The 72089-nt window shown below is 32.7% G+C and overlaps 3 long non-coding RNA genes across 3 annotated transcripts; 2 read left to right on the top strand and 1 right to left on the bottom strand.

The window, feature by feature from the left end:
• Window positions 1-41868: 41868 nt before the first annotated feature.
• On the bottom strand, window positions 41869-43765 carry LOC148764230 (uncharacterized). Its single transcript, XR_016024449.1, has 3 exons — window positions 43666-43765; window positions 42936-43009; window positions 41869-42065 (listed from the first exon to the last, which is right to left on the bottom strand). It is a non-coding gene; the product is annotated as an uncharacterized LOC148764230 (long non-coding RNA).
• Window positions 43766-47306: 3541 nt separating this feature from the next.
• Window positions 47307-49167, top strand: LOC148764229 (uncharacterized). Its single transcript, XR_016024440.1, has 3 exons — window positions 47307-47377; window positions 48027-48110; window positions 48969-49167. It is a non-coding gene; the product is annotated as an uncharacterized LOC148764229 (long non-coding RNA).
• A 5148-nt stretch (window positions 49168-54315) lies between these two features.
• On the top strand, window positions 54316-56238 carry LOC148764228 (uncharacterized). Its single transcript, XR_016024419.1, has 3 exons — window positions 54316-54446; window positions 55096-55179; window positions 56038-56238. It is a non-coding gene; the product is annotated as an uncharacterized LOC148764228 (long non-coding RNA).
• Window positions 56239-72089: the final 15851 nt, after the last annotated feature.

Below are 72089 nucleotides of genomic sequence, written 5' to 3'. Positions count from 1 at the left end.
TTCTTGATTGTTATAGCCCATTATTAAAGTAATTATAAGTTGGAATTATGAAAGGTGACTTGAGAATAGTTGATGGGATTTTAAGCAAGATTACATAATAGGCTTGCTTGGGCTTGGTGGGCTATGCCCATTGGGGCCATGCGCCTGTCATGGCCCGGGAATTTGGGCTGTGACAAAGGTGATATCAGAGCTCTAGGTTTAGTCGAGTCTTAGGGATTCTCGTGTCAATCAGCGGAGTTGTTGGAGTTAATATAGAGTCTTGTTTATGGTTTGTGACTGCAGCACAATTCATAGATAAGAGGCTATATGAACTTCTATTCCTAGCAACCTACCTTCTTGCTAACATTATGTGAAGGTCATAAGTGGTGCCGTTGTCTAGGTTTGAGATGCCACCCGAGACACAAACCATTATTGGAAAGATTTTTAAGCAAATGCTCCTAATGAAAGGCCAATATAATGATATATTCCTCCAACTAAGGATGGAGGAAGGTGGAGCTGGACTGTTAAGTCCATAATAGTTTATTCATTTGGTGGAATTATGATTTGAACCCATGGTTAAAAAAAAATTAAAATTTAAAATTTTAGAGACTATGGATTGTATGTGAGGTCAATATAGGGAGAACATACGATAACGGTAATAAGACCTGTATTTTGACTGGAATAAATAGTGATTGTTATGACTCACTTGAGGTTTATAAATTTAAGTATCGAGGAAAAATGTAAACCAATGTTTATGTGCACTGAGGTAAGTGCACTGTGTTAATTGAGCTTGACATGCCCTTATAGAAATGGTGTGGGCTTTTGAAATATTTTATAAGCGTATAAGTGTTGAATATGTGTATAGTAGCTTAAATGGAGTTGGTTTTGATTTCAACTAAGTGATTTTGAGATTCCAAGGCTTGGATTGAATTATTGTGGCTTATGGTTATAATTGCATGAATTAGCTCAAGGGTGAAAATTACGGATTATTATAGTTGATGTATGGTCATGAAGTAAAAGGCTAGTAAATGATCTACTCTAAGGATGAGCTTGAATTTTGCTATGCTTAGTGTGGAGCCAAAGGATTAAAGGACTAAATATGGATTTAGTAGTTTGAAATTAAATGACATGAAAATGACAAATTTAGTCAGAGTGCCATATGGAGTTCTATATGAAGATCGATATATGAATTACTTTAAAGGTCAATTTAAAAATATGTTTGGTTCAATATGCAACCTATGATGTAAATGATTAGTCTTGAATGTAACTTCCCCAAGGATAAGGGACTTAAAACATGTGGATTTCCGGATATGCTTTAAGAGGAAGCTTCTGCATCTTAAGCTTAAGAAATTTTGACCTTATGATTACAAAAGCAAGATACAAAAAGTTAGTGAATTGTTTATCTTGTGGATGTAATTGGTTAAGAATTGATGAGTAAAGTCAAGATCTCAACACTAAGTGGTGTACAATTTGATATATGTGCATCTAAGAGTAAATTTGAAGATCATAGCTTAATCAATTTGCACTGAATGTTATGGTAAAGGTATGTGAATGCTAGTAGTGAAGTATGCCCAAAGTGAGATATGTTAAGACTAATGTTCCGATTGCAAAATTGTGATAGAAAGCTAGTTCTGCAAATTGTGGTTTTTATGACCATGAAAAATATGGAGGTTATCAATAGATAGGCATACACTTGGAGTTGTACATCTTGTGATCCCCATGCATCATATGGAAGAAGATATCCCATAGAGGAGTTTATCTTGATTTATGGTTACATGACTATAGGCTTGGCATGAGATTGAGAATGCCCTGGCATAAATGTGGAATGTATTGTGAAAGGTTAAAAAGCCACATATACCTTAACAAGGTCAATAACATGAATGAGGGGGAAATATGGATGTTGATATGCTGAGCATAAAGAGCTTAAGGATAATTAATGCAATTATACAAAGTTAGATGGTATGATTCGAACTAAGAACACAGACACCTTAGGAGATTTTAAAATAATGTCTAGTGGGGTCAGTGAGCTAAATTGTTATCGGGCATACAATGAATGATTAAAGTTATGAGTGGCTTTGAAGATAAGCCTTTGATTGATTAAGTTCTCAACAGAACCCTATTAAAGGAAGTGTTTATGTGTTTTGGAAGTGTATGGAAAAGCATAAGAGAATATATTACCTTGACTTGCTATAAGAGGTCGAATTTGGATGGCCATGAGTGGCTTGTGAACAATCAAGCAGTGTAAAGTATGTGCTCATAAAGGGAGCTATGATTGGTAGATAAAGGTGGAACTTTAAAATTCCATTGTCATAATTATTAGATTATATTTTGTATTATATAATATAGCGTAGAGCATCAATGATGAGGTTGTGTTCAATGCTTTAGGCCTTGAACTGTAAGATATGGACATGTATCCACCTTGTGAATATCTTGATGAGATGAATTCGAAAGACTTTTCACAATAAGGAAACATTAAAGCTCAAAGAGCAAATGGCTATACAGTCAAGTTAGGCTCATGACTGACATGTCACATAAGTATGAAGATATCATACAAGCATAAGTATACTTGGAAATACTAGTTTAAGGCAATGATTATCCTATCGTTTTGTGGACTCGATGAGGTTCTGGTCTCGACATAATTGTAAACGTAAAGCATAAATTGTGAAATGTGCTTCCCCACAAGTTCCAATTTATTTTGAGTAACTATCAAGGTAAAGTGCCTGATAGAGATAGTGGAAGGTTAAATTATATTTCAAATGTTTAGAAAATAAGGGTGACATGGTTTGATTAAATGATACTACCCTTGGTAAGGGAATAGAAATGCACTACGGAAATTGTAGAAATCTACTTAGAAAAAAGATGATGATTTGAGAATTCAAGTACTCGTATACTAGTAAAGATTTGGTAATGAGACATGACCTAGAGATGGAATACTACAATATAAATTTTGACTAAGAAAAATCGACTTATAAAACACGTGGTGTTTGGAGATAGTGCCAATTAGTGGTTAACTCTTGTATGAGAATGAAATACTGGAATCAACTTTGTGTATTCACCACAAATGAGGAGCATGATCTAACCAACCAAGAGAAAAAAAATGATTCTAAACTTGATTGTTGGTTATTTTGATTTTATAGACGGCTTATTGGGCTTGATATGCCTAAGGCTATTCGAAGTTAAAATTTTTGGAAATATATAAGTTGCATATTGGTATAAAAGCTCAAGCGGAGTTAGTTATAATTTGATTCGATGATCATATTCTATCAATGGTTATAATGCTAGACAATGATTAAGATAATTTATTGCTGATTTTGGCAGTGAACAAGTGGATTATAATTCTGTTAGCTTAAAAGTAAGTGTTTATACTTTTGGTATGAGTTCATCAAATTCTATTATATCATGATAAAACTTGGTGTTTTGATATAGCTTGAAAGGCTTGGTATATGACCTAGTTTAACTGTGAGCTAGAAATTATTAGGCTATTATGAAGTACACAAATAGAGAAGTATGACATGAATTTAATACCTAAGGGGCAATGGAAAATGATGTATCAGTTTTGGTATAGCTTCAATATATATAGTTTTGATATACAATGATGTGCTGAAAAGTTTATAACTTATGCGTAAAGGTGTGCATTTGAATTAGTATAATTAAAAGTGTAAAATCTACCTTGATTAGTATAAAGCTCATGATTCAAAATGAATGAGTATGGATTTAATTTCTAAGGTAAAAAGGACAAAAAAAGTTAATATCAGAAAAGTCTTAATAGATGATTCTTAAATTTTAAAGTGCACTTAAAGAGAGATAAATGTTTAATTTGATCTTCAGATTGATAAACTAATGAGGCCATGAGATCTGATGTTTGGAGTAAATTTGAGAAATACCAAGTTAGATATGTTGTAGGTGATTGATGATGAACAAATTAACTACGACATTGGAAATATAGAAATGATTAGTAATCAAGATGAGACTTGGAAAGGAACTTTAAAGGGAAAATTTTGACCAACTTTAATCTTGAGAGGTTGAGTTATTTATTAAGAGATTGGTTAAGATTATAAAGGGGTATGTAAAATGTCATAATTTATTGAAATGCCTTGTGGTATAAGTTGAGATCTATCTAGTGAGCACTTGATCATGAAAGTATTGGAGTTTGTTTTTGGGAATATGGTTACTAATGGTTACAAGATTTGAATCGTCCGTAATGTTGAACATATATGAATAAATAAAGAGTGCTTGATCCTTATGTAATATGAAATGCTTGAATGGAATTTGTATGGAGGTATGTGAAACGGAATAGAGGTTGGTTAACCATTTAGACCCATAGTCAATGGTGGAATAAATGCTTGAATGTTGGAAGGTTTGATAAAAGATCAAAGTAAAGGAATTGTGGATGGTTACATAAACATGCATAATTGATGATTTAAGGATGATTTGATTGAGGTGTGACCAGAATTAATAGCTTACTTGAATTCTCTTCATAAGATGAAGGATGATATTGTTTTGATCCAACAAGAGTAGTACACATAACTATATACTATGACATTGTCAAGTTTTCTATAAGATTGGAAGTCAATATGATGCATAAACCAAGAAGCTATGTTAAGAATGCCTAACGAAAGCAATGTGGCCGAACTTTAGAACTTCGATTATTCACCCTACTCCGATTTAAATTCGAGGACGAATTCATTTTAAATGGCGGAGACTATAGTACCCTGTATTTTGATACGGTCGCTAATAAAGTTTACGGATGCCAATTGAGGTTGATTACTGAGTTAAAAGGGTAATTCAGAAGTGAACTCGTGAAATCTCAATCTCCATAGACACATAACTAGAAGTAGACGTGACAATGCGAACTAGGGGTAATTTTGTAATTTCTCTTGGTGAACTTCTACGAGTGGGTTTTTTTATGCTATTAAAGTCTAAATAGGCCTAAGGAATGAATAAATGATGTGTAATGATGAAAACACAAAGAAAACTAGAAGTGACAATAATTTTCACAATAGAGGCAAAATGCTCATTTTGCAACCCGAGTCAAAATTTTAAGTTTTCGTAAACCCAAGTAGTTTAGATCATTGTGGATCTTGTCCCAGTGTTAAAAGAATAAAAAGATTGTACAAAGGATTGGAAAAGAACAAGTTAACTTGCTAAAATGCATTTTCATAATTTTCAACGGAATTAGATAAGTTTGAGCTATAAATATCTTCCCATTCCAGCAGCTTCTTCTTCTTCCATCTCACGTTGCTTCCATCCTCCATGGAAGCTTGATATGAAACTTTCAAAACTTTCTCTCTCTAGCTCTAATTTTCATACCTTTGTGCCCTTTTGAATAGAACCCTTGTGCTCTTTCACTCTCTCACTTTAAAACCCTCTAAAAGTCCTTATTCAGCACTTTCTCTCGCTAGCTGGAGGTTTAGAGAGAGAAAGAGAGATTTTCCACAACTGTTTGGAAGCTATTGGAAGAGAATTCAACTACAAAGAAACCCTAAGGTGAGTGATGAACTAGGCTTGGTTTTAAGTTGTTGATAATGGCTAGTAATTGGGATTATGAGTTGTTTTATTGTTGAGTTGTTTATTCATTTTTAGAGTGATTAGAGTAGTGCAAGGAATAGCCATTTGATATAGTTGGAAGCCAATTAGGAATGACTAGAAGAATTTGAATTAGAAACTAGCTTTTGGAGTGATATTAATGTAAATTGGATTGGTTGTGATGTTGTGTGTGTATAGGTTCCAACAAGGCCTCACTTGACCATTTGAACCACTAGTTGAGGTTAGAGTCGATTAGAGGTTTAGCAATACCGGTGAGTAAACTGCATTTCAAAATAGTTTTGGGAATGTGACTGTTTTGTACAAAGCATTTGAATGATTTTATACAACTTTTTCTTAAAACAAGTGCCTTGAGACCAAGCTTTTGCTAAATGGTTTTATGTTGTGATATGTGGTTGTTATGGATTCATGCACTATTGCATTATGATGATATATATATATATATATATATGTTGTGCATGATTGTTGATATTGTGTATGATGATTATAATCGTGTGTGTGCACGATGTGGGGGAATGCACATGCTGGTGATGATGGTGGTGTGGGAGATGGATGATGATAGTGCCCGTGTGCACGATGTGGGGGGATGCACACGATGGCGCCAGCTATGTGCACTATGTGGGGGAATGCACATGAGCCGGGTGTGATAATGATGATATTGATGTTTATCTATGTATTTATGCATATCTATGCTTATGAAATGAAAGGTCATGAATATGATATATGATTGAAATGCATATGAAATTTGGCATGATGAATCTTGAGAAATTCCCATTTTCTTGCAAATTGATCTTTATTGTAGGACCAAATGGATTTTTTGTGCAAAGGAGGTCACTTTTTCACTTAGGTACCCTGCTTCTCGCTGCAGCGAGGAACATTCAGTTTTAGCAGTAGAAAACTCGCTGCAACGAAAATAAATCTTGCTGCAGCTAGAAACTCTCAGATTTTAATGCAGTACCTTCACTTTGATAAAGAATTTGACCACCTTACTCTTCCGAACTGGGAAACGTGGTAAAAATCAAAGTTGTAGTCCTGCCTCTTATCTTTTTAATGGGACAAAAATCACATCAATTGGACTTCTGTAGCGGAAGATATACTAGAAAAACTGAAACACTTGCAAACTAGTACTATTTCTCGCTGCAGCCAGAATGAACTTCGTTGCAGTGAGAAACATTCTGTCCTACATGCTACCCTATTCGATTTTTGACATATTTTTCACCCAATTAACTTCATGGATTGATCATGGGTTGTTGTAACACTATGAGGTTATTAATCAAAGTTTGAAATGAGGGGTTTTTAGTAAGAAATTAAATCAATTGCATTGTTTTTGAAACAAGTGCATCATGATTTCCAAATTCTTCCTATTGATTGCTTGTTCCCTTCTTATGTTTTCTCATTGAGTTTTGTACTCACGTTTTTAAAATTCATGTTTTAAGATTTGGAGGCCGTTGGGACCTAGATTGAGTTGCACACATATGCTTGCTTTCTTGGTAGGTATTATGGCATCTCAGTAGCCGCATCTTCACTGTGGTCACTCCACTGGAAGTCAAGAGTCATTTTGTTTTATGAGTATGTTCTATGATGTAAAATACTAAGATACGTGTCTTAGATGAAATATGTATATTTTAACTGTTAATGCCACCATGAGTTGAAATGTTAACATCATTTTGGGTTTATATTAATGAAATTCTTGATTACTATAACCCATTATTAAAGTAATTATAAGTTGGAATTATGAAAGGTGACTTGAGAATAGTTGATGGGATATTAAGCAAGATTACATAATAGGCTTGCTTGGGCTTGGTGGGCTATGCCCATTACGCCCATGCGCTGATCATGGCCAGGGAATTTGGGCTATGACAACTTGTGCGCGATGTGGGGGTTGCAGATAATGGCATTAATTGTGCGTGATGTGGGGGTGCACACGATGACTCCAACTATGTGCACGATGTGAGGGTTACACATGAGTTAGGTGAGGTGGTGGTGGTATTCGTGTTTATATATGTATATATATGCTTATGCAATAGAAAGTTTATGAATATGGTATATGGTTATAATGTATGGTGAATCCGGCATGTTAAACCTTGGATATTGCTAAGTAATTTCAAACTGATTTTTTTTATTTACAGCAACATGGCATTTTCTTGATGTAATAAGAAATTTCTTCTTGGTGTTCTGTTCCTCGTTGCAGTGGGAATAAATTTCGTTACAGCTAGAAACTCTCGGGTTGGGAGGCTGGCTACAGTCTTGTAACTCGTTGCAACGAGATACCTATAGGTGGTTTTCGCTACAGCGAGAATGCATTCTCGCTGTAGCAAGAAACTCTCTAGTGGTTCAAGATTTTGGTCTGAATTTCACTTCGCTGCAGTAGGAATGCCTTTCGGCTGCAGCGAGAAACCCTCTGTTTTGCTTGTTTTACGTGGATATTTGTTGAAAATTTTCATTCTTTTCAACTTCATGGTTTATCATGGATTTTCAGTGCTAAGGAATTAAATAATCAAGAGTTGAATTAAGAGGCTTTACAAGAAATTAAACTAAGTTGCATTGTTTGTAACTAAAGTGCATCATGTTTTCAAAATCTCTTCGTATCGTTTAATTATTCCCTTCTTATGTTCACTCACTGAGTTTATACTCACTGTTTTCAACTTCATGTTTTTATATCAGAAGGCAGTTGGAACCTAGGTCAAGGTGTCCACGTAGATTCATCTCCTTGGCAGGTATCTCGGCATTCAATAACTATACCTTGACAAGGTCACTCCACTGGAATTCGAGTGTGTTTTTGTTGTGCTTAGATAAATGCGATGTAAATTACTAAGATATATGTCTTAGACAATATATGTATATTTTGATTGGTAATGCCCCTATGAGTTGGCAATGGTTAACATTATTTTGGGTTAACATAAATGCAAGTATTTGATTGCTGTAGCACATTATTAAAGTACTTGTAGGTTGGAATTATGAAATATGACTTTAGGAACATTTGATAGAATGATGTACAGGTTATATAAATGGGCTTGCTTGGGCTTAGTGGGCTATGCCCATTGGGTCCACGCGTCGGTCATGGCTCAAAAATTGGGCTGTGACATGGATGCCAAGTCTACCCCCCTTCTTTTTTTGGGAAAGGTGGGTAAATGTACTTGCAAAATAAAAGAAATTAATTAGCAAAATTTTTGGCAATGGAAAACACATAAATAAAATTAATTTAGAGTAAGTTAATTAAGTTAAAACACTTGGGTTGTATCCCATGAAACACTTTTTATAGTCATTAGCTTGACTTTCTCTTACTCAAATTGCGTTGATAAGTGTGATTGAGGACCTCTAACGATCGAAATCACCACCCCAATAGTGCTTTAATCATTGCCCATTCACCTTGAAGCTTGCTTTATCATCAACCACCTCCACTGCTACATGACGATATACTCTCGTAACAACGAAAGGTCCAAACCAACGAGACTTCAGCTTTTTAGGAAATAATTTCAAATGAGAATTATATAGAGGAATATGTTGGCCAAGTTCAAAGCTTCTCGTTATGATTTTCTAATCATGCCATTTTTTTCATCTTTTTGTAGATTCTTGTATTCTCACATGCTTCTTGACAAAATTCATTCATCTTATTGAGTTACACAAGACACTTTTTTCTAGCTGCTTGAAGATCAAAATTTAACTTTTTAACTACCCAATATGCCTTGTGTTCAAGTTCAATTGGAAGATGGCAAACTTTACCATAAACTAATCTAAAAGGAGACATTCTGATTGAAGTTTTATATGCAGTCCTATAATCCCCCAAAGTATCATCCAACTTTTTCGACCAATCATTTTTGGAAGGATAAATAATCTTCTCCATAAATTTTTTAATTTTTCTATTTGAAACTTTAGCTTGGCCACTAGTTTAAGGACGATAAACAGTGGCTATTTTATGCTTGACCCCATAATTGGCAAGCAGTGCCTCAAAAGTTTTGTCACAAAAGTGAAACCCTTCATCACTAATGATGGCTCTAGGTGTACCAAAATGTGTGAAGATGTTCTTTTTCAAGAAGTTTATCACTTCCTTAGAGTCATTCCTTGCTAATGCAACAGCTTCAACCCATTTAGAAACATAATCAATAGCAACCAAGATGTATTCATTATTGAAGGATCGAATAAATGGACCAATAAAATCAATTCACCACACATCAAAAATTTCAACTTCAAGGATGTTGTTCAAAGGCATCTCATGTCTCTTAAATATATTGCCTACTCTTTGACATTTATCACATCTTTCAACAAAATTATGAGCATCTTTAAAAAAGAGAAGGCCAGTAAAAATCTGATTGTAGAACCTTTGTAACAATTATTTTCCTCGATAATGCCCTCCATAATCAGATGAATGGCAGTGATGAAGAATATTATCAAATTCTTTTTCATGAACACACCTTTTAATGATTTGATCTCCATAATACTTGTAAAGAAAATTTTCATCCCACATGTAGTGTTTAACACCATGCAAGAATTTCTTCTTTTGTTTAGAATTAAATCTTGGAGGGAAGAGTTTACTCACAAGGTAGATAAAAAAATTAGTATACCATAGCAAATATTTCTACTTTTCTACATGAAACAACTGCTCATTAGGAAAGGTCTCATTGATCATTATTGAATTCCCAACTTGTTCCTCATTCTCCAACTTAGATAAATGCTCTGCCACTTGATTTTTTGTGCTTTTCCTTTCTCGAATTTCCAAGTCAAATTCTTGAAGCAAAAGTACCCATCTTATTAAGCGTTGTTTTGCATCCTTCTTCTATATCAGATATTTAATAACTACTAGTTTATCAAGCATCTGATCAATAAAAGGGAGTGGAAAATGATCTCTTCTAGTGGCTGTGTTGAAGTTTCTATAGTCCATACATACCTTCCAACTAGTCACAATTTTAGTAAGAATGAGCTTATTATTTTAGTAGAAACTACAATCATACCTCCTTTCTTCAAGACAAATTAGACTGGACTTACCTATGAATTATCAAAAATAAGATAGATAATACTTGCATCTAGCCACTTAATAATTTCTTTCTTTATCACCTCTTTCATGATCAGATTCAATCTTTGTTGATACTCAATGGTTGCCTTGTGATTTTCTTCCAAAAGAATTTTGTGCATGCAAATAGATGGACTAATTCTTTAAATGTCTGCAATGGTCCACCCAATTGCTTTCTTGTGTTCCATTAAAACGCCAATGAGTTTATATTCCTGCTTATAAAAAAAAAAAAGAAACAATTACTAGTAGTGTAGAAGAATATCCCAAAAAAGCATACCTTAAATGGTTAAGTAGTTGTTTGAGCTCAAGTGAAAAAGGATTTTGAATGGAAGGCTTGATTGGTGAAGCTGTAATTCATAATTCCAGAGACTCAAATTGGGATTTTGGGAGATGTGATGCAGCATCCAGATGGTTAGAATATTCAAGAACACCTTCATCAATAATATTACAAGAAGAAATCGTAGATGTTTCTAGTGGATCATCAGAATAATTCTCAATAAACACATTATTATTAATGCTATCCACCACATTCATTGAGAAACACTCATCATGTTCATTGGAAAAATTAAATACTTTAAAAATATTAAATGTTACCTTTTGATCTTCAACCCTTAAGGTAAGCACACCTTTTTCCACATCAATTAAAGCTTGAGCAGTTCTCAAGAATGGTCTCCCAAAAATGATCGGTGTTTCACGATCTTCTTCCATATCAAGTATAATAAAATCTACTAGAAAAATAAACTTCCCATTTTCTTTAAAACATCTTCCACAATACAATAAAGATAGGTGATGTATCAATCAGTAAGTTGTAAAGTTATAAAAGTTAGCTTAATTTCTTCCAAGCTTATTTTTTTAATAAATGGATAGTGACATCAAATTTATACTTGTAACCAAATCACATAAAGCTTTAGCAAAACAAAGACTACCAATAGTGCAAGGAATAGTAAAACTACCTAGATCTTTAAGCTTTGGTGAAAACTTATTCTAAATAATGGCACTACACTCCTCAGTAAGTGCAATAGTTAAAAACTCACCCAATTTCCTCTGTTTAGACAAGATGTCTTTCAAGAATTTAACATATCTTGGCATTTGTTCCGGAGCTTTAGCAAAAGGAATATTAATATATAACTATTTTAAAACATTAACAAATCTCTGGAATTGTTTGTCAAGTCTTTCTTTTTGAAATCCTTGAGGAAAAGGTGGTGGAGGTGTGGGAGTAGGTTTTAATTCTAATTTTTCTTCTTTTGAATTTTCAACAAATTTTTCAACCATAATTTTTTTTCAACATCTTTTGTAATTTCTTTCTCACCGAATTGAATTAAAATTTCAGAATTTAAATCCTTACCGCTAACCTCTTTACTTACCTCTTTTCTATTGCAAAGAGTGCTTACCTTACAATGTTCTTTACCTTCTCTTCTTGGGTTAGGCTTAGTGTCACTAGGTAAGGTACCTCAAAGTCTGTTATTAAGAGCACTGGCAAGTGAGCCCACTTGATGTTGTTTGACTTTAATGATGGCATTAGTCTTTGCCATGAGAGTTTGTCATGAAGGCATCAGTCTTTGTCTTGAATTGCATGAACATATCCTTCATTGAATGCTTTTTCTCTAGCATAAAAGCTCTAGGAGGAATCCAGGAGGCAAGTTTCGTTTTGATGCTAATGAAAACCCTTGGTTGTTGGTCCATGAAAAATTAGGTTGATTCCTCCGACCAAGATTATACGCATTGGAATAAGGATTGTTATTTTGTTGCCTAATTCTAGCAAACTGAACAAATCTAGTGTAGATGGGACAATTGTCATTAAAATGTCATTCTCTACAAAGTTCACAAGTCACAAAGGGGCTCTAAACAACATTAACACTCAATTTATCAATTGTTTTTGTGAAAGAAGCCAATTGTGCAATCAAAACATTAATTGCATCTAGTTCATGAACTCCAACAACTTATCTTGCACCCAATTTTTCAGATGGCCACTAGTAATTATTGGAAGACATCTCCTCAAGGATTTATTTATAAATACACTTCCAACTATAGCATCAATGATGGTTCTAATAGGTCTTAGCAAACCATTATAAAAAGTCTGAACTTGCAACCACTTAGGTAACAATGGTAAAGACACCTTTCTTAACAAATTCTTGCACCTCGTCTAAGCCTTATACAATGATTCAAAATCAAATTGCATAAAAAAGGTGATCCCATCACGCATCTTTGCAATCGTAGCAGGTGAAAAGAATTTTGCTAAGAATTTATGAGCCAAATTATCCCAAGTACTAATAGAACTAGTAGGAAGCGAATTTAACCAGCTCTTTACCTTATCTCTCGATGAGAAAGGGAAAAGCCTCAATCTTATGCTATCATCAATAACACCATTAGCCTTGAATGTGTCACAAATTGCTATTCACAATATGAGCATTAAGATCATCATTAGGCAAACCCCAAAATTGAATAGGAGTCTAAATCATTTGAGTGATTGTTTGCTTAATTTCAATGTTGTTGGCTTGAGTAAGAGGTCTTTGGATACTAGAGTGGAGACCTTGTACCAATGGAACAACATATTCCCTCAAAGACTTGGTCTTTTCTCCTTGATGATCAGCCATTGTTTTACTTTGAGCATAAACTTATTGATTTTTCCTCTAAAGTCTTTGAAAAGTCTGTTTGATTTTTGGATCAAAAGGAACAACTTTCAAATTTGAGGCTCTTTGCATATAAAGACCAAAAATACTTGAAAATTAAAGAAAAGTTTGAAGGTTGGTTAAGAATGCTTAGTATTAATATTACAAGAAAGAATGAAAAATCAATTCCCTGGCAACGGTTCCAAAAACTTATTGTCGAAATATCCACACAAGTGCACATATCATTAAAAGTATAGTGTCGATCCCACAGATAATTGAATTAATTCCTACTGTTAACTACTAAAATTAAAACATCCTAATCTTATTCAAACAACAAAATTTAAATTATTGAAAAAGAAAAATTAATTCTAACAAACTAAAACTAAAACTAGTCTAAAATTAATCAGCAAATATGTTAATCAACTACCAGACCTAAGATTATGATGTCCCTCAGTACTTCATCTAAACATTGTATCTCTCTCTTAACTTACTTCTATGGATTAAGTTGCAAACCTAGAGTCTTAAATTATTTAGAAGTCTCTATTGAGTTTCTCATAAAAATATCTCTCTCAAGTAACTTACTATATGTCTATGCAAATTAAATTGAAAAAAGATTCATTAAGCTCATGCTTTAATCTTGGCTACATATAGCTTATAGGTGTATTTGTACCCTATATGCAAAATAAAATAGCTAATTAACTAAGTGCATTCAATCATACGCTATTCTATTCAAGGTTTACTCTAAATCTCCTTCGTTAAGATTTAACTTAGGTTTCTAAGTCAATGTAATTGGTGATCAAGCAATTAGAAGCACTAAGAACAAAATAAAATAAACAATTTAAAACCATCAAACATAAGCAAAAGAAAGGTAAATAATTCAGACTACTTATTGAGTTCAATCATAATCTTAGATAACTATATTAGTTCCCCATAATGTCACAAATCATCATCAAATAAGTTTAAATATTGAAACCAAACTAAGAAAAATAAAGAATAACAAAAAGAATAAAGAACCTCTAAGAGTTGAAATCTTGATCTCCAAATCTTTTTGAATCCTTCAATTTCTTCTTAGCTCCAATGAGACTGTTTTCAATAATTTTTTGTGGCTAAACCTTTGCTCTAATATGGTATTTCTCATTCCTCTAAAAGTCCGATAAAAGGTTGCTTTAATAAGGCTTTGAAGCTAGACCAAGTTGGGTGAAGAAAAGGTCAATTCTAACAAGGATTTCCTCATCAGACTACGTGAGCTATGGTCTACCTCCACCAAGGCTACAGCCTCAGCCATTTGATTTACAAAAATCAAGATTTAATATTTCTTTCTAGGATTGCTACAACACTTCAATGTCAACAAGGTTTTTGACCACCTTTTAAGCTGAATTGGGAAAAGTGATAAACATGAAGGTTGTAGATGTTTCCCTTATATGTTGAATGGTCTAAGAATCACCTCATTTAGAGTTCTATAGTTCATGTTATGGTTGAAATACTTAGACATGTGTAGTGAAGGTCTACATCTCATAATTTCTCTCTTTCTTCCATTAAAAGTCCTTCTTCTATAAACACCTATAAAGGCACAAATAAATCAATAACAAATTATCTTAAGCACATAACAATCAATTTAAACGCAAGATTAACTAAGATTAGGTTGGCTCACTTAGTTAACTACCTCAAAATAATTAAATAAAACCTACTAATTTCTATACATTACTCCAAGAACTTAGCTAAATTATTATCAAAATTAAGTCCAAATAACTTTATATTATAAAGTTACCAATTATGCTTAAACATTACCTAATACGTTTGTTGTAAATTTTATAAATCATATTCATGCATCATGATGAAAATTAAGCTTGCTTGTGCATATTAAAGACGAACATTTATAAATGAATTAGAGGCATAAGTTTATAAATGAGCTATTTAAGTACCTAGACTTTGAGCACAATAAGCAAATATTGAAAAATGTGAGCCAAATTTTGAGAAAACATATTTCTATTGAAGAATTTTAGGCTATACATGTTCAAAATGATAATTTAAAGCTATTTGAATTTAATTTTACTCAAAAATCATTTTTGAACTCCATTCACAAGCTGTGAATGTAAAACTTTTCTGCATTTTCAAGCTACAAAAGTGAAAATATTGATACCTACAAGACAGTAGCCAAAATGGACAAGTTTTTATGCCTTAAAATGAGTCAGTACTCCATTCCTTGTCCATTGCATTAACTTACTTCATGGATTTCATTATAATTATGACTCTTGGCTCCTAAAACATGTACTATGATTATTTTCATAATTATTTGGTGCAAATTCAAACTTTTTGTGCTTGCATTGATGAAATTGACAAATGAGAAATTTTCATTTACTTAAATTTATTGGTGATATTATTTCTCATTATAACATTTGCATTTTGACTATTTTTGTTACAACCCATACCCTCGTATAGAAACCAATATGACCTTATTGACAAAACAAAGGGCCAATTAACATAAATTTAAGTGTTTAAGAGTGTTGAAGGATGAAAGGGATATCTTAGAATAAAATATTTTGGATGCGATAAAATAATAATAAAATAATAATATCTTGTTGAGGTCAAAGTTGTGGAGTTAAAAGGTGCTATAGAGCTAAATCGGGGTAAAGTAAGGTATTTAGAGCTTTATAAGGTTAGAGGAAAATTTTAGAATAAAATAATAATTTTTAGATAAAATAATATTAAAATAATACCGATGTCAAATTGACTATATTACACAAAGGATGTGTGATTTGTACAAGTTTTCTAAGTGGGGGGAGTGGAAATAAGGAAAAATTTTGAAGAAAAATGACGTTAGTGGAGCCCACGTGTCTTTATTAAATAAAGTTAGAGCAGGTAAGTATATATTTAAATATTATGGTGACATCTTGATGAAGTACAAATTTTATATCCTATTTGTATAAGTGTAAAGGAAGAAAGATAGAAGGAAATTGGAATTAAATAAACATTGGAAAGACCAAATTGTAGAGGATGAAAGTTTGGAGGGTCGAATGGCAAATAAGGAAAAGTTTGAGGGCTTGTGTGTAATTTCAATATTTAGAGTTAAATGGACATTTACTAACCAAGGAAAGTTAGATTATGTGGGATAGGAGATGTACATGTGAATTTACTATTACAGGCAAATCATTGCATGCAAAAAGTAAGAAGCTAGTGGGAAACATGTGGGACCTGACCATGTGAAAGTTGATAAAGAGAAAAAGAATAAAGAGTATTTAAGTGAAAGAAAATCATGGTTTGGCAAAGATAGCCCATGGTAAACAACGCAAGGATGGTAATGTGATTTGAAAAGAAAAAGGTATAATTATAGCATGAAATATTATTGGGTGATAAAGTGGCATTAAAAGGAAATGAAAATGAAATGAATTAAAGAATGGAAGGATAATGAAGAGTGGATATTTAACCAATGTGGAAGAAAGGAAATTGGTGCATGAAAACCCATTGGTTGTTAAGATGGCCAAATGAAATAAGAAGAATAAGAATGCATGCATTCTGATTAGTTCATGAGGGTGGCCAAGTAAATAATTAAAAGAAAGAGAAAAGAAAAGGAAAATAGCTTGGAAACTTAGGCAAAAATTGTGCCTTTGGGAGAGTAAAAGAGAGAAAAGTGAACTAGCTTTGGGAAGTTGAGAGAGGGGCCAGCCATTTAGAGAAGAAAAAAGAAAAGAGTAAGCTTAAGAAACTCCATCCAAGAGGAAGAAAGAAACATGCAAGGAAGGGCTCGGGTTTTAAAAGAAAAAGGTGAAGAAAACAAGTGAGTCCCAGGAGTGATCTGCCCATTTGGAAGAGAAATGGAAAGGAGAGGGCTTTGTGAAGCTTTCACCCGAGAGGAGAGGAAGAGTGGAGCGAAAAATAGAAAGAGAATCGACTTGAAAAAAAGGAGAAAAGAGAAAGAAGAAAGAAGAAAAAGGCTTGGAGGAGGCTCAATTTTGGAAGAGATTGGAGAAAAATTGAAAGGTTTTCTCTTGCATTGTAAGACCTCGACCTCTATAGTGTCACGACCCAAATTTCGGGTCGTGACCGACGCATGGACCCAATGAGCATAGCCACTAAGTCCAAGCAAGCCTATTTATATAACCTAATCATCAATCTATTGAGTATTCCTAAAGTCACATTTCATGATCTCAACTGTAAGTACTTGAATGATATTTTACCATGATCAAATATTCGCATGTATATATATATATTACCTCAAAATGGTGATAACCATCACCAACTCATAATGGCGTTACCATTCAAAGTATATATATACGTATATACTGTCTAAGACAAGTATCTTAAAATTTTACATTTCGTTTATCTATATATATAGCATAAAGACACTTGACTTCTAGAGGAGCGACCTTGGCGAAGGTACAGCTATTGAATGCTGAGATACCTACCAAAGAGACGAGTCCACATGGACACCTCGACCTAGGTTCCAACTGGCTCTTGATATGAAAACATGAAGTTAAAAACTGTGAGTATGAACTCAATGAGTGAACATAGGAAGGGAGCAAGCAATTGATAAGGAAAATTTAAAAATCATGATGCACTTGTTTTGAAAACAATGCAGTTTTGTCTAATTTTTTCCCTAAACCCCATGTTTCGAACATTGGTAAATAAACTCTTAGTGTTGCAAAGACCCATGCTCAATCTTGAAGATAAAAGAGTGAAGAATATTATATAAAAAATGGAGCAAGGTAGAAACATGACAGCAAGTTTCTTGCTGCAGCAAAAGGCATTCTCTGTTTGCATATGTTTCGGTTTGTCAAGCATATCTCCCACTACAGAAGTCCAATTGATATGCTTGTTAGATCATTACAAAGCTAAGAGGCAGGGCTAGGACTTTAATGTTTATTACTTTGCCTAGTTCTGACCGAAAGGTAGTCAAAATCTCTATTAAAGTGACAAAACTGCATCACCACCCGAGAGTTTCTAACTGTAGCGAGAATTCATTTTCGCTATAGCCAAATTCCTTGCTGCAATAAACATCAATTTGAAAATACGTAACAACTTTCACTGTTCAACATGCAAGATTCCACATACATTACAATCACGTACTATATTCATAAACTTTCTACTATGCATTTATATATATATATATATAAACACGAATACCACCACCTCCCTCAGCCAACATGCACTCCCCACACGCACATCATTACCGGCATGTGCACTGCCCATTCTGCACATGCATAGTTTTAAGTGTCACAACATCATCATTCGACTGACATATGCACTACCCACTCCACAGATGCACGGTTGTAGTTGTCACAACATCGTCATTCAACCGGTATATGCATTGCCCACTCCGCACATGCACAGTTACATCAATTACACAAAATTACTTAGCAATACATATCATATATTTTTATATACACATCAGCATCATATAAAGGTACAAAGATTCATCACAATCATGTTCCACATCACCAAAAACATTTCACTAAAGGCTTGTTCCCATGCATTTTATAGAAAAACAATTAAAATGTCTCAATCAACCACATGTGCCTTAATCCAAAAACATTTTGTGCAAGTTCACTCATCGGTATTTGTTGAATCTTTACTCGACTCCAACCTCCACTAATGGTCCAAATGGAACTGTGGGGCCTCGTTGGGACCTATCATCATAACAACATCACAACCAACCCGATTTGCATAATTATATTTCTAAAAGCTATCCATTAAATCATGTTCTGCTAGTTGTTTTTAACTAGCTGCCATCTACCATCAAGTGACTATATATTTTCACTATTCTAGTCACACTACAATGAATAACCCACCTCAACTACAAAACACTCACCGATCTAGCCACTAGCCATTCTCAATAACTTAAAAAAAATCAACTCAATTTCACTGCTCACCTTGGTAGCTTTGTAATTGAATTTTTTTCCCAAAAGCTTTCAAACTATCCTAAAAATCTCACTTTCTCTCTCTAAAATGTCCAACTAGTGAGAGAGTGTAATAAGGAAAGGTTTTTTAGGGTTTTTATGGTGAGAAAGTAGAAAACTACAAAGAACTTTAGGAAAGGGTACACAAAAACATGAAAAATTGGGGTTAACTCAAGGAAATATATGAAAATTCAAGGCAAGCTTCCATGGGGGGGTGAGAGAACGTGGGAGAGGAAGGAGTAGAAGAAGAAGTGCTGGAAATTTGAAGAACATCCTCGAAACTTAGATTTTTATGGCTTAAGTTTATCCATTTCTTGCAAAATTACCAAAATGCCCTTAACTATGTCATTTTGTTTTTTTTCCATTGCTTTTATGCAATCTTTTTACTTCTTTAACACTGAGACAAGGTCCATAACGGTTTAGAAATACTTGGGTTCATGAAAACTTAAAAATTTCAACCCGAGATGTAAAATGATCGTTTTACCCTTATCATGAAAATTATCAGTATTTCTATCTTTTTCATTATCTTATCCTCATCCATTCATTCCTTAGGCCTACTTGGACCTTAATAACATTAGAAAACAAATTTCAGGGGCTAACCAGGAGAAATGATAAAATTACCCCTAGTTCGTGTTATCGCGTCTACTGCTAGTTACGGGTCAATAAGGTTCAAGGTCTCACATATTGTAAAACCCGACCCTATAAACACATGTCATGACATACATGCACTGAGTAGCATGTTATTACGCTAGGAAAGTTTTTAAGAATAGACGAAACCCGGTATTATACCAAACGGTACACTTGAGTTAATTTAACCTTAAACTAGTTCAAATAGGAATCGTAGGATGAAATTTAATATTTTACAGTCCAAGAATGACTAAAAATGATTGTTCGGAGTTCGAGGGTTCATTTGAAAAAAAATTTAAAATTTTGATGTTCAGGGGCAAAATCGTCATTTTGCCACCTAAGATAATAATTTGATCATGGAGTGAAATTGTTGACCAAGATTAACTATTTGGAGTATAATTTAATGATAGGAAGTGAAAATTTTCAATTTTGGCAATTTTTGAAACATAGGGGCAAAATAGTAATTTTGTCGTCCCGGGGTAAAAACTGTAATTTTTACCACCCAAAACTTGTCAAAATCATAGAATTTATTTATTTTTCGTATGAATAACTATGGTATTTTAAGTGGTGAAAATTTGAAGTTTAAAAGATAAAATTTTAAAAACGGGCCAATGGGAAAGTGACACATGGCACTTTTTAATGATTTAATATTGTTTTAATGAAAAGTCAGCCCATTTAAACCCCATATTAAGTGATGGCCAGCCATAAGGAGAGAACAAGAGAGAAAATAGAGAGGAAAGGAAGAAAAGAGAAAAACCAAAGGAAAACTAGAAAATTCAAAGGGGAAATCACGTTTTGCGACTGTTGATGCATCTAACGGTAAGATTTTTCGACTTTAGCTTGATTTCTACCTTTCTTATGCCTTTGTTTCCATTTAGCATGCTTGAGGAGAGAGATTAAAAAGTGATATCAAGGGCTGGACGAAATTCAAGGGGGAGGAATTTGAAATTTTTATGTTTTGATTTTTAGTTAGTTAAATGTGTATAGAAATCAAATTGGGCAAGAAAACATGAGATTTTCACAATACCTACCCTTGCCTAAATGTTCAATGATGTACAATGATGATGAACTGATTTTTATTCTAAGAGAAATGAAGAAAAAATGATGAAAAATGGTTAAATGTGATAGAAAAACAAAGTGGAAGATTAACCGAATTAATGTCCCAGTTTTGGCCGAATTTTTCAAGGAGGAAAGTGAGCTGATTTTGGTGATTTTAGTGAGTTATTGGCTGATATTTAATGGTTAGAAATGTTGGAGAGAAAATGGGACAATTTAGAGTTAAAATGGAGCGCGTTAACAATTTATCGGGTAAAGTGCCAAAAATAGGTTAATATCGCGTTTAAGCCGTTTTAGGCTATTGCATTTCATACCATGCATTAGTATAGGATTTAAGTCAATTATATAGTGATTTAGCATCAATGTGGTGAATTGTGTAATTTTTGCAATGTGTCAAGGAGGAGAGCCTTCTGGTAAAGGCAAGGAAGTCGTACCCGACGAACAGTGATCGGGGCTCATAGGAAGCATTTAGTTTGTACAAATGGTGAGTAAACCTATTATTATTGTAAATTATCTAGAGTTTATTTTTAAATGCTCTCATGGATTTTATGAAACAAAAATGAGATTAAAATGAGATTTTTTATGTTTTAGAAATAAATGTGACAAATAAATATATTGTTTTGATTTTTTGATATAAGAAACTTTTGATTATGAAATTGAGTAATTGGAGACTACCAATTGTCTTGAAAAATATATTTTCCTATGAATGGCTTATGATATATGAGTATATGTAGCTATATTTTATAATTGCATTGAAAATTTATGTAAGCTGTCTTTTACTATGCAGGCTGGGTAAATAAATAAAAGCCACGTTATACTGTCCAAATTTTATTAAAGTTTGTGGGTTTAGTCACTATAGTGATGGGTTTTCGTAGACTACTTATTAGAGGGGCACGGTAAACCCGGTTATATAGTTACTCCGGTTGTAGAGGTGAAGAGGGTAACTCCCGAGGTAGTGTTGAGCTCACTTCACGTCGAACCCCCACGCGAATGTGTAACTTGGCCAACGCCAAGGAACGGCTTGTTTTCAAAACTAACATGTGTTTAACATGTAAATATCTTAACAACCTTGGCGGACTCGGTTAGATGCCTCGGCCAAGGTATCTCCAAGGACTAGTTTTGGCTTGAGCCTTGTTTTTAATAAAAGTTATAAGTCTTAACAACTGTTTTGGTAAATTACAAATATTTTATGGTTTAAGAAATAAATTAAAAACGTTATGAAATGGTTTGTAATTTGTTGTTTAAACTTGCCTCCATGTTACTCGCTTTTAGATATTTATGATAATGTCTGTTTACTCATTGGGATTGCAAAATCTCACCCACCTCCTTTCCAAATATTTCAGGCCTATGGTAGCTTGTAGATACCCGATTTTGTCGAGGATTCTAGTTGACCCCTCTATCACACAAACAACAGGTTACTATCACCAACACTTGGTGTATTTATGGGCCACTTGTCATTGTAATTATTATTGTGCATTATAAGTTTGTAAATTATTGTATGTATGAATTTATTTTACTTTTAAGTTACAAAAGATTACTTACACGTGTTTCTATAAATATTGTTTTATATAAAAATGCTATATTTTTGTCTTTTGATTTACTTGAGCCGGAAACGACTAGAAATTGTTTAAAATTGATATGTAAGCCTTGCAGGGTTCCGATTGGTAATTCGGGTAACGAGTATCCATCGGGACATTGCGACGGTTGTCATGGGCCCTAGGGAGGTTTTGGGTCGTGACACATATAGCCTCGTAACTAGGTGTAGACACGATAACATAGGCCAGGGGTAATTTTGTCATTTCCTTAAAGATCCCTTAGAAGTAGGCTTTCAAACAATATTAAGGCCTAAGTAGGCCTAAGGCATAAATGAATGATGAAAACAAAGGTAAAAGGACGAAGGAAATAAAAATAATGATGATTTCTAAGGTAGGGGCAAAATGGTCATTTTTAATCTCAAGTCAAATTTTAAGTTTTCATAAACCTGAGTTTTTTTATACCATTGTAGACCTGGCGTCAGTGTCAAAAGAGTAAAAAGACTGCACAAAGGATTGGAGAAGAATAAGCTAACTTGCTAAGGGCATTTTCGTAATTTAAGTGGAGTTGGATAAGCTTGAGCTATAAATATCATCTTCCAGCAGCTTCTTCTCACATTTCCAACAGCTTTTTCTTTTTTTTCCTTCTTCCCTCTCACGTTTCTTCATCTCCATGGGAGTTCTCTTCAAGCTTCCATAACTTTCTCAAGTTAGCTCCATTTTTCATGCTTTTGTGCACCTTTTCATAAAACCTTTGTGCTCTTTAACTCTCTCACTTTAAAACCCTTGAAAAATCTTACTTTCATACTTTCTCTCACAAGCTAGGTGTTTAAAAAGAGAAAGAGGGAGCTTTTATAATAGCTTGCAAAATTATTGGAAAGAATTTCAAATTTACAAAGCTACCAAGGTGAGTAGTAAATTAGAGTTGATTTTTTTTAAGTGTTGAGAATGGCTAGTGATTAGACTTGTGAGTGTTTTGTAGTTGAGATTGATCATTCATTTTAAAGTGATTAGGATAGTAAAAATAGATAGCTACTTAATGGCAATGGGATGCTAGTTAGGAGATAGCTTTTAGAATTTATAGTTGTATGAATTAAGTTAATTGTGATGCTAATGTGATGATAGGTTCCAACGAAGCCCCACCGCCCCATTTGGACCATTAGAGAAAGTTGAAGTTGAGTAAAGATTTAACAAATACTGGTGAGTGAACTTTCATTTCAAAATTGTTTTAGGAATGTGAATGTATTTGCACAAAACATTTGAACGATTCTATCCAACTTTTCCTTAAAAATCTACCTAGGGAACAAGCCTTTGGTTAATGTTTCTATCTTGTGAAAGTGTGCCATATAATGGTTCATGTGTTATTACAATATGTTGATATGTATAGTATGCCTTGGATTTTTTTTTTTTTATGTGATAATGATGACCTAGCTATATGCGTGTGGGAATGCACATGAGCTGATGATGACCCAGCTATGTGTGGTGTGGAGTGCACATGAGCTGCTGATGACCCATTTATGTGTGAATGGGGAGTGCACATGAGCTGATGATGGTGGGATGGTATACATGATGATGTGTATATATATATATATAGATAAATATGTGTGTTGTAGAAAGTTCATGAGTATGCTATATGGTTGTAATACATGTGAATCTTGCATGTTAAGCCTTGGGAATTTCTAAGCATGTTCAAGTTGATTTTTGTCTTTGCAGCTAAATGGCCTTTCCTTGAGAGAATGAAAATTTATTGTTAGTGTTCTATTTCTCGCTACAGCGAAAAAGTCTCAGGTTTAGAGGGTTGTACTGGCCTGGTTCTTGCTGCAGCGAGGAAGTTGCTGATGCTTCTTGCTGCAGTGAGATTTATACTCGCTGTAGTGAGAAACATTCTATTTTGCCAACCGAATCTCGTTGCAGTGAGAAAACTTTCTGTCCTGCATTCTACCTTGTTTGATTGCTGTCCCATTTTCCATTTCAATAATATCGTAGTTGATCATGGACTCCCAACATTAAGGAATTTATTTAATTAAGTTTGACAAGAGGGGTTTTAGAGAGAAACCCTCAGCCAGTTGAGAAACCCTCGTCCAGTTGATAATTTGAGCCCAAATTTCGTTGCAGCGAGAATGAAATTTCGTTGCAGCAAGGACCCGTCGTTTTACTTGACTTGACTTGCTTGAATATTAGTAAAATTTTCACTCTTCGAATCCTTTGTTGTGCATGGATCCTTTTCGCCAAGTGATTAACTCATTAAGGGTTTAATGAGGGGTTTTAATCAGAACTAAACTAAATTGCATTGTTTTTGAAAAAAATAAATGCATCATGATTTCTTTAAATTGTCCTTATCGTTTGCTTGTTCCCTTCCTTGTTCACTCACTAGGTTTATACTCACCGTTTTCAACTTCATGTTTTCAAATCAAGAGGCAGCCGGTAACTAGGTCGAGGTGCCCTCGTAGATTCGTATCCTTGGTAGGTATTTTGGCATTCCGTAGCTGCACCTTCACCTTGGTCACTCCGCTGAAAGCCAATAGTCATTTTTTTGTTGTAAATACATACATGTGAAGTAAAGTACTAAGATGCATGCCTTAGACCTTATAGGTATATTTTGATTAGTAATACCACGACTAGTTGGCAATCGTTATCAATATTTCGAATTGAAATTATGAAATGTGACTTTAAGAACTTTGATGGAATGATAAATAAGTCATATAGATAGGCTTGCTTAGGCTTACTAGGCTACGTCCATTGGGCCCATGCTCTGGTCATGGCCTGAAAATTTAGATCGTGACATGCATGCAATTGTTAAAGCTTGAAGGACAAAGTGGAGGATCGGCTTGGTGATTCTAAGGTAAAGAAGGTGCAAGTTATGATTTTGTTGAATGCATGCTTTGTAAACTGATTGTGATGTGAGATTATGTTTGTGGTAGCAAGAATCTACAAAGATTCAAAGAACCCGATGTATGCATGTAGGAGGATCTTGGAATGCATGGTGATTTTGAGCTAGATTAAGTAATGGGTAAGTGTTCTAATCTCTAAATCACAAGTAGAAAGAAGAAATGAGATGTGTGCTAATTGTTTGTGCTTGTGGCAGCAATGGTGACCATGGATGTGAGAAAATTGTGAACTTGGTTTGTGGAACTCAAGCTAAAACTAAAAAGTAAGCACGCAATGTGACTACATGGTGTTGTGCAAGCTTTAGTTGGTTGAAGTATATGGATTATATGTTAAATAATTGTGAGTAATATCGATGAAAACTATGAAATTAGGTTAAGGATTTATTGATTGATGTGCTGCCCGTATATGAGTATAATTAAATGCATTGAGTTTGAATGGTTGCTAGGAAGTGTAAAAGTAAAGAAAATGTGTTGTGGTGGCGTATAGAAGGAAGTGACGGGTGATCTGTAAGTAGAATTAGCTAGATACGCATCCGAATCAATAACGACATAGTATCTCGCTATTGTAAAGTGAGTAGGGGGTGTCTATTTCAAAAGATTCAATATTATATGTAAAGTAATTTATCGATGATTTATTTAATGCCATTATGGAAAGCATGTGTTGTTAGAAATTAGTAAGTGATTTGTATACTTGGTTTGGAGAGATTTACAAACTATTATTGTGGAAAGCATGAGCTGGTGGAAATACTAGGCGATTGTGGATGCAATAATGTTTGAAATTGTTTTGGCTATATATATATATATGTAAGTTATATATGTAAAAGGATTTGCAAACCAAGAAACAAGCTTTTTACCACGATTTGTATCAAAGTGTGCCTTATTGATTTTTTTAATGTGCATTTATGAACAAATTATATATATTCACCATGCTTACTTGATATTTAAAATTCATGCAAAGGTTTTACATTGCAAAGTCTTACAAAAAGAGGTTTTATCATGTTATTATGATTGGTACTTTTGAAATGGATTTGAAATGAGCTTTTGGAAACCCAACTTGATTTTTAAATGGTTTTGTCAAATTGAGAGATTTGAGAGTAGGTCGAATGTCACATCAGGATAGTGTGACCCTTATACACAAGTGAGCTCTAGCTAAAGAATCTTTGGGTCACCGATGGGCTGTTAAACTTGGCGGGGACCACGGTCTGTGATTATACGTGACAAGGGCACAAGTTGTTATATGTGGCTTGGCCACAAGTTGATATACACGGTTGCGATCGCTTGATTTCTCTGATGTCAGCCAACATCGTCAAGACTGCCATGGCTGTGAGATCTGGTAGAGCGAAGCTCCCGGATGTTATTACATGGAAGTGGGTCCACAGGTTGTTATTTACAATTACCTACTTGAGAGTGATATCTCTTTGGGTTTTCAATACGTATTCTTTAGCATAGTGAGAATTATAAGATTTTTCGAAGCTCCCTTATTTATATTATGATGTTGGATTTAACTCTTCACGTATGAGGCAATTTGCGAATTTGTGTATAAGCTTTAATAATATTTGATTTCATGGGAGCATGCATGTTTATGTTGGATTGATTTGAGTAAAGCTATAAAATGAATTCAAAGATAGGAAATCTTATACTTATACTAGTTTGGATACATTTATTGTTAAATGATTACGTTGCACTAAAATTCCTGATTTTACAAATAAGGCACAAATGCTTCATTTCATTTTAATTGGTTTATGCATACTTTTATGTTTTAACATTCAAATCTTCTGCTCTTAGCTTGTTTCCCATCTACACCCTGCTTATGGAGTCAATGATCACTGAGTTTGTGAGACTCACCCCCCTTATTTCCCTTTTGCAGATAGTGATCGGCCTAGCGTACATTAAATCGGCAATCATTGTCCACCGTAGATAGGTAAAGGCATCTCATAGCATCTTATTCCGAGTCGCTCCGCTACTAAAGGTCGAGTCACTGTACCTTATTTTTCTTTTGTAAATGAACACTAGTCTCAATATAAATATTTAATTGGAAATTTTAGACTATAATGTATTAACATATGATAATATGGATTAAAGGTCAAGTTGATTTATTATACCTAATGTTCAAATCATGTCACGAGAGTATTGGTTTAAAGAATTAACATGGATTGGTGAACGAGAATTTCTAATAAGGCTTGTTCAGGACTTAACGGGTTCTCTCGAAGGTCTCAAATGTCGGTAGCAATCGAGGAGCAATCGTTACAATTTTTAATAAAATCTTTGGAGTACGTTCCACCAACCTTATGTGAGATATGATAATGTCTTGTTGGTGATATTAGGTTGATTGTGTATTTATTGAATATTTCTTACTCTTGATTAATAAAAACTATTGCAACTTGAGAAATTGTAATGGTGACTCTTGTTGATTCCTTCAATGAAATTATGTGCCTAATACTTTATAGTGAAAAGTTGCCTTATGCTCTTAAAAACAATTGATCATGTTTATAAATTGCACAAAGCTTTATATAGATTGAAGTAAGCTCTTAAAGCTTGGTATGAAAGGCTTTCTTACTTTTTATTGAAAAAGGATTTTCTAGGGAAAGTGTAGATACTACATTGTTTATTAAGTAAAAATGATTTACTTGTTGTTCAAATATATGTTGATGATATAGTCTTCGGTGCTACTAATGAAAATTATGTGAGTATTTTGCAAAGGAGATGCAAGGTAAGTTTGGAAATGAGTGTGGTGGGAGAATTAAATTTCTTCCTTAGTCTACAAATCAAGCAATGTGAGGATGGGATCTTTATCAACCTAGCTAATATACTAAGGAGATGTTGAAAACATTTGGTGTGATGAACGTGAACTCAATTGAAACGCCAATGGGCTCCTCAACAAAGCTTAATAAAGAAAGTAAACGATGTGGACCAAAAAGCTCTATAAAGGTATGATTGGTCCACTTTTTTATTTAACAGCAAGTAGTTGTTTAGTGTATGCCCTTATGTAAGATTTTAATCATGTCCTAAAGAAGTCACACTTAGCAACTGTAAAAAAGATCTTTAGATACCTCTTGGATACCTAAAGCTTAGGCCTATGGTTTCCAAAAGGGTCATCTTTTGATCTTTTTAGCTATTCTGATGTTGATTTTGCTGGTAGCAAAGTAGATCAAAAGAGCACTAGTGGTACTTCTCAATTCCATGGAAGCATGCTTGTATTTTAGTCTTGTTAGAAACAAAATTTAGTTGCTCTTTCAACTGCTGAGGTTGAGTATATTTTAGTAGGTAGTTGTTGTGCACAAATTTTATGGATTAGACAACACTGAATTACTTTGACATGTCCATGCATAATATTCCTATCTTTTGTAACAATACAGGTGCCATTAACATCTCAAACGATCTTGTTTAACACTCTAGAAATAAGTATATTGAGATTAGACAACATTTTATTAGAGTTCATGTGCTTAAAAGAGAAGTTAAAATTAAATTTGTTGGTATCTTGAATCGATTGGCTGATATTTTCACAAATCTTTGAGTGAAGACCAATTTTGTAAAATTAGAAGAGAATTAGGAAAGCTTGATGTGCACGAACTTGGATTGAATTGATTTAATATGTTTTTGATGAATTCTTATGTCTATTATGCTTTAATTTCTTCTTTTAATTGATTAAAAAGGTTTTTTACACAGTTAGAATGGAATTGTGATTGTTTAAAATCATGATTTAATCAATTATACTAGATCTGGAGCAAACGTTACTCAAATTAATTGATTAAAATTCTTTTTTTAACTAATTAATTTGCTTCATAGTAAAATTGAGTTTTAAAGTCAAAAGAGTTTTAACTGATTAAAGTGAACTTTAATCAATTAAAACGGTTCTGTGTTAGCTTAAAAACAATCTTGGCCCTTAAAAACATGCATTATGAACACTTTCATGATCATTTGGTGCAAAAACATGTTCTTGAAATTACAAAGCCTGTTGAAAAATGAAAACATTCTCATAAATGCTTGAATTTGTTTTTTCCAAAACAGGGCACTCATATTGATAATATTAATTCTTTTGTGCTTAATTGACAAAATTTGAAAGTAGAGAAATTTTTCATAAGTGCTTGATTTTATTATTTCTCATGTGCTTACATTGAAAAATCATTTATTGAGAATTGAAATGTTCAAATGCTTACTCTAGGAACAATTCGTGAAATATGATTGATGTTCGTACTTAAATTATTGTTTCAAGATTGAATCATTGCCTAGGCTCATAAAATTGACTAAGACGAAATCATTAAACTGAATGAAACTTTTTTTTGGTTCATCTATTTTTTTTTGTCAAGTCAAATGCTTACATGACTTTTAATCTTTCCTGACCTTAATGATTGAAATCTATAACTTGAGTCGAGTGATAGAATTGCTTAGAGTGCTTAATTTCATAACTCAAGTCAAGTTTGATCATGACATAGAGTTTGTGTCGACATAGTTGAAATATCCTTTAATTATGGATTTAAATATTACTATATCTTCGTTGAGCGTTAAAAGTTTACATGATCTAAATATTTGGTGTGCATCCACTTTAGCTCATAGGTTATTATAAATAACATAGAATGTCAAATGAAAAGTGAGCAGTGAATGCCTAATGTGCTTTCATTGAATACTCATTTCTTGATTATTGACAACTAGTATTCATTGATGCTTGGATGTTCATTTTAAACATATTCATGAGTTGAGTGCTTTATTTTCAATATTCCATAACAATTAATATCACTCATGAATCATGAATTATTGAGAAATAACATGTACCTTGAATTTCAGTGCTTGCATATTTTTGATTGGTATATGTCTATATAATTTATATTCATGCTTGCATTTTGTAAAACAAATTAGATTCATGATTAATGAAGATCACCATTTTATTTCTTGTAATCATATTTGTGCTTACTTGATCATAATATTCTTTTACATGATTGCAATAAGTGCAAAATGCTTTGGTAATGCTTCATTAATAATGATATTTTCTCGATGTGAAAATTCTCCTTGTTTTGATAATTTCATACATGATTTGGAGAATATTTCATGGAATTCTTGCTAAAGATAGTAATTAAGGATGCTTAATTTTTTTCCTTGAGTTGCTCTTTTATATATGAATTAGGGAATTTCATGGAAATGCTTGATTGGTATTGCTTGGTGATACTTGCTAAATAGACATTAAGAATAAATAATAAATGCTTGATGATGATTAGTTATTGATAATGCTTAATGTTAGTTGAGAATGATGCTTGATAACTAATGATACCTTAGACATGCTTAGGAACTACTTTACGTATATTGAACACCTATTTAAATGCTCATACTCATCAAGTTCCATGAATACTTGAGTATTAAATAAACATGATGAATATTTACTTAATACTCATTTATTTTAGGCTCAAGATTTCTCTCTTAACATTTGGTGTTTTAAAAATTGGGAACTTATTAGTTTCATGATTTTCTTAAGAGGGAGTAAGATTATGGTTAAAGTTGATTATCTCCTTTATCCCTTCTCTTTTTGCATCGCGTTTGAATTAACCTTGTTTAACCTTTAACCTTTTTTTTAATAATGATAGAATGGGGGATAAAGAACAAAGAACTGTTGCGTTTGCTATTGTGTTTGATGAAAAAAACTATTTGTACATGAATGCCTAATTTTCTTTAAATCTAGATGCACTCATTAAAGGGGATTTTTGAATATCCTTTTTAATGATGACAAAAGAGGGAAAAAAAAAAGCTAAGTTAAATAGAGTTTGATAGGTCTTTATGTTTAATTTGTTGTGTGTGATGCTTAGTTATAGTTTTGTTGTTTATTATGTGCTAATTATTATAGATATTGAATATATCTTGCTTAGTTACTATGGATATTGTATATCTTGTTTAGCTACTGTGGATATTGTGAATTTTTATTGCAAATTTTTAAAGAAAACTAGATGTATTAACTAAGGAGGAAGAATCCTCATTATACATAAAGATTTAAAGCATTCATACTAAACATAGACATTGCACTCTTAATCGAGGAGTGTTTTGTGGTCATCAAAAAAAGAGAGAATGTTGACTTCATATGCTTTTTATGATAACAAAACATTCCTTATTTATTGGTGTCTAATTATATTATTTGAGTATGCAGGAGAAAGCTTAAATTTCTTAACATATCTATTGTTTGAAAGTGCTTCAAGATGCCTATTTAGTTGCAAGATGGGTTAATTGGTTAAACATGTAAAGAAGAAAAAGCTTTAATGAAGACAAATTAGTTTTAACTAATTAATAATGATTCTTAATTAGTTAAAGCAATTATAGGCACTACACTAAGGGCAAGCAAAAGGGTCTTAACTGATTAACACAAAGCTTAATTAGTTAAGAAGGTACTAGACACAAAACAAAAGGTTATTAATCGGTTAACCAAAAGGGTTAATCGATTAATGGTCAACTTGAAGTACATAAAAAGCATCAAAATTCAAATTTAAATTGAAGTTGACCATTGAAGAGCACCAATTGAAGGAACTCAAATTTGAAGATAATTTAATCAATTAATGCTTATTTTAATTTGTTAAAGTTGAAGGAAGAAAAGGTCAATCAATTAAAGGGAGGACTAACCAAGAAGACTGCTAGTTGGAGAAGTCTGAAAACATAATTTCCTTAATAGGTTAAAGCAACCTTTAACCGATTAACACAGTGAAGCAGATTGCCAGATTGAAAAGCTTTAACCAGTTAATGCTCACCTCTAATCAATTAAGGAGTCAATGCTAGCAATTTGAAAAGAGTCGCTATAAGACAAAATAACGGCTATTTCTGACCTAAATCTATTTCTAATGGCTAAAAATTGTCCTTCAAGTATAAATAGAGGTTAAAATGGTTAGAAATGGGTGAGAGAAGTTAGCAAGAGTTATTTTGAGCTTAAAAGACTAAAAACCTTCTCTTTACACTTGTATTTCACTTATATTTTTTGTAAAATTGTTTTAATTGAATTTTGTATATCTTACATCAACTAGGTGATCAACTGTACTTCATCTCTACTCCATTTCTTATTTACTTAGAGTGTGTGAGACACTCTAAGGGGTAGCTAAGCTTGGAAGGCTTAGGGATTATTATAAGGGTTTAGAGCTTCGATTAAAAGCCCACGGTGTGAAAGCTTGGTGGAACCTTTTAATTCCATTGGTTTACTGAAGTTAAGTTAAAAAACCTTGATTAGGAGATCAAGGTAGTGGATGTAGGTCAATGGGACTAAACCGCTATAAATATTTGTGTTTTGTCTACTTCTCTCTACCTTCCCCTTACTTGGTGTCTTTTAACTTCAACAAGTTTAAACTTTCTATTTCAAAATTACACAAAACGTTTTTCAACCTCAAGGGCTACCTTCAAAATATTTTTTAAGTTCTACTCACCCTCTCCCTCTAGCACTCCATTAAGACCAACAGTTCCTACTAGCCAACAATCCACCAATTGTTATGAATCAACCAGTTCTAAAACTTCACTATAGCTTTACCAGACTTCAATCATTTTTCTTCCAACCTCCTAGCACACACTTGAGCTTTAATCAAATTAACATTCCCACTTTCCTAACATTCAAAAAATTCCCAACATTATCACTAAGTTTTCTAGACTTCCAATTAACATTTAAACACCTCAATGTATGTTTATAATCTATACATTATTCCTTACCTTGGTGATCAAAAATCAACCCAAGAAAACTCCCTGAAGTCCTCAACCAAGGAATGACAACTTGCTGAGTGTGAAACATAACTTAAATTTAAAATCTAAACAAATTAAATTGAAATTTGTGCCTCAAAACAACTTGTCCTTACCTCATTTCTCACTTTTTCGAACTTCATATCAATTATTTTAGAGCTCGACAACCCAAGGAATGCATGCAAGGCTCTCAACCAAGAAGAGAAGAAAGAAAAGCTTTTGAAACTTAAATGGATGAACTGCCCAATGTTTGCTATATAACCCTATTGGGATCAACCCCTTTGCTTAAGGGCGTTGATCCTAGCACCTTAAAATGGGTTGAATTTGATGAGTTGGCACTTAAAAAGGATCCTAGCTTCACTGTTGGCTTCCAAATGTCCCCCGCACTTCAAGAATCGACACCAAAATCTCAAAAGGTCAATTTTACACCCTCCAAACATTTCTCTAAGTGTTCGTTCATCAAGGATCGACCCTTCCTCTTCAAGGGGTAGATCCTACCCCATAAAAGCCTTGTCCAGCCGTTGGATGTTCCAAGGATCAACCTATACCTCACCAAGGATCGATCTTACCTTACCTTGGAAGAATTTTTAAGTTTCCAACAGCCATGGATCGACCTATACATTTTAAGGGTCGATTCTACACCATTAAAATCTTTTTCCAACTATTGCTTGCTCCAAAGATCAACCTCCCCCACTTAAGGGTCAATCTTAACTTTCCAAAACAGAATACCTTCCACACCTTCAACACTAACAATCGACATTTACCCCAATAGGCATCGATCCTACTTAATACTGAATTAAAGTTAAGCTGTTTTCACTTCATTTCAATATTTTCCTTCTTGTTCCATTATCCAATTTAAGCTTTTCTCTTTCAAATGACTTAAGAATATCGAGTGAAACTCTTATATACTTGTCTTAATCCTCAACTCTTTTTTGTGCCTATTAACAATTAGTAATCAAGTGTTGGGATGAGCCCTACAACCAATTGGGATTGGTTAAGGCTTAATTCCAATCATGCAACAATATCGTTCATGTTGAATAATTAAAGGTTTTCCTTTGTCAATAAGACTTCAATTATAATGAGTTATACGTGTAATTGGATTAAGTCCATAAGATTAATATGCCTTACAAAGTAATTATAATAGGTTGCAGTTATGAGATCCCTATGCATCAAAGCATAATCTCAAAATGTTCCTGGTCAATGTATCATTGAGACTGGACATCAATGATGCTTAGAGACTAGTATATTCTACGTTTTTTACTTTAGAAGTAAGCAATCGATCTCATAGATTAAAGTATAGAGATACTTGAAACTAAAATATAGGTGCTTGCTTAAGATAGCAAGTTCACTAAACATGACCCGTCATGAGAAGTCCATTTGGTATTTCACTCAAGTGTATATGCAATACTTCTTATGTGTTAGTTGTGTAAATAGTCCTTAGACTTGAGATACTAGGTTGTCTAATGTGTAGAGTGTTATGCTTTGGTTTCATCCTTACAGGTGCCTAACCAAGGATGCCAAAACAAGATGTTTTTGGGTATAGCATGAAGTATGTGAAGGCAAATGAGTGCTCCAGATAGGAATCGTCACCCCAAGTAATGCAGGGGACATATCCTAACTGTTCTTGGTTGATATTAGCTTATTAAAGTCCTTAGCTAAAGCGACTTGAAGATTATGAAAGGAGTTTCAGAAGTCTTTATAAAATTGATGATCAAACTTTAAACACAAATATGGAGATCAATAAAAGTAGACACTGCAACATGCTCTTATCATCTTCGAGATATATGATGGGGGAATGAATTACATTGAAAGACTGATCATTAAAAGGTTAAGTCAAACCATCTTGACTCTTCTAACATTTAGGTGGCCATAATGGATTGTTAGATCTCAATCTTGGTCTATGAACTCTAGATAGTTGACTTGATTAATGATAAATTTAAAGTAGTTTAAATTTATCTAATTCTAAGTTTAACTTAAGAATTATATGTTGAGTTTATTGCCAACATGTTGGAAGCCTAATGGGTCACGCACCTAAAATGAATGTTAAAAATAAAATGGGAGAGGTGATTAAGTTGGACTTAATCAAATTAGAAGCTATGAGCTTCTCAAGCACTTGATTAAAATTGTTTAATTAAGTTGTGCCTAATTAATTAAATTTCTTAATTAAATCATTGGGCCTAATTAATTAAATTATTTAATTAAGTCATTGGGCCTAATTAATTAAATTAAACAATTAAGTCATTCAGTCTAATTGATTAAATTTGTTTAATTAAGTCATTGGGCCTAATTAATTAAAATTGTTTAATTAATTGTTGGGCTTAATTACCTAAATTGTTTAATTAAGTTATTGGGCCTAATTGATTAAATTAAACAATTAAGTTAACTGGGCTTTTTAAGGACTTAATTAAATTGTTTAACCAAATTATTAGATTAGTTGGCAATTACAAAATAGCTTTACAATTAAGGTTTAAAATTAATCCAAGGTACAAATACCTTGCTATAGCCTCCAAACAAAAATGAGAGAGAACGACACATTAGAAATTCTTTTTGTCTTGCCATTCCTTGTTTGAAGAAAAATAGTTTTTCATTCACTTGATTTCGTTTATGTATTCAACCCCAAAATTTTTGTGTGGATTATGAGTTTTTGAAACTCATCTTTGCTAGCACATTGTCAAGGCATAGCACTCCCAATCCTTAAAGAAGGATTTTCTAATTCATCGGTGTAGATCGCCATTAGAGGTTGCACAAGGATTTCTTGGACAACATTGGTTTGCAACAACCAGGCTGAGGTGGTTGAGCTTTTTGAAGGTTGATTTGTTGGTTTAACAAAGGATTTATCAACCTTTGTTATTTAGGTAAAATAATATGATCATATATTTTATTTATTAATTTAATTCTATACTCAATTTGGCATGAAAGAGATCCTAAGTGGGTGAGACGTAATTTATTTCTTTTGAATTTATTTTTGTTGCGTTTTATTTGTATTTGATGAATGATCAGCCTCACCCAACATCAAGATGTTACAATTTTCAGTGATCATATCTTATAGAATTGATCACCTATGAGTTGCACCAGTATGCTTCATGTTGGCACTGTTTCTTGCCTTGTGTTTGTTGACTTTGTATGCTAGTTTGCCAGTTGAAAGCCTTTAAGGGAATTTTTTTTTTTTTGAAGCCTTTAAGGGAATTTTGGTTCTAAAAAATGTGATTCCTTGACAAAGACCCTTGATATTCTTAAATTTCATTAATCATGCTTGGTTCTTGTTTCCTACAAAAAAATCAATAAAAGTTTAAATAGAGACAAACAAAATGATACAGAAGGAATGATTGACTAATATCAGTTAAGGGAGGTAAAAAATCCAAAAGAGAGAGAAGAAAAAATATATTACATATATTTTAATTCAATTTTTTAAAAAACTCATGATAGATGAATATTTAAATTTAATCTTAATAACATTAATAAATAATAATTATTTTGCTCCTATTTAAGCTGTAAGGTATGTTTCTTCTGCCAAAGAAATTTAACAGACTTCTTTTTTTATAAATGGAGAATAGTCTAATTATGTAAAATCAGTATATATGACACACATTTGTTTTTTTACAATGAATTATTGATTATTGTTGAGGTTTTTTATTTTTTGTTTTTTATAAGTGTGCGACTCCTTGGGCATGAGATACACAATAAGGGGTAGTTCTCCCGCATCCATACAATCCCATCCTTCCAGTTTTAGGATGAATTAAAGACTTAGGTTCTAAAATTATTGGATGGTTCAATTGGTGGCTATTAATTAGTTTTAGTTATCATTTGTGTTGCATGGAAGCTAGTTCTCATTATTACTATACCTTCTATATCACATTTTCATATATTGAATAAATTTCTTGTTAGGTCACGGATTCTGTAAATCAAGCTGGAAATTAATGCATTTTATTTTATTTGTAATTAAATTGACAAGGAAATACGTGGTCCCATATTTCTCTGGGTAGCTCATTTACTATGCCTACTCTCTGGGCCCAAGAGTCACTCTATTGGAGAAGAGAGTTTCAATCAATGGTTTCTATATTGGAGAATTAAGATTCTCCGAATAAGAGCATGTCAAATATAAATTTGGTAGGAATGGCAATCGAATTAATGATTTTAATCTATGAAAAGCATCCGACCCACAGCTTCAACTGTTTAGATGTAAACATGAGTAAGAGATAGTCTTTCTCTCGCATGTGTTTTGACAATTGTCTTAATCAATGTCCCAAAGAGACGCCCTAGTAGTTAAAACCCTAAAGAGTACTCCAATTTGAAGCTTTGGGATTCGAATATGAAAAGTCAAAAGAGAAGGTGAGATAAAAGACTATCTCCTACCATTTGATTTATGATTACATATGCACCCAAACACATGTTGGCTTAATCAGTTCATGTGTAATGTTGAAAGCAGCAGCTAGAGGAAATGGTAGACGGGTAGTTAATTAATCGTTAGGATTGACCAATGAGGATAAGGTGGTTGGGAGCTGGTTGGTCCAACTCTCAGTATTAAAACTATTTACTCATAGTTATGGAGAGACCAATATGAGTTCCACATGTCAAATCCAACTTTGTTGGAAAATTGAAGCTTGGAAGAAATTGGAATAATTTATGATCGGTTGCACCACTTCTGCCACTTGGTCAAAGGAGATGCACCCACTCCTTTAGAACTCAAAACTGTCTGCTCGTTTTGTATTCCATTCTTCATTATTAACACCATAACCATAGTCAAAAGTTAGAAGTAAAGCTTTTCATTCTGGCTCTGTTAATTTCTTCAATTGCCTAACTTCTTTAGGGTTGACTAAGATATTGTTTCATCACTTTATTTTCCCTTAAATGATGTTTTCATGAAATATAAGTCGTATTCCATTAAATACTAGAATAATTTTAAAAAAGTATATTATCTAAAAAATTCTAAACTATTTAAGAAAATTCAAATAAGTCTTTATTCTTTTATTACATTCAATCAAGTTTCTATATTTTTATTTTGAGTCAAACTAAACTCTTATACTTTTATTTTATATTAAATAAGCCCTTATAACTAATGATTGACTTAGTCAAAGTACTACTTGTAAATCTATAATATATGATGCTGACACGACATGTTGAAATTTCATAATAGATAATAACATGGCATGTTGATGTAGCATAATGACATGGATATGTGACAATTTTTACCTCGACACATCAATACCACATCATCTCCATGTGGATATCAAATAACAAGTGATATTTTTACTAATTGTAATTAGTCAACTATTAATTATAAAAATTTATTTGACCCAAAATATAATTATAAGGGTTTGATTGGATGTAATAGAAGAATAAATGCTTATTTGAATATTTTTTACTAGTTCAGACACTTTTTTGAACATTATGTCTTCTAAAAATAATACTTTTAACAATTTCCTTCTTCATGTTAAAAATAAATAAATAAAACTTAGGACACTTAATAGCATCTCTCTTCTTTATATGACTATGTAAATGAATAACAAATAATAACAGCTTTGACGCTTGGTAAGTGCATCTACTAACTGATCAACTATAGAGAAATGCTTAACTTGCAACCGGCCATGATTCACCACTTCTCGAACAAAAGGAAAATATAAATCCGTATGTTTTCATCCTTATACGAAAGGTCGGATCCACACATGTATAAGTTGCATTGAGATTATCACAATATCTAATTGGTGAACCAGAAAGATTAACTTTGAGCTCATTCAGCAAAGATTGAATCTATGTTACTTCAGAAAACTAACGGCTACAAGTACCACGTTACCCTCTAAGTAGTTCTTCAAAGGATATGTAGGATTCTCGCGCTGTTATACGAGTTGAGATCAATTGAGAAAGACGCAAACCTCTATTGACCTGAACCCATAACAATTGAGATCAATCAGAAATAAAACTCGTAAAAATCAGAAAAAATTATTAAATGATTTTATCTAAAATGAGTGAATAAACAAATCATGTTGCTTTGAAGAATGTTCACAACGACAATTGAGAATGATGCTTTTCATAGAAATGCAATTGGAGGTGTTTTCACTAATAATATATAAAATTTATCCATTATAATACATCAAATATAAAATTTGCAATTTAGATTTATTTTCAATAAAGGTATCAAGAAATTTAACACAGCCACGATGTCACTTTCAACTTCATTAAGACCTCTATAATATATTGGTTTTAAGGTGTAGGGTTCATAAAAGTGTTCTAAGGGTATTTTAGTCTTTTTATCTAAAAAAAGAAGAGATAAAATTGAAAAAGTGGGCAAGAAAACTAAATAAAAAAAAAGGAAAGAAAAATATATTGAAGAAACAGGCAACGAAACCAATTAAAAAATGTTTTGCTTTCTGCACCTTTTCTAATTTTTTTCTAATTTTTTTTATTCACCTTTATTCTTTTTTTTCTTTGGAAATATCTTTAAAAAATAACATAATTTAGAATAATTTAATGAAAAAACATTATTATGCATATAAATTTAGTCAATGAATGTTTTTAATTGAAAAAAAATATTTTGAGTTCTTTCAAGAAAAAGAGGAATAAAGAAGAATAATGTGAAACTCTGTTCTATAAAATAATTACGATATCATTTACATGCTCAATAGAATGGTTACATATTTAAGAAGTTTGAGAAATCGTTAAAAGACGATATTGCCCCTAATGGTACCATTAAGTCGATTAAGCCTCGAACTAGTTCAAATAGGAATTTTAAGGTGAAATTAAGAGTTTTACAATCCAAGAATGATTTAAAATGGTGATTTGGAGTTCGAGGATCAATTTGGAGTCAAACCGAAATTTTCACTATCCATGGGCAAAATGATCATTTGCTACTTGGAGACAAAATAGGAATTTTAGAAAAGATTTTTTTAGCCCCATTTGACTTATTGGAGTATGATTTGAGTAATTGAAGTATGATTTCAGGTTTAGAAGTGAAAAATTTTAATTTCGATATAATTTGGAGTATAAGGGCAAAATGGTAATTTTGTCATCCCAGGGGCAAATCGGTAAATTTTTACCCTGAAATTTATCCAAACCAAGGGATTTTATTCATCATGGAAATGGATAAACATGAGAAATGTGTGGTAGAGAATTTAAGAATTAAAAATCAAATATTTAAAATTTGAACCAATGGAAACATGCCATGTGTCAAGCTTAGGATATTTTATTATTTAACTTTAAAATCAGCATAAATCAGCCCATTATCTCTCCAAATATTCAGCCAAGCAAGGAAGAGAGGGAAAGAAAGGAAGAACAAACCCTAGATGAAGAATTTCAAGAGAAAAGTGTGGGAAATTCAAGGAAACAAGTAACAAAAGTTAAAATTTCTTGATTTTGACTTGTGATCTACCTTTCCCATGCTTTTCTTCTTATTTTTGATGGTTAAATTACATGTTTTCATGATGAATTCATGGCTGGTCAAAATGGGTAAGGAGAGAGAAAGATATTGGATTGATTTGATTTTAAGATATGTTAGTGTTTTTAGTTAGTTTAGCATATTTAGAAGCAAAACAGCAAGAAAGGAATCCATTTTCCCCATGAATTTTCATGGCCGAATCTTCCTTGATGTGTGTGGGTGATGGATTGTTACTATTTTAAGAGAAATGGCTTAGAAAATGATGAATAATGGTGAAAAAATTAAGTAGGAAAAATCACGGTGTTAGTGCACTATAATGGCCGAATTTTTCCATGAAGAAATGGGAAGGTTTTGATGCAAAAATTGGTGTTATTTGAATAATGTTTGGTGAATTGAGGTATTAGAAAAGAAATGGAGTAAGTTGGAGCCAAATATAACACAATTGTCATTATTCGGGTAATAGGCCGAATTAGGTCAGCACCGCATTTAAGTGGTAGTCGGATAAGTTGCATATCATATCATGCATATACACCGAGCTTGAATTGATTTTATAGTGGTCAAACATTGATGTGGTGAATTATGTATTGTACATTGTGGATAGGTGGTGAGTAAATTACACTGGTAAAAGTACAGAGATTGTGCTTGAAGACTGGGATTAGGAGTACATCGACTCCTAAAATTGTGAGTAAACTTGTTATCGTCTTAATTATCTAGAGTAGTTTTATATAATTGTGTGATTTTATAGAAAATGGGTTTAAATGGTAAATTGCTATGTTTTAGGAGAAATTGTGATTTTATAAAATGATTTTATAAATTTTCTGAAAAATTGAATACTGGTTTTGAAAATAGAGTAATTGGAGACTGCCCGTTTTGTGTTATAAATTGTGTTTTAAATTATATGGCTTATAGCAATATGTGAGCATGAATGGCAAAGTTGCTATTTGTATCAAAATTATATATATACTATGTATTCAGCCTTAAGAGGTTAGATTGTGATAAATTGCCATGTCATGCAGATAAAGATTTTATAAATCAGGTGGTGGATAAAATAATCCATAATCCTTGCAGTGGAGGTTCTGTGGACCAACCTAAGAGAGGGGGCACAGAATCAGATATACCTTACCTCGATCGGAGAGCCGTGTGGAGGGTTTCTCTGGAGGTAAAGATTTGAGTGCACTTCACATGGACCACCGCGTGAGAGTGAGACTCAGCCAACTCCAAGGCATGGTTATAATTTTGGATGTAAAGATATTTAATAGTGTCACGACCCGGAACTCCCCATCGAGCCCGTGACAACCGTCGCGAAGCCTCGACAAACATTCTTCACCCCGAATGTCGATCGAAACCTCGCAAGGCTCTCGTATCAGCTTTCGCACTTCCCCGGTGAGCAATAGTTATCAAATAATCAAAATACGAAGGATTACAAATCGTTTCCAAATCATAACATAACATGTTTTTTTTTTTGGCTCACAGGGACATTTTCGTCATTTTTGTCGAAAACCTCCAAACTTGCTAAAAATGTAGTAGGTAAGCCGAAAATATATATTTAATGATAAAAAAAAAATTAAGTATCTAAAATGTTCATTTGAAGTGAAAATTTGACCATTTAAATATGATAAAAATATTCAATAAAATAAACTATTTTCTTATAAAATAATTTTCATAAAACTATCGGTACATAATTCTTATAGCGTAAAAGATAATTATATTCATATATACTATAAAACAAATAACCAAAGCATAAAATTTCTTTTACAGTGACACGTGGGCTCCAATTGACTAAGAAGATGTAAGATTGTGAACTCTTACTTTCTATAATGCAGTTTCGAGCTTAGTTCTCGTCCTACTCGACTATCTACAAACTGTCCTGAGCCTGAAAAATGTATAGGAAGAAGGGGTGAGATTTTATAATCCCAGTGAGTAAACAGATACCATCTAAAGTATCTAAAGCCGAGTAAATTGAGACAATTAAAATAAGTCATCATACTGTAATTTCATTACCTTTCAGTTCATTTCAACCAAATAAAATCAATCCATATAAATCGAGTAATCAACTTGGCTTATGAATTTCTTAAAACTTTGGCTCGTGCCAAAACTCATACTCGGTGATACCTTGCGCAGGGCATTCAACCAAGTCCGCCAAGGCTGTTAAAATTTTTGTATACACTTAAAATATATTTTTAGTTTGAGAAAATACAGCCGTTCCTTGGCGTTGGCTGAGTTCCCCTTCACGTGGTGGTTTAGCGTGAAGTGAACCCTAAGCTTTACCCCAGGAAATACCCTACGCGCCTCTCCGTTCGAGGTAATAATATAATGGAGTTTACCGTGCCCCTCTAATAGGCTGGTCCACGGAACCCCCTCTGCAGTAAATAATTAATATATAATCCACCAATCAATAAAATTCATTCTAGCATGACATGGCAATTTATCGCAACCTAGCCTCTCAAGGCTGAATACATAGTATAAATAATTATAACACCAAAATCAGTTTAGCCATTCATGCTTATTTATTGTCATAAGCCATTCAATTCAAAACCATAAATTTGCAACACAAACTAGCAGTCTCCAATTACACTATTTTCAAAACCAATATTCGATTTTCCAGAAAATTTATAAAATCATTTTATAAAATTACGATTTCTCTTAAAACATAGCAATTTACCATTTAAACTCATTTTTTTATAAAATCACACAATTGTATAAAACTACTCAAGATAATTAAGACGATAATAAGTTTACTCACAGTATTAGGAGTAGAAATACTCCTATCTTCCACCCTCGGGTGCAGTCTCTTACCCGAAACAATTGACTCACCACCTATCCATAATCCATGATACAAAATTCAATAAATTGTGTCAATTTATCATAAATTATTTTAGGCTCTTATCCATGCGTATGCACTAGATAGGATTTGAAATGTCTAGACAATCGCTTAATTGCGATGTCCAACCTAACTCGCCTATACACGGTGTAAATTCCTAAAATCCCTAATTCGACTCCAATTCCATCCATTTCAATTTCAATTATCCAATTATATCCACAATACCTCAATGATTGTGAATTTAGTCCAATTTATCAGTCCATACTATAAATTATGCTTTTACCCCTAGTGGGTAAAAATTTCAATTTATTGCATCGAAAATTCCCATTTAATTTCCAACCTCATAATTCATCATTTTTCCACCCAATTCTCTTAAAATAAAGTCAACCTCATCCTCACATACCATTGGCTAGATTCGGCCTAGGGAAATTCATGGAGAAGATAAATATTTTTCTTGTTGTTTTACTCATAAACATGCTAAACTAACACTAAACACTAATATAAATTAAAATCAAATAAATCCAACAACTTTCTCTCTCCTAACCCATTTTTTCAGAATTGAATTCATCATGAAAACATGTAATTTAATCATGGAAAATAAAGAGAAATGCTTGGGAATAAGAAAACTCAAGCTTAATAGAAAAAATCTCACCTTTTTCACTTAATTTCCTTGAAAATTCACACTTTTTCTTTGATTTTCTCTCTCTAGGGTTTTGTTTTCTCCTTTCTCTCTCTTGTTTCTTGCTTGGCCGAATGTTGAAGAAGAAGAATGGGTGGGCTGATTTTTTTTATGCCTTTTTATTGTTTAATGAAATAATATTATTTTATTCATATTTTAAATATTTTATTAATTCATTTTTTTTCTAGCCATCCACTTGTCCTATTTTTTTCACCATGCATTCCCTTTGACTTATCCAAGTCTTAAGTGAAATTTCCAGATTTTTCCAAAGTTTTGGTGGAGCAAATTTTTCAAAATTACACTTTTGCCCCCGAACTTTTCAAAAATTACATTTTTACCCCAAAAATTGAAAATTTTCCATAATGCATAATTTTCACTCCTCATACTCATTTCACACTCCAAATAATTAAATTTGATCAAAATCCTTTCAAAAAATTAAATTTTCGATTCCGAATGGTAAAATTACCATTTTACCCTTTTTCTCCAAATTATACCGAAATTAAAATTTTTCACTTCTAAACCTCAAATCTTACTCCAATAAGTGAAATGGGGCCAAAAATCTTTTCTAAAAATTTTCATTTTGTCCCCAGGTGGCAAATGACCATTTTACCCCTAGATAGCGAAAATTCCAGTTTGACTCCAAATTGATCCTCGAACTCCAAATCACCATATTAACCCATTCTGGGACTTTAAAATTCTTAATTTCATTGTAAATTCTCTATTTGATCTAGTTCGAGGCTTAAATCAACTTTATTGTACCTCTAGGTACAATACCGACTTTTGTAAATTTTTCAAGACTCTCTTAGCATGTAAACATGCTATCCACCACATGTATGTCATCACAAATATTTCTGTAGAGTCGGGCTTGTCATCTTCTCCCCCACTTGGATCAACCATATGATCCTCCTTCTTGATTGACTTCGACATCCGGCTAAATATTAATATTTTAATATTATTTTATTAATAAAATATTATTTTATTCTAAAAAATTTATCTTGTCTCCTTGGTACCAAAAATACCTTATTATGCCTCACTTGACTTCCAAATCGCCTTTTATCTCATAAATTCTCCTCCGATAAAATTATTATTATTTTATTGTTATTTTCTCACTTGCGAAATATTTTATCCTAAACTACTCCTTTCGTCTCTTATCACTTTTAAACATTTTAATTGACTTCAATTTGCATTCGCTCAACTTTATTTATCACCATATCAAAGTATGGGGTATTTCAAATAGCCTTGGTGGTCTCGGTCAGATGCCTAGGCCAAGGCATCCCCGGGAATGATTTTGGCAAGAGCCAAGTTTTGTGAGATATATAAGCCATGTTGATTAATTGAGTAAACTGAATATTCATGTTATGAAACATATATTGGAAAAGAATATTTTAATTCGTCTCCATTTACTCGTCTTTAGATAGTTTAGATGGTGTCTGTTTACTCACTGGGATTTTATAATCTCACCACCCTCATTTCCTCACATTTCAGGCTCAGGGAATTCCATAGTTAGCCGAATTTGACAAAGACCTTCATTTGGACTTGAATCGACAAAAGCTGTAGGTTTTCAGCTTTCGATGCATTTTGGTTAGATGTGAGCCCACGTGTCGCTGTAAAGTAATTTTATGCTTTGGTTATTTGCTTTATAGTATATATGAATATAATTAACTTTTACGCTATAAGAATTATTTACTAATAGCTTTATAAAGAAATTATTTTACAAGAAAATAGTTTATTTTATTGAATATTTTTATTATATTCAAATGGTCAAATTTTCACTTCGAATGAACGTTTTAGATACTTAATTTGTTTTTAAATCACTAAATATATATTTTCTACTTACCTACGATATTTTTAATAAGTTTTGAGATTTTCGACGACAAATGACGAAAATGCCTTTGTAAGCCAAAAAACAATATGTTATGTTCTGATTTGGAAATGACTTGTAATCTTTCGAATTACGATCTTTGATAACTATTGCTCACCGGGGAAGTGTGAAAGCTGATACGAGAGCCTTGCGAGATTTCAATCGGCATTCGGGGTGAAGAATGTTTGTCGAGGCTTCGCGATAGTTGTCACGGGCTCGATGGAGAGTTTCGGGTCGTGACAAATAATATGCTATTGAAAAGGGAAAAATGTAAAATGAAAATTTGAGTTTCTTCTATTATTCTTATTTGTTATCTCATGTTTCATTTTCTATTTTAATACTTCCTTCGTTTTAGATAATAGAAAGAAGGAAGAAAAATGAATAAAATGATGAAAAAAGTATGAAACCTTTTTTTCCTAATATTTTTTCTTTTTTGTCTTCTTTATTTATTCCTGCTTTTCTTAAATATTTTTGTACAAAAATCATCAAATATGAAAATTTCTCAATTTATATTTTTAAAGTAACAAAAACTGAACATTATGTTCATGCATTGAAAATAGTATAACTATTTAAACAATAAATTACAATAATAATCTTTTAAATCTATTCAATAAAATTTAATCTCACAACAACACGATGTAACCATTTAGTTTAAAATTTTAAAAATGAGAAGAAATTTATTAGAGATACATTTTTTTTGGCTCTTCGCCAATAGTTAGGGGTTTGGACCAGGATTGGCCCTTGGGTCAAGCCACCCAAGCAAAGGCTTTAGGCCCCCAATTTAGAGAGGCCCAAAATTTGAAAAGGTTTTATAATTTTATAATATAATTTATTATATTAAAAATATATAAAATTTTAAAAATATATAAAAATAATTAATAATTAATAAAATTATTTATTTTCTCACTTTTCTTGTCAAGCCCGATCTTATAAAATACTTTCCATGTCATTCATATGATTGACAATATGCTTGCATACTTGGAAAGCCTTGAAAGAAAAATCGTTAAAAGACGACAATGTACCAAATGGTACAATTAAGTTAATTTAAGTCTCGAACTAGATCAAATAGAGAATTTAAAATGAAATTAAGAATATTAAAGTCCCAGAATGGTTTAATATGGTGATTTGGAGTTCGAGGATCAATTTGAAGTCAAACTAGAATTTTTACTGTCTAGGGGCAAAATGGTCATTTGCCACCCAAGGACACAATGGGAATTTTTAGAAAAGAATTTTTTTAGCCCCATTTGACTTATTGGAGTATGATTTGAGTATTGGAGTATAATTTGAGGGTTTGGCAGTGAAAAAGTTTAATTCCAGTGATTTCTAGAGTGTAGGGGCAAAATCGTAATTTTACCACCCGCGGACAAAATTTGAGATTTTGAGAGAATTTAGATCAAATTTGACAAATTGGAGAATGGTATGAGTATAAGGGATGAAAAATATGTCTATGGGCAATTTTTCAATTTTTGGGGCAAAAATGTAATTTTTGACTTTTACGGGGGTAAAAGTGTAAATTTCAAAAATTACTCCACCAAGACTTTGGATAAGTCTGATAATTTTACCTAAGCTATGGATATGTGGGACAAGTGTATGGTGAAAATTTGGAAACAAATGGATGGCTAGAATTTAAGGAATTAATAAAACATTAAAAAAATGAATAAAATAATATTATATTATTTTAGCCTTTAAAAAGGTAAAAATTCCGGAATTCTCATCTTCTTCAGCTGTCCAAACCAGGGGAGAAAAGGGGAAAAAAAAAACAAGAATCCTACCTGAAAAATTTGGAGAAAATCAAGAGAAATCAAGAAATCAAGCATTAAAAAGGTAAATTTCATTGATTTTCCTTGTGATTTTCACTACCCATGCATTTTTTTCTCATTTCCATGCAAAATTAGAAAGTGGGTATGGACACCCATGCTGGCCAAACCTCCATGGATGAGTTTTGAGCTTGATTTTTGGTTGATTTTAATTGAATTAAGTGATTTTAGTTAAGTTATATTGAAATATAGCAAAAATAAGCTAGAAATATAATTTTCTCCCATTGAAACCCATTATGCTGAATTTTCTAGGGGAATATTGGCTGCTGATCTTGATGGTTATTTGAGGAATTATGATGAATAATGATGAATTATGAGCCTAGAAAAATAATGGATATTTTCGGAGCAAAAATACAAATTTTTACCCACTAGGGGTATTTTCGTAATTTGTTATCGGGACTGATAATTTGCACCACACTGAGGGACATTAAGTCAATTTGGGTGCAATTGAGGTGTAGAAACTGAAAAAAATTAATTTGGAGTTTAAACGGACGCGTATATCAATTTATCGGGTAAAAGACCGAAATAGGCTAACACCGCATTTAGGCAAAAATTTAGACATTTTTGCATTCCATATCAAGCATTAGTAGTCTAAATTAGTTTAATTTCAATTTAGTACCAATGTGGTGAATTTCTCGATTTTGTACTGTGTCAAGGTGGTGAGTCCTCTGATAAAGGCAAGAGAATTGCACCCGAGGACCAATAGTCTGAGTATTTCGAAAATCCTCACTCTAGACACGGTGAGTAACCTTACCATCATTTTAATTATCTAAAGTATGTTTTTATTCGGTTTTGGTGAATTTTATGAAAATGAGTTTAAATGGTAAATTTTTATGTTTTGTAAACAAAATGAGTTTAAATGAAAATATTTTATAAATTGTCTTGAAACGAAATAACGATTTTGAAAATAGAGTAATTGGAGACCACTGATATGTTGTAAATTTAAAATTGAATTAATGGCTTATGTTATTGTATTGGCATGACTGGCTGGGCTATGTTTTTATGAATTATATGAATTGCTTTATTTTACCCTTGCAGGCTGGGTAGTAATATATTAGCCCTGTCATGCTGTCAAAATTTTATTGTATGGTGGGTTTGACCTGCTGCAGTGGGTTGGATTCTGTGGACTAGCCTATTAGAGGGGCACGGAATCCTGTTATATTTTTACCTCGGTTGGAGAGGCGAGTAGGGTAACTCCTGAGGTATAACTTTTAGAGTTCACTTCACGCCAAACCACCTCGTGAAGGGGAACTCGGCCAACGTCAAGGAATGGCTATGTTTTCAAAATAAAAACATGACTTTCTAATAGCCTTGGCGGACTCAGTTGGGATAGCCCTCGGCCAAGGTATCCCAAATAACTGAGTATGATAATAATTTTTGGCATGAGCCAAGTTTTTTTAAGAAATTCATAAGCCATACTGATTACTTGCTTTAAATAAATTGATTTCATTTGGTTGAAATAAGTTGAAAGATGATAAATTACAGTTTGATGAAATGTTTTAATAGTCTCCTTTTACTCGACTTTAGATATTTTGAGTGATGTTTGTTTACTCACTGGGATTTTATAATCTCACCACCCTCATTTCCACCCATTTCAGGTTCAGAATAGATTGTAGATAACTGATATCGGCAAGGATTACAGTTGAACTTGCCACATCCAAAGACTGTAGGTTCATTTCTTTTGATACTTTTGGTCATTCGTGGGCCCACGTGTCACTGTAAATTAAATTCTATACTTTGGTTATCTGTATTACGGTATGTAAGAATTTATTTTGCTTTTACGCTATAAAAATTATTTATGCAGTGTTCTTAAAATATCGTTTTATGTGAAAATTGAATATTTTATTGAATATTTTTATTTTATTATAACAGTCATAATTCCATTTTAAACGAATGTTTTAGACATCCAAAATTATTTTTGATTAAGAAATATGTGTTTTCCACTTACATACTATATTTTTAGATGATTTTTGAGATTTTTGGGATAAATGACAAAAATACCCCTGTGAGACGGAAATTATTATTTCATTTGTTTAAGTTGGAAACAGTTTAAAATCTTTTAAAATGTGGTATTTGGAAACAGTTACCCACAGGGGAAATGAGAAGCTGATATTAAAGCCTTGCGGGGTCTCGGTTGACATTCCGGGTAATGAATGTAAATTGAGACGTCGCGGCGGTTGTCACGGGCTCGATGGGAGTTCCGGGTCATGACAATTAAGTTGGTATCAGAGCTGTTGGTTTGAAAGATTAGAGTTTTGGGTTTAAAGTTATTTTAAAGCTGTTTTAAAAATTTACAGTGTTAGTGTGGCCCCGAGTTAAGTTAGGTTAGGTTGAATAAAATACATGCATAAGCATATAGAGCCTGAGGTTGCCTAAACTCACTTTGTTCCCTATTATAGATTATTATGTCTCCTCGACGCGAACAACCACCTTTCACTAGATCAGCTGGAAGGGGAAGAGGTCGTTTCCAACGTCGTCAGTTAAGTGCAATAGAGGAGGAATTGACTGCATCCACCATTCGGGCAGCACCTGCTGCTGAACAAACCAAGACTCCTCCACATCCTCCACCTCCTCTACCACTTACTAGTATTCCTGCTATGCATCTTGAGGCAGTTCAGGCATTAGCAACCTTCTTTACTGCTATTGCTGGCCAGGCTCAGGCTGGTCAAGCTCTTCCTACAGTTCCTCTAGCCGCTCCTTTAGTACTACCATCCCCACCTCCTGTCCTACCACCAGTGCTAGATGTTTCTGATTCTAAGAAGCTTAAAGAGGCTAGGCAACATAGTTGTGTTTCTTTTATGGGTGAGTCGGACGCAACCGTGGCTAAAGAGGTGGTGCGAATGGCTTTAAGAGCCGAGAAGCTTGCGAATGAAAATAAGAGTTTGCGAGCTGAGTTAGCAAAAAGGAGAAATCTAAGTGTATCTTCTAGTCAGCCACCAAACAGGGGCAAAAACTCCTCTGTTTCAGGAAGTTCACGTAGATGCAGAAATTGTGGGAATTATCATGTTGGGCCGTGCAGAGGGCCTGCACGATGTTTTCATTGTGATCAACTGGGTCACATTAGGAGAGATTGTCCACAGTTAGGACGGGCTACGGTAGCTGCTCCATCTCCACCAGCTCATACGGATATACAGAGGAGAGATTCCTCTGGATTGCAACCGAGACAGGGATGATTTTGACATACCACCAAGGGTAGATTAAATAAGTTGAAATTAGTGCTCTAATAAAGTACGTATGATAGAAAGCTAGTTTGTAAGTTGTAGTTTTCATGATCATGAAATATATAAAGATTATCAATATATGGACATACATTTGGAGTTGTAATTTACAAGTTTGAAGTATTTAAGATATGATTAAATGGAATAAGCATTAGTTAGGGTACGTAAATCTTTTAATTAATTTCTATGGAGTATCCATGATAGTAGAATGGAGGAACATCGTGCAGTGATGCTATATGGTGAAATCACTATACAATATGGAAAGGGTATTTTCGAGTGGGATTTATTGACTGATGATAAGTGATGAGCAATTTGAGATACATGTAGCTATGAATAAATTTGGAGATCTTTGCTTAAACAAACTCGTATTAAATGTTATGGTAAAGATATATGAATGCTAGTGGCAAAAAAAAAATACGTTAAATCAATGTTTTGATTTCACACTTGTGATAGAAAGTTAGTCTTGCTAATTGTGGTATAGACTCGAAAGGAAGCCACACGATTGTGAATAATTGAGGTAGTAGCTTTAAAGGTGGAAGAGTTGCTAAGATAAAGTGAATTCAAACCGTTGCAACGCCACAGTACTGACTATCAAACGCTGTCACGTTAAGAACCCCTAATGGCTAGAAAGCAGAGCAAATTGAGAGTGGCATGAAGATAAAACACACGAGTTGAAGAATGGTCATTGGTTTTCATGCTAAGCTTTGTTGTTTGGAGTCTTAAGTGCATTGGGAGGTATTAAGATAAAGATGATGAGAGAAATTGCAAAGTTTTTTTTATTATTGCCTTATATATATTGGCATGTAAGAGAAAGAAAAGTTAGAGAATTTTTGAGATGGCTACATAAAAATAAATTAACATGTGGAGTGTTAAGATGGATAATATGATGACTGAAGTCAAATCTTAAGAAATAAAGAAGACAAGAGATTAAGTCTTGTTAAAGACTAAAGAGGAAGCGAGCGAAAGGTTAGATGAATGTATGAGATACTGATAAGAGATGTCAATAGCAAGTGAGGAAAATGTAAATAAAGATTTCAATAATGATATAGCAAATGAGTTTATATAGAATATTGTTATGAGAATATACTGATCTTGTCTTGACCTTGTTGAAAGGAAAGGATTAGTAACAACACAAGTAAACTAGGTGACATGATAGAAACCCATGGAGATAAATTGAAGCATGAGTAGTTGGGCATGCCTTTATGGAAATGATATACTTGGTGTATAAAAGAGTAAATAAGTGATTAAGTGTTTCAAGAATGTTTACACGCCCTTGAGAAAGAATTATAAGTTATACATGATGGGCATAAGATGCGTGACTTTGAAACTTGCTAAGGAGCCAAATGGCTAAGTTACGGGTTAAATGATCATATGTTATGAGACATAAATTTAAAATAAATATCCCTAAGGAAATACTCAAGAGAAGTTCTGCCATGGATCTTGTGAAAGCAAGCATTAAGTTATGTAGTTATAAAAAGGAAGCTATAAGCTGAAAGTGGTATAAGTATTAACATTAAAAAGTACTTGAGGAGAATTTAGTTTCAAGTCTTGTAATTTCAAGTACAATTTGTAAATTAGTTAAGGAAGAATGATGTTATATTCATATGAAAGAGTGGAATAAAGGATGATAGAAGTTAACCTTGATAATGAAGTCAGATAATGAAACTTTCTTAATATATTATGGGAATTGGAATTCGAAAATGCGTGAGGCATACATGATTCAAATGAATCTGAGTTTTAAGTGACAAATCAATATCGAAATGCAATAAAGATACAATATATAGGAGACATGAAGGATAATCGAGGAATAAGGATGACTTTTAGGAATTGTAGTATTGCATAAGATGCAATGATCAAGTCAAGATAAATTTTTTAGATACCAATGGGATTATAAAACATACACGCATAATAGATTATAATTCAATGGAGATGACATTGTGATGCAATGATATACAGTACAAGGAAACTTAAGCATATAATTGGAAACAATAAGAAGAGAATATAAGTATATAAATGATGAGGAACTATACACAGGCATGATGAGAATTTGTATGAATTATGAAGCTTATTCTATTGAATCTTGATTGTGGATGGGAATGAATTAAGAGAAATTAGTCTGAAGGCATTTGAAAACAGAGACTCGTATACATAATGAGGAATATAGACATTTGAATGTATATGTATATGTATGTGTGGAGTAGTGATGTACCCAACTAAATGAATAATGGTTTTAGTGGTTCAAGATTTGAACTCAATATATTTGATGAGTTGTATAGATAATGTAACGATTAAGAATCTTATCAGAAGACGATTTATGGTGACCTAAGGAATTTTGGAGAAATAGTTAAGGGAATATAATCTATAGTACGATTAAGCCATATGAGATGGATTAATAGGATTAAGAAGATTGAAATTTCCTAAATGCAAAGTAAACATGAAATATGTAGAAATAATTAAAGCCATTAATTTTCCTGAACGCTGAGGATATGTACAGGAATGAGTATGGCGTGTTAATGATGTTGTAAACTACACAATAGTGTATGAGGATAGGATGAATGAATGAAAGTCGAGAAGTTTGATATGGAATGAAGTAATAAGATAGTGATTGGTATACCTAAATAAGAATAAAATGCGATCGAAATTGGTATGATTGAGATGGAGTTATGGTTCAAGCTTAATGATAGTAATAAAAGCATGCTTGGTGTCTCGATATAAGAGATCATAATTGTGAAGGTTATTGTTGATCTGATTTTAAAGGATAATAATAGACATAAGCGAAGTACTTGAGTTGAATTGGAGGTAAATGAGGTGAACAAATCGAAATTCCCTATAAAGGGGAAGACATAAGAAGTCGAGCATTAGATGAGAAAATAATACCCCTACCTTTTCTCTGAGTTCAGTACATGAAATTTTGAGGTCAAAATTTTATTTTAAGGGGGGTAGTGTTGTCAAGCCCGATCTTATAAAATACTTTCCATGTCATTCATATGATTGACAATATGCTTGCATACTTGGAAAGCCTTGAAAGAAAAATCGTTAAAAGACGACAATGTACCAAATGGTACAATTAAGTTAATTTAAGTCTCGAACTAGATCAAATAGAGAATTTAAAATGAAATTAAGAATATTAAAGTCCCAGAATGGTTTAATATGGTGATTTGGAGTTCGAGGATCAATTTGAAGTCAAACTAGAATTTTTACTGTCTAGGGGCAAAATGGTCATTTGCCACCCAAGGACACAATGGGAATTTTTAGAAAAGAATTTTTTTAGCCCCATTTGACTTATTGGAGTATGATTTGAGTATTGGAGTATAATTTGAGGGTTTGGCAGTGAAAAAGTTTAATTCCAGTGATTTCTAGAGTGTAGGGGCAAAATCGTAATTTTACCACCCGCGGACAAAATTTGAGATTTTGAGAGAATTTAGATCAAATTTGACAAATTGGAGAATGGTATGAGTATAAGGGATGAAAAATATGTCTATGGGCAATTTTTCAATTTTTGGGGCAAAAATGTAATTTTTGACTTTTACGGGGGTAAAAGTGTAAATTTCAAAAATTACTCCACCAAGACTTTGGATAAGTCTGATAATTTTACCTAAGCTATGGATATGTGGGACAAGTGTATGGTGAAAATTTGGAAACAAATGGATGGCTAGAATTTAAGGAATTAATAAAACATTAAAAAAAGGAATAAAATAATATTATATTATTTTAGCCTTTAAAAAGGTAAAAATTCCGGAATTCTCATCTTCTTCAGCTGTCCAAACCAGGGGAGAAAAGGGGAAAAAAAAAAACAAGAATCCTACCTGAAAAATTTGGAGAAAATCAAGAGAAATCAAGAAATCAAGCATTAAAAAGGTAAATTTCATTGATTTTCCTTGTGATTTTCACTACCCATGCATTTTTTTCTCATTTCCATGCAAAATTAGAAAGTGGGTATGGACACCCATGCTGGCCAAACCTCCATGGATGAGTTTTGAGCTTGATTTTTGGTTGATTTTAATTGAATTAAGTGATTTTAGTTAAGTTATATTGAAATATAGCAAAAATAAGCTAGAAATATAATTTTCTCCCATTGAAACCCATTATGCTGAATTTTCTAGGGGAATATTGGCTGCTGATCTTGATGGTTATTTGAGGAATTATGATGAATAATGATGAATTATGAGCCTAGAAAAATAATGGATATTTTCGGAGCAAAAATACAAATTTTTACCCACTAGGGGTATTTTCGTAATTTGTTATCGGGACTGATAATTTGCACCACACTGAGGGACATTAAGTCAATTTGGGTGCAATTGAGGTGTAGAAACTGAAAAAAATTAATTTGGAGTTTAAACGGACGCGTATATCAATTTATCGGGTAAAAGACCGAAATAGGCTAACACCGCATTTAGGCAAAAATTTAGACATTTTTGCATTCCATATCAAGCATTAGTAGTCTAAATTAGTTTAATTTCAATTTAGTACCAATGTGGTGAATTTCTCGATTTTGTACTGTGTCAAGGTGGTGAGTCCTCTGATAAAGGCAAGAGAATTGCACCCGAGGACCAATAGTCTGAGTATTTCGAAAATCCTCACTCTAGACACGGTGAGTAACCTTACCATCATTTTAATTATCTAAAGTATGTTTTTATTCGGTTTTGGTGAATTTTATGAAAATGAGTTTAAATGGTAAATTTTTATGTTTTGTAAACAAAATGAGTTTAAATGAAAATATTTTATAAATTGTCTTGAAACGAAATAACGATTTTGAAAATAGAGTAATTGGAGACCACTGATATGTTGTAAATTTAAAATTGAATTAATGGCTTATGTTATTGTATTGGCATGACTGGCTGGGCTATGTTTTTATGAATTATATGAATTGCTTTATTTTACCCTTGCAGGCTGGGTAGTAATATATTAGCCCTGTCATGCTGTCAAAATTTTATTGTATGGTGGGTTTGACCTGCTGCAGTGGGTTGGATTCTGTGGACTAGCCTATTAGAGGGGCACGGAATCCTGTTATATTTTTACCTCGGTTGGAGAGGCGAGTAGGGTAACTCCTGAGGTATAACTTTTAGAGTTCACTTCACGCCAAACCACCTCGTGAAGGGGAACTCGGCCAACGTCAAGGAATGGCTATGTTTTCAAAATAAAAACATGACTTTCTAATAGCCTTGGCGGACTCAGTTGGGATAGCCCTCGGCCAAGGTATCCCAAATAACTGAGTATGATAATAATTTTTGGCATGAGCCAAGTTTTTTTAAGAAATTCATAAGCCATACTGATTACTTGCTTTAAATAAATTGATTTCATTTGGTTGAAATAAGTTGAAAGATGATAAATTACAGTTTGATGAAATGTTTTAATAGTCTCCTTTTACTCGACTTTAGATATTTTGAGTGATGTTTGTTTACTCACTGGGATTTTATAATCTCACCACCCTCATTTCCACCCATTTCAGGTTCAGAATAGATTGTAGATAACTGATATCGGCAAGGATTACAGTTGAACTTGCCACATCCAAAGACTGTAGGTTCATTTCTTTTGATACTTTTGGTCATTCGTGGGCCCACGTGTCACTGTAAATTAAATTCTATACTTTGGTTATCTGTATTACGGTATGTAAGAATTTATTTTGCTTTTACGCTATAAAAATTATTTATGCAGTGTTCTTAAAATATCGTTTTATGTGAAAATTGAATATTTTATTGAATATTTTTATTTTATTATAACAGTCATAATTCCATTTTAAACGAATGTTTTAGACATCCAAAATTATTTTTGATTAAGAAATATGTGTTTTCCACTTACATACTATATTTTTAGATGATTTTTGAGATTTTTGGGATAAATGACAAAAATACCCCTGTGAGACGGAAATTATTATTTCATTTGTTTAAGTTGGAAACAGTTTAAAATCTTTTAAAATGTGGTATTTGGAAACAGTTACCCACAGGGGAAATGAGAAGCTGATATTAAAGCCTTGCGGGGTCTCGGTTGACATTCCGGGTAATGAATGTAAATTGAGACGTCGTGGCGGTTGTCACGGGCTCGATGGGAGTTCCGGGTCGTGACATTTCTAATTATGTGGTTAATAAATTTTAATTTTTTTATCATTTCTTAATTTCTAGAATGCTATTAATTCTCAATTATTTCTCTTATATTCATTCAACTAACAGTCATATGTATTTAATAATCTCGAACAGCTTTTTTTTTTTTACTTATTTCTCCTATTTCCAATTAACATATTTAATAAATTTCAACAACTATTTTTTTCTTTTATATAAAATCAATTATTTTTTTTTCAATGTATAATATCTATTTTGGCATTCTTCTTTTCTCATTTGCTCTTTCTTCCTTCTTCTTTTTTACTTCAATTTTTCTTCAAAGAATAAATAAGAAGTCTGTTATGTTATTATCTTTATAAAATAATGAGCCTTATTTACGGTTTGTAATAAGTATTCAATAATTAAGTACTATTATTTTAATATTTACAAATTTTTTATTTTAATTTAAAGTTTATATCATATTATTATATTATCTTTATTTTATGTGATAGTTGATTTATTTGAATTAAAAATTTTGATTGATGATTTATATTAGTCATTTAAAAAATATATGATAGTCGCTTTAGGCCTTTAACCTTATTGTGTCGCCACTAGTTTGGACTATGAACCAATTTTTAATTGCTTTCACATAAAAACATTTTATTTTCTTTGCTCTAGCATGGTTCGGTTTTGTCTCCTTTTTTCTTTTTTTTATAATATGTGTGGGTTGTGGGCACCATATTGATACTCTAATATACCTTTAAAAACAAATGAAAACTACTCAAAAATCAAAATGATTTCAATTGAATATTATATAATTAGGATCTATCAAGTTTTTCAAAAGTTCAATTTTATAATTAAGGTTAGGAGTTCACACCTTGGAGATTGTACTTTGACTCTGTGGTATTTCAACAGTAAAAGTCAGTTGAACATTGAATATTATGCTCTATTGTTATGTATTAGGGATCTTGTTAAATCTCTATATAGTTAAAATTTAAATGAATGGCTTTTACCAAAAAGGAAAAATAGATGTAAATTACAAAAAGAATAAAGAAAAAAAAATCTAGTCATTTGAAGCAGGAAAGGAGCATTTGTCCCTATGGGATTTAAAATATGATACTTTATTACTTTTTTTTCTCTATTACATTCTTTTATACCATAAATTTTTTAATCACAAACAAGTGTCTGCTTTTTAAAAAGTTTTAAAATTTTCACCCTTTGTTCCTTTTAATAGTGAGTTAATTAGAAGAATAGTATTAAGAAGCTTCCAACAGAGAGTTGTCATCCTCAAATTCAAAAAAATCTCTAACTCTAGACATATATATACGCACTAAGGTTTTCAAGTCTGAATCTAACATTACAAACATCATCTATAAATTGGAATATAAGTTTCATTTTTTCCAATGAAGAACTCATTCATAGAATATGGGCAATCACTAACACTTTACCCAATATCTCCACCATAGAAGAAATGGCATCTATGCTTTTAAAAATGAAGACTATGCATAACTCCCCCTTCATAGCATAAATACGTTCTAAATATTCTACATCTTGTAATAAAATTTGAAAGTCGTGTAAGTTGACTTTTGTACCACTCTACTCAATACGTGCTATATAAGTGCCAAAAACACTAGTGATATCTCTATGCTCTGGCACTAAGGAGGAAGAAGCACAAGGATTAGGATTAGCATCAAGAATAACCTCAACATCAGAAATAGCTCCAACAACAAGAATAACTTTAGCATCAAGAACAACCCCAGCATCAAGAATAGTCTCAATGTTAAGATGTCAGTTAAAATTCTACCTATGCAAGTATACGTATTAAAAAAATAGTATATTAGTAAGCAGAGTATCGTATCCTCAGCGAATTGTTCTAAAAATTTATCAAGTACTAAGATTAAAACAATTTAGTTTTATTGAAACAATCAAAATTTGGATAATTAAATTAACTAAAAATTAACCAACCAAAACAAAACTAATTAACACTAATTAAAAATCAAAGCAAAAAGATAATTGAATGAAAATCATATTGGAAAAGCCTAGGATTACAATATCCCTCACACTTCATATAAATCTTACTTTTCTCTCTTAACTTATTCTAATGGGTTGAATTTCTAACCTAGAGTCCTCAATTGTTTATAATGTTTTCCTAAGTCTTTTATAAAATATCTACTTTAACCAAAACACTATATTCCTATGTGAATTGAAATTAAAATAAACTCATTAAGTTCAAGCTCTAACACTAGCTACATATGGCATATAGGTATATTTCTATCCTGTACACAAATCAAATTATTCATCTAAGTAAATAAATTTGATCATATGCTATTCCAATTTTAGTTTACACTAAACTCCCTTTCCCAAGTTTGTTTAGGTTCCTATCAATTTAATTAGTCATCAGGCAAGTAAAAACATTAAGAACAAATTGGACTAAACAATTCTATCCCATTGAAAATAAGCCAAAAAGAGATTAAAAATTTAAACTATATGTAAATTCAATTGCAATCCTAAAAAAATAAATTTAGCTAGACATAGGTGGAAAAGTAAATAAAAACTTATGAAGTTTAGCCATCAAGAGTAACGAGAATAATCAAAGCTAAGGAAGAAGAAAATAAACTAATTTTTGCAGCCTTGATCTTCAATCTTTAGCCTCAACTTCTAGCTTCTTGAATCTTTCTTACGATTTCTCCCCAATGTGTGTATATGGCTAACTTCTCCTTCACCTAACTATTTATAACCTAAGTTAACCTAATTCTGCCTAAACTAAACTATTTTAGCCTAAAATCTCTTAATTTGGGCTTAGAATAAGTGCAAAGACCAATAGGGACTGAGTCAGCCCTTAGCTTGCTCTTTTTCACCTTGTTTCTTCAATTTTTCCAACTTGACATAGTAGCACACCCCTTCAAAGCTGTGGCACACCCCCTCTAAGTCACAGTGATCCATTGATCTCCTGTATTCTTCTTGTCGACTACTACACTCTGTCAACTTCAAACATGATTATCTCTATCTTCAAGGCAGAACTAGGCAAAGTGATCCATATAAAAGTTGTATCTCTGTCTCTTAGCTTTCCACTGGTCCAAGAATAACATTATTTAGAGTTTCAGAGTGATAGTTATGCTTAAAATACCTCGACATGTACAAATAGGGCCTAAACTCGTTAAACACGTTACTTCACCCAATTAAGCCTTATTCTTCTAGAATCCTACAAAAACATAAATAATAATAAATAATAACTAAATTAAGATAGAAATTAAATTAAATTAATATAAATAAAGTAAATAGAAATATAACAAAAAATAACTAAGTTCTAACTTAAACTCAAGAACTTAGCTAGCTTTTAAGAATAATTTGAGATAAAAATGATTCTACTTTATAGAATTATCATAGGAACAAACTTAGCTTGAGTAGCTTGTGGAGTAAGAATAATCTTAGTTTTAGAAATATTTGGAACAACGTTAGCTTGAGTATCATTTTAACATTTTTTCTACCTAATTTGTATTTGCTCTTTGAGTATTAGAGGCAAGAAGGGCATTCAAATCAATAAGATCATCAAAGCAGTTTGTCAATGCATCTTGTGCCCTAAAATAAGTGGCAGGACCTTCAACCTCAACCTCATTAGCATCAATAGGATCGTCACCTATTTCATTACTACATTTTGATTTACATGATTTTTCTTCAATCTCAACATTAAAAGTCTTTTCTTAAATTGAGTTAACTTTTACTCTTGTAGTTGATTCTTTTTAAAAATATATGTATATATAAAAGAGCAAAATGAGGAAATTAATACATTAAAAGAAAAAGCAAATTGTAAACTTACTCCTTAATACACATGTTTCTCTATTGTTTGACGTTACAAGGCAAGAAGAGAAGCAAGAACTTTAACTCTTTCTTCATTTACATCTTTCTTCTTTTTAAGAAGGATTAAGCACAAGGATATGTCGTTGTTACTAACATGAGGAGTGTAAAGATGAGCTTTGGGATTAGCTAGTGGCACAACAAAAGATCTGTATCCTTTAGCTCACTATCTCCAATAAGTAAACCATTCAAAAGTATGAATACCAACTCAATAAAAAGTTGAGACAATAGAGCTCTTAAGCTTATCTAAATGGAGTTGAAGTCTTGTCATGAGAAATGAAGAAATACAAGAAAAAAATTTGATAGGTGAAAAAGGATCAAGCAAAGCTGACTAGTCACACCTAATTTGGCACACCACTCTATAAAGTGAATACACTTAAAAAAGAGTGAATCTATATCTCCACTGGACTACCACTCTTGATCATAGAAGGCAATTGAGAACTATGAACCCATACACAAAATTCACTATTTGTGAGCTCATTCTTCCAAACTACAGTGGGAAGTGCATAGGATTTTGGGTGTAATGGAAAATGTGCTTAGTTGTTTATAAGACTAAAATTCATGGTTGTGATGAACCCATACATCCATCTTATGTCCATAAAATCATTTTTACATGCAACAAGTGTCACGTGTAAGTGATTGTGCAAGGGACTCATAAAAAAAAGAAAGGGGCTGCATATAAAAAAAATCAATTTGAGCATACAAAAATTTATCTTTCAATGAGAAAATTTCATCCTATGTAGGAAAATTGTTTTCTTCTTTCAATAAAATATTTTCATGTAGGGGGCAACAAGTGAGAAATTTAAAACAAAAAGGTTTAGGTCCTACTAATTTTGGATCAAAAGAAAATAATTTCAAATTATTTTTTTGTTCTTATTGAATGAAAAATGGAAAAAGAAGAAGAAGAAAAACTTACTTGCTCAAAAAGATTCACAAAAGAAAATCATTGCTTTGCTTTGAATTTTACGTTATTATGAATAACAAAAATAAAAGCACAACTTTGCTTTGAATTTTGCCTTACTTTGAATACTATTTTTAATTTGAATGAAAAGCAAATTTTAATAACAGCTTTGTATTTATAGGACGTAGAGAATCAAGTTTTTTATGAAAAATATTCACTTTCCTTTTAAAATTAATTAACTTTTGCCTTGACAATCTTATTTTATCTTATGCATAAAAAATATATTGTTATGCAATGAATCAATTATTACACAAGAAATTGGCATGATACATTACACAAGACGTTAGCTTACTATTGCTTAAGGCGTTTATACCATGCCAGCACACTATCACACATTAGGTGTTACAGCACAAAATATAACTTTCCCTTAAATCATTGCATAAGAATTTCTCAAGAAAAAATTCTTACGCTGGGGGAAAATGTAGATACTTGATTTTGATTAATAATTTATGATTGCTTTGAGCATTGTTTTACAACAAGTATAATCTTATACAGATAACAAAAAAAAAAAACTAGAATGAGTGGAACAACTATTTTACGTAAATGGCGATGATAGTAACCTGGAACAAGTGGTAAGGTTCATTGGTTACTTTTACCTTCTGATGTCTTGGAGAGTTTGGTTCAGTGGCTTAGATACAGAGATAGTTAAGAGGTTTTACTCTTAACATTTTTCTAAAGTACAAGTGTTGCTTCTTCTTAACTTTTCTGTGAGACTCTGTCAAGCTCGATTAAAAGACGGTATTGTACCGAGTGGTACAACTAAGTTAAATCGAGTCTTAAACTAGTTTAAATAGAAATTCTAAGAGGAAATTGAAAATTTTGAAACCCACATAATGGCTTAGAATAGTGATTCGGAGTTCAAGGTCCAGTTTGGAGTCCATCAGGAAAATTGACCGATTACGGATAAAACGGTCATTTTACCATTTGATGATTAAATGGAGATTTCTAGCCAAGATTTGATCACATTTGACCAAGAATAATTATATGAAATATAATTAGGATTATTGGAGTATCAAATGATGTTTAGCAATGAAAAATTATGATTCTCGGTATTTTTGGAGTACAAGGGCAAAATGGTAATTTTACCACTAGAGGACTAAACGGGAATCTTTATAAAATGATTTTTTTGCCCCATTTGGTTAATATTGATCAATATTAGAGTTATTTGGGGTTGAAAAGTAGAAATAATGTGATTCTGGTACATTTCGGAATATAAGGGCAAAATCGTAATTTTTTCACTCTGGGGTAAATTGGCAAATTTTTTGTCCCAGCACTTGCCAAGACCAAGGGATTTTAATTGTGGTAGGATTGGATAAGTACCAGAATATTTGTGGTGGAAAATTAAGAAGAAAAAGTCAAAAAGTTAAAAAATTAGGCCAATAAGCATGTGACACGTGGCATGCTTGATTATTTTATTATTTTCTATAGAAATCAGCCCATTAAATCCCCAATTCTCTCACCATATTCTACCTAGGCAACCAGCAACAAGAACAAAGGAAGAACAAAGGGAAAAACAAGAAAACCTAGGTGGAAATTCAAAGAAAAAGTGAAGAAATCAAGGAAACAAGCTAGGTAAGTTAGAATTTCTTTAATTCTCCTTGACACCTAGCTTACCCATGCTTTTTTTCTTGATTTCCATGGTTGAATATTGAGTTATCATGATGAATTCAATTCTGAAAAATGGGTATGGAAGAGGAATTGTTGTTGGAATAATTTGATTTTAGACTGTGTTAGTGTTTAGGGATAGTTAAGCATGGTTATGAACAAAAACACTAAAGAAATATTCAATTTCTCTAGGGTTCCTTGTTGGTCGAACCATGAGGGCTGAATATCAATGGGGGATTGTTTTTATTTCAAGGAAAATGGCTTGGAAAATGATGAATTAAGGTGAAACGGTTATGTAGAAAAATTTTCGGTGCTAGTGCACCAAATGACCAAATTTTTCTATTAGGAACTGTGAGGGTTCTAATGCTGAATTTGGCTTTATTTAAATGGTATGTGGTAAATTAAGGTATTAGAGGAGAAATGGATTAATTTGGAGTGAAATTGGACGCATTGGCCAATTTATCGGATGAAAAATCGACTTAGGCTAATACCGGGTCTAGATGGCTACCCGTGCATTTTTCATTTCATATCATATATATATCGAGCTTGAAATAGCTTATGACTGTTAAACACAATTTAACTGGAATATGTGTCATGGATTATGGCTAGGTGGTGAGCCATTGGATACGGGTAAAGGACGTACCCGCGAATTGAAAATAGGAGTATTTCTACTCCTAATACCAGTGAGTGGATTTGCATTTCAAACTTGTTTTGGGGAATATGAAAGATTCTATCCAACTTGTCTTAGGAAAATGTACCTTGGGAACAAGCTTTTAGTAAACTGATTTTATATTGTGAAAATGTGCTATACAATGGTTTATGTGTTATCACAATATTATAAAATGCATGATATGCATTGAATGCTTCTTTGCATGTTGATTTGGACCCAGCTATGTGCGAGTAGGAGTGCACATAAACCGTTGCTGACCCGACTATGTGTGAGTGGGAGTGCACATAAGCCGTTGCTAACCCGGCTATCTGCGCATAAGCCGTTGCATATGAGATGATGATGATGGAATGGTGTGCATGTTGATGATGGGTATATGGTTGTAAATGCAAATATGTAAGCATTTGTTTTGTTGAAATTTGGAAGTTTACATGTGTTAGATGTTGCTATTGTTATTTTAGCAGGATGACTTGTTTTAAGGGAAAAAAGAGACTTTTTCCTTGATGTTCTGGTTCTCGTTGCAGCGAGAATGAAGTTCGCTACAGCGAGAAACTTTCTGTCCATTTTGCTAACTTGTGGGTTTTTGCCATATTTCCCATTTCTTTGGTACCATAGTTGAGCATGGATTTTTGTAAAGTGATTTACTCATGTGGGGTTTACATGAGGGGTTTAAAGGAGCTAAAACAATTGCATGGTTTTGAGAAAATGAATGCATCATGATTTCGATAAACATTCCTTATGGTATGCTTGTTCCCTTATTGTTCACTCACTGAGTATTGTACTCACATTTTATAAAAATTCATGTTTTCAGATCAGGTGACTGTTGGACCCTAGATCGAGGAGTTCTCGTAGTGCATCTCCTGGGTCTGTGTCTGGCATTCGGTAGTAATCCCTTTTATTGAAATGTCTCCGCTGGAAGTCATGGGTCTTTTTGTATTGTGAATACAATCTAACAATGTGAATATGTGTATGCAATGTAAATTGTTAAATACATGACTGGTATAGTGCATGTATATTATTATTGATAATGCCATTATGTTTTGGCTATGTTCTCACTCGAGAAAAGGTGTGTGTGTATGCATGATATGATAAATTTGTTAAGCAAAGGTAAATGGATAGGCTTGCTTGGGTTTAGTGAACTATGCTCATTGAGCTCATGCGCCGGTCATGACCTGGGAAATTGAGTTATGACATTTTCCTTCTTACCTTGCTCTCTTGTATCATTTCTTTTATACCTTTTTGTCACGACCCAAATTCCGGGTCATGACCGGCGCATGGATCCAATGGACGTAATCCACTAAACCCAAGCAAGCCTATTATTTATCTTACTTATGATTCTATTTATTATCACTAAGTCCTATTTCATGACTTTGAGTCAAAATAGTGATATACATTGCCAACTCGTACTGGCATTACTCTTTTAAAATTTACATTTAAGTTCATCTATACATAACAAAATAATACTCGACCTCCAGCGGAGTGACTCGGATGGATATACAGCTACCGAATGCCGAGACACCTACCAGAAGATGTACACAGATCTACAAGGACACCTCGTCCTAATTATCGGCTACCTCGTGATCTGAAAACATGAATTTGAAAATGGTGAGTATAAACCCAGTGAGTGAACAAGGAAGGGAACAAGCAACAATTAGGAAATATTTAAAATCATGATGCACTTGTTTCAAACAATGCAATTTAGTTCATTCCTATTTAAAACCCCTCCAAACCCCAGAGTTTTTCGCTACAGCGAGCATGAATTTCGATGCAGTGAAAACAAAGCAACAAGAGAAACATTTTTCCTCACTCAACAAAAGCCATCCTGCTAAACTAATAAAATCAACCTAACATTCATGAAAATTCTCAAAGTATAATGTGTCAAATTTTACGTACATTACAACCATAAATCATTGTCCATCAATTTGCTATATCACACACATTTACATATGTATATATATATATACGTATATACCCATCATCATCATCTCACCAACCCATCATCATCATCACCAGCTCATCATCATCATCACCAGCTCATGCGCACTCCCTACTCGCACATGGCTGGGTCATCACCGGATTATGCGCACTCCCTACTCGCACATAACCGGGTCATCCTCGGCTTATGCACACTCCCTACTCGCACATAGCCGAGTCAACATAATTACACAACATTATATTCAAGCATATATGTATATCAACATAATGCAGCCACATAGAAATCCATAATAACCACATTTCATAACATAAACCTTTTCTCAAAAGCTTGTTCCCAAGGCATTCATTTTCATGAAAAATTGCATAAAATCATTCAAACACTTTGTTCAAAACAGTCATATTCCCAAAACAATTTTGATAGGCAGTCCACTCACAGGTGTCGAAAAATCCTGATTTCGGGTGAACTCTGACTAATAGTCCTCAGGCGCAATTCCTTTGGGTTTTCCGGATGTCTCACCACCTTGACAAATAACAAAGTTGAGGAATTTACTATATTGCCCCTAAATTGATATAAATTAATTTAAACTACTAATGCTTGATATGTAAATGCACAAATATACCCGATTACCGCTTAATCACGGTATCAATTAAATTCGACCGATCACCCGATTAATCGGCGATTGCGTCCAAATAACCTCCAAATTAATTCATTTCTCCTCTAATACCTTAATTTACCACATACATTTAAATAAAGCCAAATTCAGCCTTAGAACCCTCACAATTCCTTATAGAAAAATTTGGTCATTTGGTGCACTAGCATCGAATTTTTTTTTCTACATAACCGTTTCACCTTAATTCATCATTTTCCATGCCATTTTCCTAGAAATAAAAACAATCCCCCATTGATATTCAGCCCTCATGGTTCGGCCAATAAGGAACCCTAGAGAAATTGAATATTTCTTTTGTGTTTTTGTTCATAACCATGCTTAACTATCCCTAAACACTAACATAGTCTAAAATCAAATTATTCCAACAACAATTCCTCTTCCATACCCATTTTTCAGAATTGAATTCATCATGATAACTCAATATTCAACCATGGAAATCAAGAACAAAAGCATGGTTAAGCTAGGTATCAAGGAGAATTAAAGAAATTTTAACTTACCTAGCTTGTTTCCTTGATTTCTTCACTTTTTCTTTGAATTTCCACCTAGGTTTTCTTGTTTTTCCTTTTGTTCTTCCTTTTTTCTTGTTGCTGAATGTCTAGGCCGAATATGGTGAGGGAATTGGGGATTTAATGGGCTGATTTCTATAGAAAATAATAAAATAATCAAGCATGCCATGTGTCACATGCTTATTTGCCCAATTTTTAACTTTTTGACTTTTTCTTCTTAATTTTCCACCACAAATATTCTGGTATTTATCCAATCCTACCCCAATTAAAATCCCTTGGTCTTGACAAGTGCTGGGGTGAAAAATTTACCGATTTGCCCCCGAGACGAAAAAATTAGGATTTTGCCCCTATACTCCGAAATGTACCGGAATCTCATTGTTTCTACTTTTCAACCTAAAATAACACTAATATTGATCAATATTAACCAAATGGGGTAAAAATTACTTAAAAAAAATTTCCGTTTAGTCCTCTAGTGGTAAGATTACCATTTTGCCCTTGTGCTCTATAAATACCGAGAATCAAAATTTTTCACTGCTAAACATCATTTTATACTCCAATAATCATAATTATATTTCATTTAATTATTCTTGGTCAAATGTGATCAAATCTTGGCTAAAAATCTCCATTTTATCATCAAATGGTAAAATGACCGTTTTGTCCCTAATCGGTCAATTTTCTGATGGACTCCAAACTGGACCTTGAGCTCCAAATCACTATTCTAAGCCATTCTGTTGGTTTTAAAATTTTCAAATTCCTCTTAGAATTTCTATTTGAACTAGTTCAAGGCTCGATTTAACTTAGTTGTGCCACTCGATACAATATCGTCTTTTAATCGAGCTTGACAGGGTCTCACACTTTTCCTTTGGTCAAGAACACATCTTATATATTACACTACAAGAAAATAAACTATTACTAATGGCAATGACTCTGTTTGTAAAATTCTGTTAGCCAATAATAATGGATTGCCAATAAAGAGCAGTTGTGCAATTTTTTGACAGAACACCAACAGAATACCAATAGAATTCACTGACACAAACGGTTCTTTCAGTGTTTGATTGGTATTTATTTGGCACATAATAAAACTAATTGGTGCAAAGACTATCGATGGAGTTAATTGGTGTTTGTTGGATTTACCACACAAGTGCATGTATCGTTAACAAGTAATATAATGAAGAGTAGAGTATCGTTCCCATAGAGAATTGCAACAAAACCTTTTGCTAAGTACTAAAATTGACACAACTTATTTTTATACAAACAACCAATTTTTAATGTTACTAAAAATTAAATAAACTAAAACCGAGAACAAGAATTGCAATTTAAATAGAATTGATCAATCAAATAGAACCTAGAATGACAATATCCTCTCAACACTTCATCTGAATCTCTTCTCCTATCTCTTTACTTATTAGACAGTTGAGTTGCTAACCTAGAATTCTAATGTATTTATAAGTCTCCAACGAGTTCTTATAAAATATCCCTCTTAACCAATTCACTATATGTGTATGCAAATTGCAATTAAGAAAGACTCATTAAGCTTAAATTCTAATATTTGCTACATATGACATGTAAGTGTATGTCTACCTCACATGCGAATTAAATCAATCATCTCAGGAAATTGATATTGAACATATATTATTTCATCCAAGACTTCACTAAACTCCTTCTCTCAATTCTGCTTAGGGTACCCTATCAATGTAATTGGTGATCAAGCAATCGACACATTAAGCACGGGATTGAAATAAACAACTTTTAACACTATCAATCATAAGGAAAAAAGAGTCTTAAAAATTCAAACAACATATTGAGTTCAATTGCAATTCTAGATAAGAAAATTAGCTCCTGATAACTACTAAAAACATCATTCAAAAAAGTTTAACTATCAACACAAAACAAAGAAAGTATAAAAAGAACTAAAGAAGAAAATAAAACTCGGATTCGTCAAACTTCAATCTTCAAACTTCAAGAGTTTCTCCTTTGCATTCTTGCTTGCTTATGGCTCTTTTTCTTCAGAGAAAACCTAGCTTAATTGTTGTTCTCAAGTGCTCTTAAAGAGTCTTTAAATAAGGCTCAAAATCCTTGTTGAAACAGAAGTTCAAAAATTGCAAAACTTGAGATACCGTGTTGATGCCGCGACACCACTCCCTTAGTGCTGTGGTGCTGATCTCTCTGCCTTGACCCATGGTCTCCTCTTCTTCATTGCATCGTTGTGCCCATTGATCCATGGCCATAGCACCCAACATTCTATCTTGCCACATTTGCTCTACTGCATTGCTTTGACTTGTAACCCGATGTTCTAATTCTTCTAAGCTGAATTGGGTAAAGTAGTAGACATGAAAATTGTAGCTTTGTCTCTTACCTTTCCAATGGCTTAAAATACTCATAATAATTGGACTTTTATAGTGAAAGTTATGCTCAAAATTCTAAAACATGTGCAAAAGAAGTATGGACCTTTTATTCAATTTATTCATCAATTCAATCCTTTTCAAGTGAAAACCTACAAAAACAATAAACTAACTTAAATAAGAATTAAACTTAAGGCAAATATCATAAAATAACTCAAAATAACTTAAATTAAATCGGGCCCAACATGATTTACTAAAATAAGATACATGACTATAAATATCTAATTCCTAAATATAATCAAGAAATTAGCCCATTTTAATGATTAAAATGTGATAAAATAACTCTATATCATGGAGTTATCAATTGATCAGTGTACAAAACACTGTGAGATATACCAATAAAAATTTCATAGGTAATAGCTATATAAAACGTTAAGGGTTTAGGGTTTATATTGATGAAATGAATCTGTAAATACTGATGGATATTTAGTCGATGATGGCTAAATGTAATGTCAAGAAAATGCCGACGAAACACATTGACGATATTGGTTCCATCTGTAATAGTTATATTAAAAGTCAGTTTTAGCTTTATGATTGATCATTGTTTTAATATGATAAAACCTAATGTTCAAAATATAAGCTTATAAGTGCATTAAAACTTTATAAAAATCCCTATGCATTTCATTGAAAAATAGGCTAAGTATTTAAGTTCAAATACTTTGAAAATGGCTTAAGCTAATTTGAAGTATTGAGACCTTGTGTGAAGGCATCAAGACTATATCCTTTGAATACCTTCGGAAATAGCCTAAGGAAAAAGGTGCATCAAGACATCTTTGGTGGGTATCGAGATTGCATTCATTGAGAGACAAAATTCCAAAAGGTATGTATTGAAGTATCAAGATTTGTATGCCAAGTATCGAAAATTCTTCTTATACGAGTAAAATTCCTAAGAGCACATACCAGTGTATCAAGACACAAGTTCAAAGTATCGAGATCTTGTTTTCAACTTCAAATTCTAGAGAAGAAGTTTAAATATATTGGGACTCAAGCTTTCATGTATTGATACTTCACCTTCATACATCAATTCCAAAGAGGAAGTGTCCTAGTACTGAGACACATTAAGACAATATCGAAACCTTGTTCTCAGAGCCTAAGATTTCAAGAGGTCAAGTTCACAAGCATCAAGACCACCTTGTTAAGTATCGAGACCAAATCTCTAGATATGAGTTTCCAAAGAGCAAGCTATTATGTATCAAGACTAAGCCAAAAATGTATCGAGAGAAGGCTTAGTATGGGAGCTGTAAGGGAAGAACAAGTATCAAGATAGGCATCTAGAGTATTGAGACATCAGTTAATTTTGCAAGTAAAAGTATCGAGACTCATATCGCAAGTATCAAGACCTTATATCAAACAAGATGCAAAAGCATAAACTTAATGGCTAGAATTTTGAAATCAATCCTTCAAACTGCTATAACAAGGCTCCTACATATAAATAGAAGGTTGAAACTCATTTTTGAAGTGGGAGAACACCTAAAGAAGAAATTCTAAGAAAGAATAAAGCTTTAAATAGAAAATCCCTTCTTTCTCACTTTTCAAGCCAAGTGTTCATCATATTTGATTGATTAAGCTGCTCCTTCGCTGAGCCTTTATCCTTTCTTGTATTTATTGATTGTATTGAGCCTATTTAGAGGCATTCTTAAGTGTAAACTTCATACTCTTTGTAATCCCTGTAAAGGTTATAAGTTACCCTTGACAGGTAGACTACTTAGAATTGTTATGTTGACTTCATATGTTTTTGATGATAACAAAACATTCCTCCTTCTTTGATGTCGAACCACTTCACTTAAGTGTGCAGGACTAATTTTAAATCCATTAATACAAATATTGCTTGAAAGCAAGTTAAGAAGCCTACCATTTTACCGGAATGGTTAATCAGTTAAAGGAACAAAATAACCAAGGACTAAGTGAAAGTAAAAAAATGTTAACTGATTAACATAGAGCCTTAATTAATTAAGATTATTCAAGGCGCTACATCAAAGGAAAGAAGAAAAGCCTTAATTAGTTAGCACAAGTCATAATTGATTAAGAATATACTAGGTAATAAATATAGGCTTTTGAATCAGTTAATCAAAGGAGTTAATTAGTTAAAAGTCAAGCCTGAAGTATCAAAAAAAGCCAAATCCAAATTCAAAATGTTGATGATTGTCCAAAGGCTCCAAACCAAGAGATTCAAAGTTGAAGAATTCTTAATTGGTTAGAGCCCATTTTAATCAATTAATGAAGAAAGGAGAAAAGCCTCAATCAGCTAGTTAGAGCTCTAATCAGTTGAAGAATGATCGATGAAAAACAGTGTTTAAATGTGCTTGAAAACATAAGGTTATTAATCAGTTAATAGCATCATTAACTGGTTGACACAGAGAAGTAATTTGCAAATTAGAGAAAGATTAATCAGTTAGAGCGTGTCTTTAATTGATTAATGAAACATTATCTGCACATTTGAGTTTAAGCACAAAAAGACAAGATAACAGGCAAAAACTATTTGTAACGGTTAGTTTCTATCTCCAACTACCATAAGTGATTTTTCAAGTATTTAAAACCTTTCCAACAATCAAAAATCATATAGAGAAGTTTTAAGAGTTTAAAAGAGCTTAGAAGAGCAAAAACCTTCTCATTTATACTACTATTCCACTCCTATCTTTGTGAAAGCGTTTGAGTTGAAACTTGTACAACTTAGATCAGTTAGGTGATCATTTATACCTTATTTTATCTTCTATTTCTTATTTACTTAGAGTGTGCAAGACACTTAAAAGGGTGGTCTAAGCTAGGGTAAGCTTAGGACTTGTTGTAAAAGGGTTTAAGCTTGGGTTATAAGCTCACCTTGTAAAAGCTTGGTGGAAGCTGTTAATTCCACTAGTTTTAGTGAATTT

The sequence above is a fragment of the Theobroma cacao genome, chromosome 2 (genome assembly GCF_053813885.1).
Source record: "Theobroma cacao isolate CCN51 chromosome 2, ASM5381388v1, whole genome shotgun sequence".
In the NCBI taxonomy this organism is placed as follows: domain Eukaryota; kingdom Viridiplantae; phylum Streptophyta; class Magnoliopsida; order Malvales; family Malvaceae; genus Theobroma; species Theobroma cacao.
Note: the sequence above shows the minus strand (reverse complement) of the source record. Positions and strands in the feature narration are given on the sequence as shown.